This window comes from Gastrolobium bilobum, unplaced genomic scaffold (genome assembly GCF_033153095.1).
Source record: "Gastrolobium bilobum isolate Gb01-03AN ecotype WA unplaced genomic scaffold, APGP_CSIRO_Gbil_v1 utg5625, whole genome shotgun sequence".
NCBI classification, from domain to species: domain Eukaryota; kingdom Viridiplantae; phylum Streptophyta; class Magnoliopsida; order Fabales; family Fabaceae; genus Gastrolobium; species Gastrolobium bilobum.
This window is the reverse complement of record NW_026897201.1, coordinates 238,696-302,407: the sequence shown is the minus strand read 5'-3', so window position 1 is coordinate 302,407 and position 63,712 is coordinate 238,696. Positions and strand designations below refer to the sequence as shown.

The 63,712-nt window shown below is 35.5% G+C and overlaps 3 protein-coding genes and 1 long non-coding RNA gene across 5 annotated transcripts in view; 2 read left to right on the top strand and 2 right to left on the bottom strand.

Annotated features, from left to right (window-relative positions):
- Positions 1 to 15,526: 15,526 nt before the first annotated feature.
- Positions 15,527 to 17,181, top strand: LOC133304861 (protein TAPETUM DETERMINANT 1-like). Its single transcript, XM_061504920.1, has 3 exons — positions 15,527 to 15,658; positions 15,893 to 16,000; positions 16,434 to 17,181. The coding sequence occupies exons 1-3, from the start codon at positions 15,586 to 15,588 to the stop codon at positions 16,775 to 16,777; spliced, it is 525 nt and encodes a 174-aa protein (XP_061360904.1). The 5' UTR covers positions 15,527 to 15,585; the 3' UTR covers positions 16,778 to 17,181.
- Positions 17,182 to 20,712: 3,531 nt separating this feature from the next.
- On the bottom strand, positions 20,713 to 22,890 carry LOC133304859 (uncharacterized). Its single transcript, XR_009750681.1, has 3 exons — positions 22,752 to 22,890; positions 21,400 to 21,519; positions 20,713 to 21,276 (listed from the first exon to the last, which is right to left on the bottom strand). It is a non-coding gene; the product is annotated as an uncharacterized LOC133304859 (long non-coding RNA).
- A 10,590-nt stretch (positions 22,891 to 33,480) lies between these two features.
- On the bottom strand, positions 33,481 to 37,545 carry LOC133304856 (membrane-anchored ubiquitin-fold protein 3-like). Its single transcript, XM_061504917.1, has 4 exons — positions 37,411 to 37,545; positions 37,099 to 37,252; positions 34,991 to 35,161; positions 33,481 to 33,864 (listed from the first exon to the last, which is right to left on the bottom strand). Exons 2-4 carry the CDS (start codon positions 37,226 to 37,228, stop codon positions 33,809 to 33,811), a joined length of 357 nt encoding a protein of 118 aa, XP_061360901.1. The 5' UTR covers positions 37,229 to 37,252; positions 37,411 to 37,545; the 3' UTR covers positions 33,481 to 33,808.
- Positions 37,546 to 62,209: 24,664 nt separating this feature from the next.
- LOC133304849 (RNA pseudouridine synthase 7) overlaps positions 62,210 to 63,712 on the top strand; it is a 9,197-nt gene continuing 7,694 nt past the window's right edge. For both annotated transcript variants that reach the window (XR_009750679.1, XM_061504911.1), the window contains exons 1-5: positions 62,210 to 62,322; positions 62,416 to 62,459; positions 62,560 to 62,637; positions 63,187 to 63,287; positions 63,361 to 63,448. Coding sequence is in view for 1 of the 2 variants with exons in the window: in XM_061504911.1 (XP_061360895.1) it covers positions 62,229 to 62,322; positions 62,416 to 62,459; positions 62,560 to 62,637; positions 63,187 to 63,287; positions 63,361 to 63,448 (405 nt within the window). In the remaining variant the exon portion in view is untranslated. The remainder of the gene's footprint in view (positions 62,323 to 62,415; positions 62,460 to 62,559; positions 62,638 to 63,186; positions 63,288 to 63,360; positions 63,449 to 63,712) is intronic.

Genomic DNA, 63,712 nt, shown 5'->3' with positions numbered 1-63,712 from the left:
CCACCACGAATTGATCTAAGATCCCTATAATCAATACACAACCTCATACTCCCATCTTTCTTTTGCACAAACAAAACTGGAGCTCCCCACGGCGAAACACTCGGCCTTATGTACCCCTTGTTTAACAGTTCTTCAAGTTGGGTTTTTAACTCCTTCAATTCTGCCGGAGCCATCCTATATGGCGCTTTTGATATCGGAGCAGTACCGGGCATAAGATCGACAGCAAACTCTACTTCTCTAATAGGTGGCATACCAGGAATCTCTTCGGGAAAAACATATATCTTTTGCTCCCTACAATCTAGCTTAGCCCTATACTTGCTAAGCCAATCCATTCCCAAAATAACATCGAAATCCGCCAAGTCAAACTGGACTAGATCAGCTGGTAGCTCAGAACCAGCTATACTAATCGGAATATTTTCATAAACATTGGAGCAAGAGACAACAGCTCCAGAGGGTAAAGTAATATTGGTTGAGAAGGTAGAAGATGGTACCATTCTCGTTTTCTCCACAAAAGAGGATGAAATAAAGGAGAGCGATGCACCAGTGTCAAACAATATATAAGCAGGTACAGACTGCAGTAAGAAAGTACCTGTAATAACATCTGGGTTTGCCGCAGCCTCAGTGTGATTCATGACATAGATCCTTCCTTGACTCCCTGTGGTTTGATTAATAGCAGCATTCTGACCTGTTGCTCGATCTGCTCCAGCTCCATTGTTGGGATTTCCAATAGTGGCATATTGCCGATTTCCTCCATTTCCATTTTGAAAGTTCTGCTGGTAGCGGGGCTGATTGTCATTGTTCCTACCCCCTTGGTTGTTGTTCCCATTTCGTCCTCCATCTGGTTTTGGTTGTCCTCCTTGAGAGCCTGATTGCTGATTGAATCCCCTGGCAGTACACTGGTGAGCCTTGTGCCCCTTGCCACCACACTGAAAACAAGTTATAAGTTCTCCATTGCACCTCTTCCCAGGGTGTGCCTGCTTGCCGCATCCTTTACAAGAGTATGGTTTTGTTCCTTGAACTTGGATCTTGAGTTGATTCTCGCCATAATTACCTCTGTCAGCATACTTCTGTCCCTGTGGTTGTTTGTCACTCCAGTTATTTCCCCTGTTATCATAACGAGGCTTCTTATCACCGCTAACTTGTTGAGGACCACTGCCAAATTGCTTTCTCTTGTTCCTCTCCATGACTTCCTCTTCAGTTTGTAAGATGTCAAAAATGTTCAAAGCTCGTTCATAAGCTTCCTGGAAGGTCTGTGATGGTATACCTCCCAAGGACTTCTGAATTTTGAATGTCAGCCCTTTTTCATACTTACGTGCCCTGTCCCTCTCCGTAGGAATAAGATTTGAAGCAAAACGCGAGAGCTCAATGAACTTGTCAGTGTACTCCTGCACTGTCATCTTTCCTGCCATCCTGAACCTTGCAAACTCTTCCTGTTTCTGCCACTTAATTGCGTCGGGGTAGAATCTATTGCGGACTCGTTCCTTGAAAATCTCCCAGTTAAATCCTTCTTCAGCTATGTAGCCCGTCTTCACCGTGGACCACCAACTATCCGCCTCCTCTTTCAGATAAAATGAGCCAATGCTAATCTTCATGTTCTCGGGACAATTTGTCACTTCATACAACTTTTCCATGTCGCGAATCCAATTTTCAAGAGCAACTGGATCGATAGTCCCTTTGTAAGTGGGTGGATGATGAGATGCCACTCTCTTAAAAATGGTATTCTCGGCATTAGCCTGATGGGCGTTTTGTTGTCCAAGTGCTAAAGCAAGATCTTCAATAGCCCTCAGACGTCGGTCCATTTCTTCAGCAACAGCGTTGTTTGCAGCCATTCTAGTGTTACGACGGGTATAGTACCTGATCGTATGTTTTTTTTTTTTTTTTTTTAATTCTAAGTGTTTGAATTTATTCTCATAGTCAACTCTAACTATCACTTTCCTCATCTCATATATTTGTATTATGTATCAGATAATGCAATTCAAACAATAAACCAATTTATTTAAATAAATAAATAATAAGAATTTCATCATTCATCATTCTTCAAAGAAAGAAAAAAAATCACATCTAGAAGAAACCCTTTTAGCCTGTAGAAAATTCTATTCATTTGCTAAAATAAAATTACAAGTCAATAAATCACATAACAAGTCACAAAATAATTTCAAACATGCAATTATTAGAATTTCAAATAAATCTTATTTAAAGGACAAGAAAATAACCCTTCACTACCCATCTCTCACGTTTAATTTTAATTTTATTTTTTTATTTTATTTTATTTTATTTATTTATTTTTATTATTTATGTTCTTATTTATTTATTTAACTCTGGGATCTTTGATCCCTTGAGTTAGTATCAAAAGTGAACCCAAGTTAAACTCAGGGCTCTGATACCATTTTGTAACACCCCAAATTCTAACAATTGATAATAGCATAAATAATTTCAATAATTTTTGTAAATAACAGCGGAAGTTCAAAATAATCAAATTTGGAAAGTGTTACCGCCGCACTTGTACTATGGACAGGTGCAAGGCTAAATTTATTACATTAAAAATAAAACCAAAGACTAAAGTTTAAATAAAGGAAATATGTCTTATGCATTTATTTAAATCTCATAAAATTTCTAAACTTAGAAACTAGCTAGAAATATAATATCCGAGTCGTGATCCTCGCTGCCCACAGCTAGCCCCATCCTTTGCAACATGCTTCACTGAAAATCTGCTCCCCCGTGAAGGATCATTGCAGTTAAACAAACACAAAAGTCAGCAAAGCTGGTAATCCAAATCCGATATACAAAAATAAAAATAAATAAATAAACAAAAAGAATGTAACTCATGATAATCCAATAAAATAATATAACTCAAAAATTCGAATCAAATGTCAACTTGTTATTAATTATATTAATATTTATTTAATCCATTTAGTCTATTTAGTGGGAAGAGAACCATGGTAGACCCGGGGAACCCTGCCAGTCTACCCTGTGACCCGGGAAACCCTGCCAGTCACAAACAAATCACTTTGGCCATAATCAATTCACATCTTCCTAGTGTGCACACCTCTTCCCAAAGTTGCTACTAGTATCCCGGGAAACCCTGCCAGACACCACTTTGGGAAGAACGGATATAATCTTTTTCACATCGGAGGCATAAAGCCCAAAAATTGTGTTCATCACTTTGGGAGGTACCATCCCAAAGCTATCCTCCCACTATTAATTTTTTTTTATATACAGACATAACAAAATTTCCCAATTTATTTCAAATATATGTAATACCTATTTTCTGCAGCGAACAATTAACAATTAATATATATATATATATATATATATATATATATATATATATATATATATATTAGTGCCTCAATTTATAAAATAAAGCATAGGATTCAAAAGAAACAATTGTAACTAAATAAATATACTGAAAGCATGTATTTGAAATAGGTTGATCACGTAAACCGAGAAAAATAACATTGCAAATATATGCATATAACTAATTTGCAAATTGAAATAAACGATCAGCAACTACTTTAATGGAAAGTGACGCACAAAAATCGAGAAGGAGTTTTTTTTTGTTTGTTTTGTGAACAATGTTTATATATATAAAACCAACAACCATTACCATTTGAATTCAATTAAAGAATTGCACATAAAACGAAAGAAATTTGCAGCGAAGGTATATATGCAGTTCCGAGTTCGGCAGAAGCAAATTGAGGAAACATTTGTAATCGAATATATATATGCAGATAGTAATTATCAACAAAAATTGAATTTATAACGAACGTAATTATATATACAGGTCAACATAATTATTTGGGATTAGGATTACATACAATATTTTCATATAAGACAACCCTATGATATATTTAGGATCATAATTACCCTATCAAAATTCATATAAAATTAACCTAAGACTTCTAAGGATTAGGATTACACATACCAAATTTGACATAAAATATAATCTAAAAATACCTAGGGATTAGGATTACCTGGTCTCCGTTTTCGCTAACTTTTAGAAGAAAAGAGTAATTTGGGGCATAGAACCGGTTGATAAAAAAATATAAAGATTGAAAATAATTAAAATAAACTTTTTGGAGTGAGAAGAAAAAGAGAGTAGTAGAGGAGAGTGAATTGGTTTGGTTAGGCTAGGTCTCTATTTATAGTTGAAGTTTAGGGCTTATACATTACTGACTCAATGCTGACTCATCATATCTAAACAATTTATGTTTGTTGAGTCATCATATCTAAACAATTTATGTTTGTTAAGTCATCATATCTAAACAATTTATGTTTGTTGAGTCATCATATCTAAACAATTTATGTTTGTTGACTCATCCTAATCCAATCAAACATTACCAATCAAACATTACCAATCAAATAATCAAACATTAAAGCATAATGATCAATCAAATAATAACAATTTATCACCCATTATTATTATTACTAATTTATAATTTATTACTATTATTAATTTATTGTATTATAAATTACTATTATTTTTCTGGGATATTACACCAACCATGGAGGCCATACAATTGCATCAGTTTCGCAAGCTACAATCTTCTAATTCAGTGGCCTGTATATACCAATTGCATGCAATTGCCCAAAATAATGAAGGACACCATTCAGAATCCACGGAATGTGACGGCCGTGTGCAACAAATTCTGAAGCACTTTGAAGGGGTATTTGCTAAGCCCGCCACATTGCCTCCTTTTCGAAGGGAAGACCACCAAATTCATTTAGAACCTGGAACTAAAGCCATCAGTGTGAAGCCATACCGGTATCTGCATTTCCAGAAAACAGAGATAGAGAAAATGGTGAAGGAGATGTTAGCATCAGGTGTAATCTGCCCCAGTTTGAGTCCATTCTCTTCCCCTGCACTTCTGGTCAAAAAAAAGGATAGGACTTGGAGGTTCTGTGTGGACTATCAGGCTCTCAATCAGGTGACTATTGCCTATAGTTTTCTGCAAGATGGACCTCAGATCCAGTTATCATCAGATAAGAATGGTTGAACATGATATCTACAAGACCGCCTTTCGTACCCACGAGGGCCACTATGAGTTTGTAGTCATGCCCTTTGGGCTTACTAATGCCCCAGCCACCTTTCAAGGGATCATGAACTCCATCTTGAAGGTATTTTTGATAAAATTTGTCATTGATTTTTTGATGATATTCTCGTCTATAGCAGGACATTGGAGGACCACCTAGATCATCTACAAGCAGTGTTAGAGTGTTTACAAACCAATCAGTTGTATGTGAAGATGGAGAAATGCTCGTTTGCACAACCAGAAGTGGAGTATCTGGGCCATGTGGTGGATGGATCAGGTGTACGACCAGATGAGAGTAAAATTAAGGCTATTAAGGAGTGGAAGGAACCCAACACAATCAAACAGTTGTGCGGGTTCCTGGGGCTAGCAGGCTACTACCAAAAGTTTGTAAAGGGGTTTTCACAAATAGCAGCTCCCTTAACAACTCTTCTTCAGAAGGATGCCTTTAAGTGGAATTCCAAGGCTGCCCAAGCCATGTCCGATTTAAAGGAGATTCTGTCTAATCCTTCTTTCTTGGCCTTACCCAACTTCAGTAGGTCCTTTGTACTTACTACTGACGCGTCTGGAATAGGCATAGGAGCTGTCCTCAGCAAAGACAACCAGCCAATTGCTTATTTCAGTGGAAAACTCTCCCCCAAGATGCAGCAAGCCTCTACATACGTCCGTGAACTGTTTGCCATTACTGAAGGAGTGGCAAAATTCCGACAATACCTGTTGGTAAGCAAATTTACAATTAGAACAGATCAACACATCATCAAGGAATTAATGGCACAAGTAATACAAACACCGGAGCAGCAGCGTTTCTTAGTTAAACTGCTAGGGTATGATTATGTAATTGAGTACCACCCTGGTGCTATCAACAAGGTAGCTGATGCATTGTCCAGAGTGCACGAAGGAGAGAAGAATACCGAAGTTGAAGGACTGTTGTTGCTTTCATTGTCCACTCGTATCAATCTATTGTTGGATTCCATCCGAAGAGAGGTCAAGGAGGAGACTGAGCTCCTTAAGATTGTCTTAGCCGTAGATGAACAATGAGAAGGCTTTGAGCATTACTCCATTAAGGATGGTCTACCCTTCTTCAAAGGGCGTATTGTAGTAGCTAGTACATCGGATATTAGGACCTCGTTGTTGCATGAGTTCCATTCAACTTTTGTTGGTGGTCATGGGGGTATACGTAAGACCTTGCACCACATATCTACCCACTATTACAGGCCTAACATGAAATTCGATGTACAAGAATTTGTGCGCACCTGCCCTGTTTGTCAAGTAACTAAGTACCAACCCATCTCACCAGCTGGACTCTTGCAGCCATTAACCATTCCGAAGGCAGTGTGGGAAGACCTATCTATGGACTTCATCGTCGGGTTACCACCGTCGGAAGGGAAAACCACTATAATGGTTGTTGTAGACCGTCTTTCCAAGTATGCCCACTTCTCGGCATTAACTTGAAATTTATCAGTCTCCGAGGTAGCCTATGTTTTTATCTCAAACGTCTGTCGCCATCACGGGATTCCTCGTTCCATCGTCTCAGATAGAGACCGAGTATTCATTAGCAAATTTTGGCAGGAACCATCTCGGTTTAGTGGGACTCAGTTGCACTTCAGTACTGCAAATCACCCAGAAAGTGACGGTCAGACAGAGGTAACCAATCATGGTTTAGAACAATACTTAAGATGTTAAACGATGGACAATCCAAAGAATTGGAATCAGTACCTACCCTGGGCAGAGTTCTCTTACAACTCTTCATTCCATTCTTCCATTGGGTTCAACCCCTTTCAGGTGTTATATGAAAGGCTACCACCATCGTTGCAACCGTATGATGGAACAACTACCTTCATTGAAGCGGTGGACACCTTACTGAACCAGAAAGATCACATTATCCGGCAGCTTCATGAAAATCTTCACCGTACACGCCACCGCATGAAAACTCAGGCCGATAAGCACCGCCGCGATGTACAATTTGCAGTCGGTGACAAGGTGTTGGTCAAGCTTCAACCATATCGACAGAAATCCGTCAGAAGTCAAACGTTTTCCAAGCTCCGACGAAGGTATTATGGACCATTTTCGATTTCAGAAAAGATCGGACCCGTTGCCTACCGCTTAACGTTGCCGGAGACATCTCGTATCCACCCTGTGTTTCACGTTTCATTATTGAAAGAATTTCGTCAAAATCCATTTTTTCTCTCGTTACCTTATCGCCAGTAGCCTAGGACAACCATCCCGTAACAGAACCACTTGCCAACGTTCGTTCGCGCACCATATAGAAGGGAGAAGACTCCGATCTACAGGTCCTTGTCCAGTGGAGTGGGTTGCCGTTAGAGGATGCTTCGTGGATATCGATCTCTGAGTTCATGCAAGCTTTCCCTCAGTTCGATCTTGAGGATCTGATACGAACATAAGGCCAGAGAAGGGAAGCGGTGGCATGGTAGGAGAGCCACCGACTCAGACGAAAGAGACAGAGCAGAGAGAGAAGACAGGGGGTGGTCAACGCAAGGGAGAGAGAGTGAGGGTGAAGTCCAAGTGGACCAGGGATTTTTTGATGGGGTAACATGGGCCAAGCTGGGAGAGGCCCAAGTTGCTTGATTCAGCTAATTGTTTCAAGTTGTTACAATTTGTAATCGTGGGCCACTATCAACAGCCCACTAAGACTTTTGTTGTCTCTCTTATAGTGGTAATAGGCTACAATAGAGGTATCTGAAAAATTGTCATTAAACTCTCATCTTCTTCTTCCTTCATTTTCTCTGGAGTTGTCGGCAACCTCGAATTGTCGTTGGATTTTATCAATACACGTATATTTTCTTCCTCGCTGTAGTTAATTGCATCATTATATTTCTCTGATACCAGAATTATAGTGAAATATAACCTTGTTCAAGTATGTTGATTTCTTTCTCATTCCTAAAAACATCACATTAACTTAGGATTCTGTACTTGATTTACCATGTTATGAGGTAACATAATGGTACTTACCTACTTTTGAATATATTATTTCTGACTTTACATGTGTCGTATCTTTCCTTGTCTTTGGTGAAATATGTAGATAATAATTGCTTTCATTTTTTAGTGATGAAGGAAGTTGCCTAGTTAAAGGGCGAGCCTAGAGTAGTGGTAAATCTATTTCTTTGTGACTGAAAGGTCACATGTTCGAATCTGGAAAACATTTTCTTTATAAATATGCAAGGGTAAGGTTGTGTATAAGAATTGTCCTTACCCTACCCTTGCTATTTGAGATTTAATGGGGAGTGAGTTTAAAGGAAGTTTCCAAGTTGCATATATGTTAGGAACCCTTCAATAGGGAGTGAGTTTAAAGGAAGTTGCCAAGTTGCATATGTCGTTACCCTATATTGGTAATCTCATTTCTTAGTGTTTTCTGTTCAATTTTGTTGTGATTAAGTGTTCTTTAGTTCCTAAACATTGATTTTTTCATGCAACATATAATTTTTTTTTGGGGAGGAATTAAGTATAATACTATATAACACTTCCATTTTGGGTGGAGACTGTGTTTGCTTTAGTCCAGGCCATCGATTTTCTTCAGGTGTGACTTAGGCTGAGCTTGCTTATGTTAGCCTATTAAAATATATGAGCAAGGGAATGAATCTTTTGATACCAGAGGTGCTTCAGGTCCCACTCCCTTTGGCCAAACACCCCATTCTTTTCCCTGAAAAAAAAACAATAAAAATGGAAGAAGTGCTATCTGTTATTTTATTTTTATCCTATAAATAATTTTTGTAGTTTTCCATTACTGGATGAGCCTTTATTAAATTTGTCTTTCTCCTTTAGGTTGCATCTAAAACCATCCAAGAGCCACTTGAAAGGCAGTTTTTAGCATTTAAACTAGTTCGATGAATGCATTGTCTAGTGCTTCTGAATGGTACATCTATGGAGCAACCTATGGTTTTTGGTTATTGTTTTGCCATTACAGGAGCATATGAAGTCGAAAACTTGTTATGCACTGTGGTTTAACTGTGTAAGTTAGGATCGTTCATCGTGTATAATGTTAGAATGAAAATTTGTACAGAAATTTAAATGTGCTAATGTCTAATGCTAACAATCACTATTGTAATATAGGCATCAAAATAAGAATCGTTCTCAAGGAACGGTGAAATTGGTTTCTTTTATACAATCTTATCCTAGTTTCTTGAATTTCAAGTAAATCAACTTCTTAAACTACAAATTCAGTAACTCAACTAATTAAGTTTTTATCACACAAAGTATCTCAATTACGTTTTCAACAATTAACTATCAAGAATCAAGTACCAGAATTCTGAATATCATGAATTTTACATGCTATAGCACCTTTCTTGATGAAAATTAACGATTGTAGCACCTTTCTGAATTTTCCCCAATTCATATTCTAATCCAATTAACCTTGTCCCTAGGTGTCAAACCAGATTCGTAATGTCAAATTATCAATCTTCACTCTAGAGTATCCCTAATCTTGGAGCATTCAACTAACAAGAATAGTAAAACTTGATTTCCCAATCAAATAATCATGTAGAAATTATTTCAAGAACCACTCCCATGGCACTTAAACACAAAGATTTGCTAGTTGAAAAACAAGAATCATGCATCACAAGTATTATGAATTATTGGGTACTCTTCAATCATTTCAAAATTCTAGCAAGGAAAATTATAAACTCATATCAACAGAAGATTCAAAAGAGAAGCTGAAACTACTATAACGATGCATTAAACTGGCCTTCAAAAGTAAATGGGTATCAAATTACAGACCAGAGCTTCGAAGTAATTGTTCAGAAAGGAAAATGCTTAACAAAAGAGAGCTGAAATCAGAAAATGCACTTGAAACTCTGATCTTCTTGAACTCCTCCAAAAAAAAATCTTTCTTTCACATGCTTGCTTCTAAAGAACTTACAACTCAACTGAAAAACTGGAACTTGTAAAACTAAAAAAACTCAAGACTCGTAGAGCTGATTCCTTATATTCCTAAGTAAGAAAACTAATTCAAAGAGCTTTTGATCATTGCTGTCCATAGATTCCTCATCCTCCATCCAATGGCCCAAAATCCCTCCAACTTTAACAAGCTGTTCAAGTGGAATAAATTTTTAGTACTACTGTTGTACTAAAGATTCAGTGCATCCCACTAATAAAAATAATACATGTCAGATAAAATTCTTTTTTTCTGTTAAATTTTTTCTCTCTCCTCTGATATGTAATGTTGTTATTGATAAGAACTGAATCTATATCAAAGATTTATTCGTTCACGTGGCCTTTTTCAGCAAGCAAATGGTAAAAAGACTGTAAGTGAAACTACCAAACTACCCTTTTTTTTACCGCTTTATCTAGTGGGATTAATTCTTATAATTTGGGCCACTTTTCACCTGCAATTTTAATTATACTCAGCCCAATTACCATAAGAAACATGCTGTTAGTTCAAGCAAAATTCGATGCTAACATATAACTTTTCGGCTGGCTTTCTGATATTAGTTTGCTTTTCTGACCCAACAGGGTAAAGATTTTGGGCAGCTTCCATATCTTCAATGTTGTATAGCTCCTTAGTAGCCGGTTTTGAAGTTGAATGAGGATGATGTATGCTGAATCATATCTTCAATGATGTATGCCCCAAGCAGAATGGTTCTCACTTTATCTCGTGTACCTAATGAAAGTAGAAGCAATTTTAACTTTCTAATGTAAAACTTACACTTGAGTCCAATTCTCCAAAGCTGTTGAGGAAATTGACAAAGGCACCTCTAAATATGGTAGCAATTAAATAATACAATCTTTTTTAATTGTCAATTTTTTGTTGCTAAACTATTAGTATTTAATTAGAGGGAGGGACAATAGATAGATTTGATTCCTTGCTAGTTGTGTTAGCAGTAGCACCAATGTCAATAAAGAAAAAGGGTCATGGTTAGCAAGCATTCCGTTGTAATCAATCGTTTTGAGAAAGCATATTTAAAGTTCCATTTCTCTTGATTGTATGTGGTGTGCGCTTTGGGCCCGGGGATTGTAAATTTGTAATTGTGGTTCACTATGTAACTCGAATTGGAAGCACTATATTGTGGAAGTCACTTTCATGTCTTCTATTAGGTTTCGAGTTTGGAGGGTGGAGCCCTCCTCCCAACCAAAAAAGGTTACCCAAGAACCAAAATTATAAATGAGAATTTTTGGTACAATATTTTCATATAGAACTAGATCTCAATTTTTTTTGTTTTTGTTATATCTATTCATTTTATCTAAAATGTTATAAGTGCATACGGTTTTGGACACCATACATGTTGGAAACTCGGTTCCCTCAAGTCAGCTAAGCAGCCTTTTTGCGGAAGTCAGTCAACGAGATTCTGGATTTCGGATCTCGGCAATCTTACCTTGGCCTGAACTTTACCAGGTCAGGCAGCGCAGCGAAAAAATAAAAATATAAAGGAGAGAGAAGGAGAACACAAGCAGTTTTTAACGTGGGAAAACTTTCTTCAATGAAGAAGTAAAAACCCGCGGGACCTAGTCCAGATCAAACGTCCACTATGAAAATAATGAATACAAAGAATCAAAATACACCAATGTGGTGGTTAACACAATCTCTCCAACAATGGTGATAATCAAAAATTACTCTAGAGATGTTTCACTCAAACTCTCTGTAGAGATCTCTCAAATGCAAAACTTAAAGTTTTGCTCACAAATCTCTCAAATAATTTTCTCTCAAAATCTCTCATCCTAACCTAGCCTCCACCAATAACTAATAAATATATAGAGAAGGTGGAATCTAGGGTTAGAGTTTTTAGGAAATTCCTCAATAGAATTGGGCTTAACATTGAATGAGGAAGCCCTACAATACATAACACAAGGGAGAGGCATTGATAGTAGAGGGGAAAAAAGGAGAAAGAGATAAAGAAGAAGAAGAAAGGTATGAGAAAATCTTGTTTGTAGATGTAAGATTAAAATAAATTTGTTTTTAAAGAGACAACTAATAGAACATCATAATAATAATAATAAGAGCAAAGGTGCTTGTTACGAACACAATAAATAAAAATGGGAATTTGGTTTTACTGAAGAAGTCTGACCTCAAATGACTTTACTGAGGAAGCATGACCTCTTGCACAAATATCTTTTGGGATAATTTTTCTAATCTGATACGATACTTTTATTCCAATACTTAAAGGTTTAAATAGATAATACAAGACAACTTTAAAAATAACTACCCGCTAACACTAAATAGGCTCCACTAATAGCTATGACTTATTCTTTAGGAAAGTTAAAATTCAAATAATTACTCATTACTTAAACAACCTAATAATTCAAAAAATAATAATAAAATAAAAAATCGTAACAGTGCCTTGTCTTGAAGAGAATCTAAATATTCCAAGAGTATAACACATATCGACACATGTAACATATATATGCTATTAAATTAAACGGTCAATGCTATTGTATGACACATATCTTATAGATTTTAGTTTAGAATATAAGACGGCGCTTTACACGACACTATTTTGAGAGAAAGGAATACAGTATGTACTCCTGGTAGGCATTAGATGAGGCATGTATAATACTAGTCAAATTATAGGAAGAATAATATGAGGAAGTATGGAGTGTTTGTTGGTAACTAATGGTAAGCATTGGTGTCCAAGTCATTCTCAATGACCGTTTTATGGTAGAATCACCAGTTCACTCTGACTCGCATCTTGTGAATAATTTATGAGAAATGGTTCTGTTATCAGAGTGCTATTCTATTATGCTTCGGAATTAATTTTTTTTCTTCGTTTAATTGGTTCAGCAAATAATTTTATATGCATTTTATTGTATTGAGAATGCTGGCAGTGGTGATTGAATCACATTTAAGATTTATCGTCTCACTCCTAAGTTCACTACAAATAAGAAAGAACGCAAAAGGGCTTTGCCCCATTATGTGATACAATAAAGAGCAAATTGTAAAATGTAAAGTCACTTTTTCAGGCAACGATAATAAATTACCCAAAAAAAAAAAGGGACAAAGTTCAGTTGTCATCCTTCCTTGCTGGTTGGTTCTTTTGTGAAAAAGAAATTGGTGAAGCGGATCAATACCGAAATGGTAATGTACCAAAATTCGGGTGGGTCCGTTCCATTGCGTGCCTCCATTTCACCCTCTATGTCTGTACGTGCACAAAAACAGAATGTGCCCGCTTGCGTACGTAAAAAAAACGACTCTTGGATTGACTGGAATTGGGATCATTATGCTCAATTCTGGTTGGACCGCGTGACCTCCACTCTCCTTTCATATATTTTCCAACATTTTGTCCTTAGCATAAAATATAATTAGACTAAAAAATATATGAAGTTGACTAAATTAGAAAGATAGCATAGCATGCAGATAAAAATAGATTTTGATTTCAATTCTAATATCCATAAAAATAAGCATCTAAACTGGGGTGGACAGTTGGTAGTGAATTGTGACCAAATAATCGAATCTTGTGTTCGATTCTCGGTAGTAATTTTTGGTATCAAAGGTATATACTTTTACGTTCAAAGTTTTGTTTTGAGAAATTAGTCTCGTTCCTTTTTTTGGTGACAAATGTTCAAAGCAAAGGTGTTAATGGGCCGAGTCGAGCTGAACTTTGATTTTAAAATGTTAAGTCTGTGTTTAAATGTGTCAACCTGACCAAGCTTGTTATCTATTATAAATATAATTATCGGAATGTGACCTGACTTATTTATAAAAAATAAAAGTCTGATTTAGTTGTTAGCCTGTTTAAATAGAATAAAACAATAAAAATTTATCCAAACAAAATATACAATCAACAACACTAGTAATTCCATAAATATTCATAAATTCAATATATATCCAAACAACATAATATAGAATAAAATCATTCAAAAAAATTGTTTAACCAATAAAATAGGGTGAAATGGATTGAAGAGAAATATATAAAACAAGTAGTATGAAAAATATATAAAAAAAATAATAATATACTAGGTCAATCTAAGAGACTCTAAGACCGAGCTTTTGAATTGGAGCTTGGAGCCTTTTTATTAAACGATTTTTTATACAAGTTCAAGTCTGGTGCCAACAATCAATTTTAAACATGTAAGGTCAGGCTTTCACGAGCCGAGCTAAAGACCCCTGATTCGTTTAACACCCTTAATTCAAAGTACTAGCTGTATCAATAAGGAGTTAGTTTTAAAAATCATACTCTAGAAATAAACTAGAGGGAGTTAAATAAAAATACCTCAAGTACCAAAAAAATTAAGCATGTAGCAATTACAAGGTAACTTACTGATTATGAAGTAACATATTCGCTATATTATTCATTGCATCACTTTAATTAAGTAAATTATTCTTTGTTTTTAGTTTAATTAATTTTTAATATTATAATTAAGGCGACACATACTAAATGCTACCAAAAAATGGAATTTTAAGATGATAAAAATTTATCATCTAGATGGACCTGGCTGAGATTGGAGAAACACCTGAGATTGGCATTTAGTGTCTAAAAGGTGAGAATAATAGAGGAGGTAGCTAATCATTAAACACGAGAATTGAGAATGATAATAATAATTCGTATTTTGTTCATATTCGAGGGCCACGGTTAACAACCGCACGTGCGGTGTCACTAACCATGGTTCAACCCAAATCTAAAACAAAAGTTACAAAACCCTTGGTTCATTTTTATTTAATAGAAAGCAAGGAACTGACACTGTTATAGAGAGGCAGAGACGCGGGTCATAACCCAAAACCAAAACCAATATCACACCATACACTGAAAAAGGCGAAACCCAGCGTCTCCGGATCGAGTCTTCCGTTTCCAATACCAACAGAAAAAGAAAAGAGAATAAAACATTAAAAACCTACCTAGCTAGTAAGTCTCTCTCTCTCTCTCTCTCTCTCTCTCTCTCTCTCTCTCTCTCTCACACACACACACACACACTAGACACAAAATTGAAAAAATGGAAGGTAAACTTTGTGTATTGTGTCGTGTGAGCGTGGTCTGGCATATATAGGGAAAGACCTAATGGCATGGCAGCGTTATCTCATAAATGCGCTTCGCCTTTTATTTGTCGATTCTCCTCTGCAGTTTTGTCACTTCTGAATACTGAAAATCTCTGCCATCTTGGTCGTTTCAACCCCTTACCCTTTTTTCTACGCCTACGCTGCTTCTCCTTCCTTCCTTTGTCCACTACTCTGCTCTCGCCGCTCCTATTTTCGCATTTCCTAGACTTCTTTTTCTCTAAACAAAACACAAACCGTGTGACCCAAAACGACACAGTTATCGGAGCAATGAATGTCGTCTCAGTTTGATCGAGGTTTATAGCTGCCTTTTTTTTCTTCTTGATATTGAATCAGAAACATGAATGCTTATTTTCTCTTTTTAGGTCTCACGCTCTCACACACTGTGTCATCTTAGCCCCGTGATCCTTCACTTCCTTTTTTTTCTTCTCTTTACGCGAATCGACGGCTATTCGTGTTTCGTTGACTGATTTCTGCACTGCGCTTCACATGATGTGATGTATATATGACCCTTCATTTTCTCCTGCAGATCTTATCTCTAATCTCTCTCTCTCTCTCTTCCATGCTTGAGTAGTTAGTTCCAACTGACTCGTCATCCATCACTCGCTGCGTTGTTTCATGGAACTGCATTCGGTTCAACGAATCGCCGTGATCGTAACCGCCTCCTGCTTCTTCCTCGCTGTTCTCGCAGGTGCGTTCCTCTTTCCCTAACCACCATGGATTCACTCGTAACAGATTCTTCGCTTTATGTTATTTTATTTGAAAGAAAATTCCGTGTATGTGGACTGTAGTGGTGGTTGTGTTTTTTCTTTTTTGTTTTTTTTTTTGGGGTTTGAACAACACGAGGGGTCTCCATGATATGTGAATGCTCTTTTAATTGTTTAACTGATTATTGTTTTTTGTCCCCTTGTGAATCCCTTTGCAGGTTTGGGTGGTGGGGCTCGCACCAGAATTTCAGTGTTCATGTCGCTGGGTTTAGTGGAAGGACCCAACAACACACTCCCTTTTCCACATCGCAAACTTCTTCATCGTGGTATTTGTTTTTTTCACCTTCTTAATTTATGACCATTTTACTTTGTTTCTTTTCGTTGGTGGAACGTGCTTCTCGTACATTTGAGGATTCAATTTGTTATATTTTCATAATGGGAGCTAAAAAAGCCTTTTGAATAATTGGTTTTTCACCCAAGTTAAACTTGAGACTTGAGAGTTACTTTTGAGCTAATTGGAGCCTTTTTTTATGGTATTATTAGGGTTGGATTCGCTTTTCTTTGTATCCGTTTTGATGAATAAACTCTGTTTTGTCGCGGTGTGGCTTCCTGTGTGGGTGGATGGGTTGTTGATCTTGATCAATGATGCATTGTACTAGTAGTACTGTGCCCACTTTCTTTCCATATAACATAATTTACTATTATTCTGATACAATGGTCCTTGTTTGAATTTTTTTAAACAAAGCAACTTTTGTGCAGACCCTGCTATGGTGAAACCGGAACGAATATGGGGTGACAAGTGTAGCAAATCTGACATTGTAATCAACCAAGGCCCCACAGCACCACTCCCAAGTGGCATCCCCACATACACAGTTGAGATCATGAATATGTGCGTCAGTGGGTGCGACATCTCTGGTATTCACCTAAGCTGTGGCTGGTTCAGCTCTGCACGTCTCATCAACCCCAAGCTTTTCAAGCGCCTCCGTTACAACGATTGCCTCGTCAATGATGGCAGGCCTTTGCTCAACGGTGGTACTATTTCCTTTCAGTATGCAAACACCTTCCTTTATCCACTCTCCGTTTCCTCTGTGGCCTGTACATGACCCTGAGCTTTTGCCATAATTGATCCAGCCATAGTCAATCCTATATACTAAACCATAGGTACTTCCTGGGGAAATTGTGGATTGAGAATGTTTTGAATGTTTTGAGTGTTTTGGATCCTAAAGTCTGGAGGAGGGTAGGCCATGGTGAATTAATTGGTTGGATTTTGCAGAGATTGATTCTTTTGACTTGTATATACACATATTATAGGTATATGGCCATGTCACTTAAATGTGCAGGTGATGGATCTTTGAAATGAAATGTGATGATCAGAGGAATATGCTTACAGTTTTTTTGATAGAAAGGAAGAGTGAGGGTCAAGTTCCAGACCCAATTGCTTTTACCTTTTTAGTTTTATATTTGTTTTTTTTTTTGGGCATGACGAGATGATATACTTTTAGCCATTTCCCATTTTGTGTACATTTCATTAATAGAACTGTGCAAGCATTAAGTTCTTACCGGCTATAAAGTTCTTTGCGCATACAACAGTCATGAAAGACAGTTCTTTTCCGCTCAGCATTTTAAGAAAAAAGGGTGGACGAAAACTAAAAGGACATGTCCCTTCCTTTCATTCTCTGTGATTAAGGGATGGGTGTGTGTATGCATTGAATGTGTGACCTCAGGAGGCCCGTGACTTGTCATAATTTCTACTCGAAAACCACCAAATTAATTAAGTTTTATTTCTTTATCGGAAACATTAACTTCATTCGCCTTTTTTTTGAATACAAAAAAAAAAAAAAAACTTAATTGGTTACCAGTTTGTTACTTCCGCCTTAATTTTGCCATACAGTGCTCTTACCTTTTTTTATTGGTAAATAAAATATTTTTTTATATTTTTTTATTATATCATAAAATAATGTAAGTGTAATATAATAGAAAAGTAACGTAAGATTATTAAATAAGATGATGCATTAGTAAGAATCCGACACCTTGTCTTTTCCTTGCCGCCGGGTGGGGGTAATGTCATGGTGCGTTATTTTGTTTTCAATGTAAAAGGCAATGACTTATTAATTGAGATAATGATTCTGTCGCAGTATTTATTATTACAAAGGATCTAAGTGAGATGTCTTTTTTAAAATAATTATGCATTCACCGGGTTTAATTATTTAATGAAGCGTAATTATATTATATAATGAATGTTGTTATATTGTTTAATGAATTTCAATTTTTTTAATAATAAGTTGACGCTTCATTAGATTACAAAGTAAAGTTCTCAAAATTTATTTATTTTATTTATCTAAGTGAGTTGTCTTACCGTAATTTATTATTAGGAATACCTTATTAACAGGCATGTGATGGCTCTTTTACTACGAGTCTAAGATCCATTTTATAAAAAATATTTCAATCGGTTCATTGCTTTGCAACTAATCTGATTCGGGACGAGTCCAGGATTAAGGCTTTAAACCTCTTCCAAAGGTGATCCTGAAAAGATTCGAACACATGCTTTCACCTCCACCTGCTTAGTTCTGATGCACTAACTGAGCTACTACCATTTTTTTTCTATCTCTAATTCCTAATACTCTCGCTTTTTTAACTTTTTCCAAAAGATTCTTGTTTTTTTTTTTTATATACAATAATCGAAATTGAACACATAATAATTTAATACAAATTACTCAAATCTCTCACCACTAACCAATCCTAGTGGCTTAATACTCTTGTTTTTTTAGCATTGAGAAGTTAGTCTATTGTATCACCAACAACAAAAAAAGTTAGTCTATTCGAAATTTAACTTTCCAATGATTCTTTTTTTGTTAAAGTAACTTTGATATTTAACGTTTTTTTTTTTTTTTTTGAGAAATTGAGTAGAGAAAAAATAACTTTCGAACTGTTATAGACTTATATAAGGCTCATATACTTGAGAGGCCCAACAGTTGATGGACTGTTGAATAACATACAGACAACGGATCAGGCCCAAAGGAAGGAGGCCTAAATGGCTCAAACCCTAAGGTAAACACTATAAATAGGAGCTAAAGATCACATGTATGGACTAATATCTCTTTATTATTACTATTACGCAATCATTGTGCACACACATCACTCCATTTTGGGCTAAGGCCTAATAATCGTGTACAATGATTTGCTACCCCCCAAGATACCTAATTCATAGGCATCTAGAGAGCACAAGATCCTATATTGATCCACTAGCCCTTGGATAGACATCTCTGTCATATAGATATTACAGAACACAAACATATATAAAAAATCATAATTATTGCATAACAGACTTCTTTATTTATCTTAAAAGAAAAATAATTAAGAAATTATAATGTTCAATTAGCACTGAGAAGTTGGTCTCTTTTAAATTAATGTTCCCAAATTCTTATTTTCTTTTAAAATAACTTTTATTTAAACTAAAAAATATGTTGAGAATTCGATTTGAGAAATTTTCAACATGTTATTGACCCATATAAGAAGTTCATTTTCTAGAAGGGGCAAATAAAGAAAAGGATGATTAATTATTATGATTCCTAATACGATAGTTACGAATCTGGACATGGGCCATCAGAAGAGCTACCCAATGTCTAAAATTTTACTACAAATAAAATTTATAAATGTGTTTTGAAAATTAAAAGAAAAGGATAAGATGATAAAAATTAAAATGAAACCTGAACATTCTTCATACTCCCCGCCTAAAGTGGTGGTTCTCCTGGAAGCTGACGTAGTGGGGCTTGCTCCTGAGTTTGGGTCTAGCAATAAATAAAATAGGATACCAATAAATAAATAAATAAAATTTAGACCTAGAAAAATGTGTCAGAACGTTGACCGCGTGCCAGAAAAGCGTGTCGGAGCATTGACCGCGTGTCCCAAAATGTTGACCATGTGTCGGACGCGTGTCGGTGTCCAACACGTGTCCGACACGCACAAATTGTAAAAAAGTGTGTGTTCGTCTTGTTAGGCAGCAATTGAAGAAGTTAGGTATAGTTTTCGACTTATTCATGTAGTTTTTAGCATCTTGTGTGGAATATTTATTAAAGCTTCGGTCTTTGTTATTGTATGCAGGTTATACAACTTCACGGTTGGATTTTGATGCTGGATTAGAGAAATTAAAAGAAGCAAGTCCACAAATAGCCGCATGGATAGATCGCATTCCAAAAGAGAAATTGAGCATCGCATATAATACCGAGGGCAAAAGGTTTGGTCGCATAACCACAAACTTGTCAGAATGTGTTAATAAGGTTCTTAAGGGCGCAAGAAACCTTCCTATCACTTCTTTGGTGAGGCTCACATATGCGCGTCTGGTGCAATACTTTCTTCAACATGGATAAGAGGCCTGCGAGGAGATGGCCATGAGGGGTCAATTCACCAAAGTACTCTGGCAAGCATATTTGGAAAATCAACAAAAAGCCGCAACACATTTTGTGACATGTTATTATCCTCATAAGACAAAATTTGAGGTTCAAGAAATGTACAACCAGCGTACTCATTGAGGCGGTAAGAAATGGTCAATTTTATTACCTGATTGGATATGTCAGTGTGGTGAATTTATTGCTTTTAAGTACCCGTGCAGCCATGTCATAGCAGCTTGCACAACTACAAACATGATCCAATGCAATACATTGATCTCGCTTACAGTGCTGCATATCTATGCCAGGTATACTCAGGGCAACGGTACCCGATCAAAAATGAGGAATTCATACCACCCAGTGTTGGACCAATTGTAATCCCAGATGTGTCGATGAGGCGACAGAAAGGAAGGCCTAAAAGCGACCGTATATGTAATGAGATGGACGTACGAGAAGGGACCATGACTCGCACACGATGCAATTTTTGTAGGATTGTTGGCCACAATAGGCGTAATTGTCTTGCGCGGAACCCAACTACTCAATCTTGATTATTTCGGGTTTTCTACCATATATTAGTTAAAAGTTGTTTACCAATGTTATATGTACTATATATGTAAGTGTTCTTACTACGTTGTTTTTTCAGTATGGGTTATATTATATCAAAATGTCCATAGTTCATCATCATACATAACCACGATAACTAAAAAAATAATATGTCTAAAATGTCCATGAAGCATCTAAAAAAATAAATCTACATAACAAAGGTTGTCTAGCTCGGTCAATGATCACCCCCGCACAATCTCGTATCATGCAAAAATGGCTAGAAATTACATCGAAATCTAACCCCCAGTCGGGTTCCTCCTAATACGACCATCCTCCTAAGATGTGCAAGATCAACGCGCGCGTGTACCTAATGTGTTGTGCCTCCACCCCAACATTTGGACCATTATGACCAAAGCACTGACGCAACCACTGAAGGCTCACTAACTACCCGTCATGTCACGATTTGTTTCTAGCTGAATTCGAAGGTTTTCAAATATTACATGTCGCCAATCATATTGTCCAACACAACTGGAGATAATGTCACCATTCATGGGCAAACCCAACATATGGTGTACATCCTCTAGGGTGATCATCATCTCACCATGCGCCATATGAAATGTCTGCATCTTAGGCCGCCAATGCTCGACAAGTGCAGAAATAAGGGCATAGTCAATCTGAAACAATAAAAATAGGTGATGTTTTCAAATTAATACAATTAATCCATATGAATAAAAAAAAAGCAATAAATGAATACTTGCATCGTAATTGCACAGCCGCGCAACGTGAAAGAATCCAACCTGCCTCAAGTACGGCTCGATGTCCTCAGGTATGTTCAACGGGTCATATGTGGCGGTGTGTCTAATATTGAGTCGCCAATCGCACTAGCCATTCCACATATATGTGAAAAAGTGTTTCTCCTGTAATGTCAAGAGAGAGGTATCAATTGGGTTTGATATAATGGCGATACAAAGAGATCTTGGGGAGCCAGGAGGTGCAGGCTCATGCTCCTCACGGGGCGATGAATCTATTTCAAAACATTATACAAATAATTAATTAATAATTCTAAAATAATTTAAAAGAACAAAAACATTAAAATAAATAAATTAACATATGCAAATTAAACAAAATTAATTAACACTCCTAAAAATAATAAATTAATATTTCTAAAATAATTTAAATTAATGAAATTAAATTAATTAACATACATAAATTAAATTTAATTCATTAACACTCCTAAATTAAATTAAATTACTTAACAATTCAAAAATAATTTAACTTATCATAAACTAAATTAAATGAAATTAATTAACACTCCTAAAAATAATTAATTAACAGTTTAAAATAATTTAAATAAATATAAACTAAATTATTTAATAAACATAAATTTATTTTAATTCATTAACAATCCTAAATTTAATTACTTAACATTTCAAAAATAGTTTAACTTTACATAAACTAAATTAAATGAAATTACTTAACACTCCTAAAACTAATTAATTAACAATTCTAAAATAATTTAAATTAATATAAAATAAATTAAACTAAATTAATTTACAAACATAAATTTAATTTAATTCATTAATACTCATAAATTAATTTAAATTACTTAACAGTTAAAAAATAATCTAACTTAACATAAATTAAATTAAATTAATTATCACTCATAGAATAAATTTAATTAATTAACAGACATAAATTAAATTAAATTAACAGTCCCAAATTAAATTAATTTAAAATAATTTATTCAAAAAAGAATATTCAAACCAATGTTAATTTTCCTTAAATTATTTTATTTGAAAATATAAAATTCAATAATTAAAAGTATCCTATAATTTATTTATACTAACTTATTCATCAAACATATAAACCATGTCAGCTATCCTAAGGTTTAATTTCTACACTAGCAAATTAATTTATATCTAAATATATCGTCTATCCTAGAATTTTATTCCTATACTAATAAAAAATATTGTCTAATCTATCATATAAAATAACAACATTTAAATTTAAAACAATAAACTAAATTGTAGTGAAAAAAAAAATTACATGTATCAGCGTAGGAGGGGAACCAATTTGTGTGAAAGGGGGAGGGGGGACCAGTGAGAGAGTGGAAAAAAGGGGGGGGGGGCGTTTTTATAGTGATGTGCACCAGTAAAAATGTTGAACAGCCCAGTGATTTTGTTCCGGTTGTGACACGTGTCACATATGCGTTGAGTGGCGCTGTAGTCGCCACGTAACACGCCAAGATGCTTGAAAATATTGGAAATACTTGTCCACAGCAAACAACCACTCAGTTCATCTTCAGTGGGCAAGATTTGGAATCATCAAAGGAGGTCGATCTAGTAGGACCAGCTCCCAAAATACCAGCGGAGGCAGTGTGGGGCGAAGAGGATGACTGTCCTTATATATTCTAGAGTAACAAAGATCTCTTGGATCTGGGTTTGGATCGCCTCAAAGCATTGATTCTGAGCTACTTCAAAGGTGTCCAAACGACGATCAAAAGTAACTTCCATGGAGGAAATTTTCTGGTCAGAAGATTGGCGGTACAATTGCAGATCCTACACCTGTTGAGCGATATCTTTCAGACGAGTATTGTCTGCCATTGGTTGGTCAATGAAAGCACCAATGTAATAGGGGACTTTGGGTTTTGCGAAGAAATGTTAAGAGGGTAAGAATTAGGAGGGAAAAGAGAGAGAAGACAGATAGAGTGAATTGATTTTCTGAATTTTTCTTATCCCATTCCTTTCATTACCAACACTTATATCTTTGTTCACTTTCAGATCTTAGCCCACTATTACAATTTAAAACATAGGCCCGTGTTCCCCCTTATCCCACTATGTAATCCTTCAGGTATGTGGTCTGCCTCCTATGTCTCATATGATATGGTCCATTTGCTGGTTGTGGGCTCGGGCCTGCAACATGTAACATTGACAAGCACATGATATTTTGACATGTTATTATATTTGATCCAATTTATCAGATTACATTCCTTCAATCTATCGCTCATACATAGTTCCTGTACTAGTTCAGAACTGGTTTAAAAATCAATTTTCAATTGGTTCGAAAAAATAAATCAATTCAATTCTCTTGAACTAAATTATTTTTTCTAGTTCAGTTCTGTCAAAAAAACTGAACCAAATTGAACTGTGCACACCTCTAACCATGAGGTCGGAAACCAAAAAGAAGGGATAAGAAAATGGGAAATGAATCTTCTCTTGTTAAAATTCATTCATGAATTTTTTTTTCTATCTCTTCACATATATTAAATAAGTGAGGTTCAATTATAATTTATTAATATTAATGAAGAAAAAGATAAATACGAAAATTTCATATGACCTTCTCATATGAAATTTTAATATAAGATGATCCATTCCCCTTAAAAAAAATAAGGAATTGGTTTGGGCATACGTGATTATTCAAGGAGTCTTCATTGTCCAAACTTCCCATCTTGCTTTCAACTTGGAGCTTAAATGATGGGGCCGAAACATTCATGCTGGGCCTTATAGATTATCGTCGTCCATGTCATTAGCCAATTTTGCTTAGCACTCAATAGGTTTAGAACACAAAAAAGTTATTAATATATGTAAATTGCAAATGTCTTATTGATATCACATGAAGAGCTTAAGCAACTGTGTAGTTAGAAACCAAGTCTTCTACTTAAACTCCTCTCCATAAAAATAAAATAATAAAAAACATTTAAAAAAAATGTAAAATCAAATACACGGATGGGATGAATAACAAATATTTACTTTTAATCGTATGGAGGGATCACGCACATTAATACAATATAAATCTTACAAAAGCTCGATCCCGTCAATTAACTTACACATAAAATTAAATTCATATAAGAAATAAGGACAACTAATTCTAAAGGCAAACTTTTTTGCAAGAATATATTATTTTCCCATTGTATCCAAAAAGAATGAATTATTTTCATGAGTATAACACATACTCTCACCCCATGATCCGTAACGGCACAGGGATTTATCAAAGAATGGTCAAAGACTCAAAATATATTTTTCGGGTTTCAGCTACCCACAGTGAGATTCAAGGAAGCACAGATACTTGTAAAAACAGGAAGAGTCGGGTCCGACACTCTCCGACACGGCGACACGGTGTCGGACACGCGGTTGACTTTTTCCGACACGTTGACCATTCCGACACGCGAATTTGACCGTGTCCGACACGGTCAAATGACATTTTCATTATTTTTATTTTTATTTTTTTATTTATTTATTTTTAATTTTTTTTTAAAAAAAATTTTTTAAAAGTTAAAATATATTAATAAAGCTTCAACCTGATCATATCAATTTTATCTTTTTGTCTTTTTTTCCCTTAAGTAGATAAGAGATCATCTCAGCATCATTGTTGTCAATTCCTATCACGCTCTTGTTGTATCTTCTTCTCTCTGATCTCTCTCTAATATGATTTGATCTCTCTATCTGATATTATATCTCTCTCTCATCCCAGTTCTTATTTTTTTGATTAAAGCTTCCATCTTTATAACGTATTGATGAGTATTATTAATTCAGTTTCATTTTTTTGTTAAATTATTAAATATTAAATGAAATATACACTATATAAATTAAAAATATTATTTAATATTAAAACGTGTCCCAACGTGTCGAAATCCATAATTTTTTAGGATTGACGTGTCGGAGTGTCGTGTCACGTGTCGCGTGGGTAGCACCGATACGACACGTGACACGTGACACGACATGACACGACACTCCGACACGTCAATCCTAAAAAATCATGGACTTCGACACGTTGGGACACGTTTTAATATTAAATAATATTTTTAATTTATATAGTGTATATTTCATTTAATATTTAATAATTTAACAAAAAAATGAAACTGAATTAATAATACTCATCAATACGTTATAAAGATGGAAGCTTTAATCAAAAAATAAGAACTGAGATGAGAGAGATATAATATCAGATAGAGATATCAAATCATATTAGAGAGAGATCAGAGAGAAGAAGATACAATAAGAGCGTGATAGGAATTGACAACAATGATGTTGAGATGATCTCTTATCTACTTAAGGGAAAAAAAGACAAAAAGATAAAATTAATATGATCAGGTGGAAGCTTTATTAATATATTTTAACTTTTAAAAAAAAAATTAAAAAAAAAATTAAAAAAAAATTAAAACAAAATTACGAAAATGCCATTTAACCGTGTCAGACACGGTCAAATTCGCGTGTCGGAATGGTCAACGTGTCGGAAAAAGTCAACCGCGTGTCCGACACCGTGTCGGAGCGTGTCGGACCCGACTCTTCCTATTTTTACAAGTGTCCGTGCTTCCTTGGGTGCTACATAGGTGAGATCCATCAGCCGTTAATGGTAGACAACCCACCCACGTCCAGAGGTGTTCAATCAAGAAGCAAAATTTTCTTTCAATCCATAGATTCCCAAACATTGACCTATTCCACTACTAAGAAGTGTTATTTTTTCGACGGAAAAATTTCGTCGAAAATGATTAAAATTTCGTTGAAAAAATAATTTTTGACGGAAATAAAGTCGTCGAATATCTCTTCGTGGGTAACAGTATTTTCGACAGAATTAGAGATTCCGTTGAAAATTTTCGACGGAAAAAATTACCGTAGAAAAGTTTGTCGGAAAAATAATTCTGTTGAAATTTTTTGATGGAAAATAAATAAAAATCCGTCGAAAAATCTTGTAATAATTTTTCGACGGAAAATAAATTCCGTTGAAATTTTTCGATGAAAAATGAATAAAATTCCGGCGAAAAATCTTGTAATAATTTTCGACGGAAAATAAATTCTGTCTAAAATTTTTGACGGAAAATGAATGAAATTCCGTCGAAAACTTGTGTAAGAATTTTTGACGGAAAATAAATTCCGTCGAAAAATTTTAAATTTTTTTTTTAAATTTCCCTCTACAAAATTAATATCAATTTCTGTATTGCACTTGATAAAAAAATATAATCAAAGTAAACAACATATCGAAATGAAATCTCCTTAATGAATACATTAAATGCACAAAAAGTCCATATCATATATTAAGTTAAGTATTGAAAAAAAACTTATGCAATTAACAAGCAGTGTACACTAAGTATATATTGTAACATATATAAAATTAACATATCAATATACAATGCAAAACTGACTTCATAATTCAACGAAACAATTTCCTCTCTATCTTTTTTGAACTTCAAATCAATACATAATCCTTTTATTCCAACACATACAATATTCAACTTCACCAAGTACTCAAACCTAAGAGTGATAAGTTTTGCAGACTAAGGAACATAATCCTCGTCTTCATACACTTGAATAATGATTTTAAGTGGGAGAACTTTAAATATTCCTCCCTGGTCAAGTCTCTCCTTAACTTAAACCCTCCTTGGCTTTTTTCTCCGTCTTTGACCATCTTCTTCTTCATCAGGAGCATCATCTTCCAATTTGGAACTGTCCACAGTGGGGGAAGTTCCTGATTAATAAAACCATATCATAGTGAATCCCTAAATATTATAATTTTTATGAAAATAACAGAAATGTAATTCTACATTGAAATTTCAAATGCTAAAGCAATTCCAAAGCCATGTGTGGTACATGCATAGAAAGATTGCTAGAAACAATGATATTAAACAACTTAATGCCTATATTAATTATGATATTAAACAACTTAGTTCCTATATTAATGATAACTTATGAACACATAATAACCATGAAGATGCAAAAGAGCATGAAGAAAGCGGGGGTTGCACACCAGGGAAGGTTCTAAAATATTTTTTCACACAATATGACAGACAAGCACATATCCCAATATTTTGTTGAAAGTTGAAGAAAACGCCTTCATGTAGAAAGAAACTTACCAAACATATAGGTTGAAAGTTGTTGAAATGTGTTATCAAGTATTGCAGTACCAAAAATAAAGATCCAACGTCAAGAAGAAATGGAGCAATATAAAATTAAAAATTTAGTCAATAGAAAGGAAAAGAATAAAAACACTGTGTTTTGATTTCAAAATTTATCATCACACTAATCTAAAAGGTACAATGCTTTGATAGCAAAGTAAGAACAAATTCCGTCGAAAAGTCCACAAAATATATTTTCTTTTTCTTTTTCTTTTTCTTTTTCTTTTTCTTTTTTCGAAAAGTTTTTGACGGAATTCCTTTTCCGTCGAAAATCTTCGACGGAATCGAAATTTCGTCGAAAAGTCCACAAAATATAATTTTTTTTTCTTTTATTTTTTTGAAAAGTTTTCGACGGAATTTCTTTTGCCGTCGAAAATATTTGACTGAATCTTTTTTCCGTCGAAATTTTTGACAAAAAACAGATTCCGTGGAAAATTCCGTCAATAATTTCAACGGAATTTTTTCCGTCGATAATAAAGACATTTCTAGTAGTGTTCGAGAATTACATAAATTTACTTTGGGAATCTTAAACCTTGTGTAACCCGCTCAATTAAAAACAATCATCTTAGACTTTGTTTAGGAGTTTGGAGAGAAAAGAAAGGAAGGAAATTCAAAGAGGAGAGAGGGGAAGGAAGAAAAGAGAAATAATAAAGGTATTCTCTTCCCTTATTTGGGAGTTAAAATTATGATAAGGTTTCTACCAAAAAAAAATTATGATAAGGAAGAAAGACGGAGAAAAATGAGATATTTTCATCATTTTATCTTTTTTTTTAAACTAATATAATTATTATACTTTACAAATAAAATCAAATTGAAATTTTTTTTAAAAAAATGTTTATATACTTTTCACATTACTAAAAAAAGATCAAATTTTAAATGAAATTTTTTTGTTGTAAATGATAAAAATTCCATCGAAAAAGAAATTGTTTTGTCTAAATACACTTCATCGAAAGGCAACGGATTTTTTCTGTCAAAATTTTTAACAAAAATAAAATTGCATCGAAATTTTCAATGAAAAATTAATTCCATCAAAATTTTCGAAGAAAAATTAATTCCATCAAGCAAATTAATGCGGATTGATGACATGTTTTTTCTGAAAGTTTTCGACAAAAAAAAAAATTGACCAAAATTTTTGACGAAAAATATATTTCGTCGAAAATTTTCATGTGGATTAATGACATGGGGTGAGGTTTCACATGGATTGATGACATTTTTTTTAATTATCAACAAAAAAAAATTGTAGGAAATTTTCAACGAAAAAATATTCAGTTGAAAATTTTGACGAAATTTATGTTGTGATTAATTTTAAAGTAATTATTTTTATGAATAAGAAGTTTTATTTGAAAAGTTGTGTCGTTTCGTCGATGAACGGATTTGTCGTGTCACCGATGAACAGAAGTGTTGTTGCATCCTTGAATGAGTGTGTCTTTTCAATCGTGACCCTATGTTTTCTATAAATAGATAGACAATCATAATTTTAAATAGGTTTTTTCTTTGCATTTGCATTCCATCCTTCTAGTGCGATTATTCAGGCATAGGTTGAGTTTGATAGGGTTTTCAATGTGGAAGTGTTGCCACGAGAATAGAGGTAATATGTTCTATCCTAAAAGACAATTGTTCATGAATCTTAAGCACCATAGAAGGGGCAATATTGTCTTAAGGACACGGTGTTTAATACTGGACTCAGATTTTCCTTTGTTGCATTCACATATTTCCATACGATACGCTTTAATTATGTGTTATTGCATGTTCAATTTATTGTGTGTGTTTAATGAAATTGTGAATATTGTCGAAATGATTTCTCTAACACAGATTAACTTCTCTCAATGAATTTATCATCATTTTTTTCTAACAATTTAGTTTCCTTCAAAAGTTTTCACAAAAATGATTTCTTAAATATTTTTGGTCAAAAGTTTTCGACTGAGAAAAGAATTCCATCGAAAGTTTCTATGGATTTTTTTCGTCGAAAAAAAAAAGTAGTCAATCCACGTGAAACCTCACCCTATGTCATCAATTCGCATGAAAATATTTGACGAAATTTGTATTCCGTCAAATTCGACAGAATTTATTTTTTCATCAAAAAATTTGAAAAATAATTCCATCGAAAGTTTTGTTAGAAAAAAATTTCGTCAAAAATTTTGACGTAAGTATTTTCAGTCAAATTTTTGATAGAAATTTTTTTAAAAAAAATTGCATCTCCATTTTTGACAGAATATTTTTCATCAATAAATTTTGTCGGTATTTAGGACTTTCATAATAGTGTGACATTTAAAAAATGATTCACACTTATGTAGTTTTCACATTTTGATCCTAAGGATAGATAAGTAATTTTCAATATTTATCCCTTAAACCCCCAATTTGAGAAAACTTTAATTTTAAAAGGATGTGAATGGTTTTTGAGGATATTACAAAAATCTCCAATTCTTTTTTCCCATTTTTTTTAAACTCAAGAGGAAAATATAATAAAACTCTTTTTTCTTCCATTTTCCTCCTAAAATTAACTCCCAAAGAAACCCTAATATAACAATGCACATTTAACCTGCCAAAGAGATTTTAGTCCAAAATCAATAAAAACCTCACAGCATGACCTTGTATCTCCGATGTGGATTCCAAGTTGACACCTTACAACATAGACCATTTTAAAAGCATCCTTCAAAGAATTCGTATCTTGCCCATATCTTATTGACACACATGTGCTATTATTGAGTGATTTATGCCTATGCGAATTGCAATGACAAGAACAAAGAAGGACTAGGCATGTGACATTATTTCTTCTTGTCATTCAGTGGAGCATATGACAAAATATAATATAAGACACTAATTTCTGCATATGTTGACAACATTTCCTCACGGGTGTTCGGTTTTCTTCAACATTCACAAGATTGATCATCGTATTAATAATACTGGAAATCAACGAGAGGGGGATTCATTTTTTCTATCCGATTTTCAAGACATATGTGCACTTGGCAAAGCCGAGATACAAAATATATACAATTTGGAAGTAGTAGGTGTTCTTCACATATCCCAGATTGAAACCAAGTGTGGAGAAGAAATCTGTATAGCTTTTCAGACACATATATATCATGTATTGCTGCAGCGCTATTCCAAAGCATGATCTGCTGCTGTTGGTTCATTGAATAAGGATACTTGTAATAATTTCAAGCATCCTAATTTGAAATTAAATGAGAAGCATGTTCAAAATTATCAGAATTTGTTGACGAGTCTCCAAGGAAGACTAACCAGTTGCTGGAAGAATTGCAAAAACAAGGGCAAATGTTACAAGAATGGAGGGGCTTCTTATATCATACCATGGGGAGCAATAATCATTTTGAGTTTTTTTTTTTTCCGCAGTGGATTTTTCCTCATCAAATATATACCCAAATTCTTAAATTTCCAACCAAAAGATTGCATGATAGTCTAAAAAAGTTGGTATCCTCTTTTGAGGAGGGCATAATAAGTCTAAACAATTCTCGAGAGGAATTGCAACTTGGACCTTGTTTTGAGGGTGAGATTTTGGTGACTACGTATTGCAAGGATCGATGGCAAGATTTATTACATTATCAAACATATGAAGGATTCATCTGTTGGAATGACTAGTTCAATAGACCTACAAAAGTACGGGATTATTGGAGAACAACTTTGCCATAATGTTGAATTTGAAGATTAGTTTTTTTTTAGACTAATATTAAGAGATATTACTTTCAGGTCCAGTCACTTGATGTGAGTCAATTACAAAGTTGGCTTGACTATATAGATTTTATTGAACTTCTAGGAAATTTTGACTAGGCTGTGAGTCTGTACGAGAGATGCTTGATTGCATCTTTATCGTCGCTCCCTGTTCTGGGAGATGAAGAAGGGTAATGGAATCCCGATAGAAGTTATTTTCTTTCCACGCATAAATTGGTCCTTAAATTTCAAGCAATAGGATACCGGCTGTAGGTTCTTGAGGGTTGAATTTCATCATAAGGACAATGTGGAAGTTTATTTATTTATTGGGCTATTGATACGCCCCACCTTTCACACAAGAGAAACAAGGGGCTTGAGAGTGGGGTGTGCAAAATAATTGATTCAGTTGCCCTCCTCTTAATCTAACTTTGATTTAATTCATAAATTTTTTTTGAACTGGTTTAAATATTGAACTATTTATATTTGGGTCAGTTTTAGACTTGACTTGTTTTAATAATTGACCCAAAACTTGACCCAGATCCATTTTTTGAAAAAAAAGAAAGCCAAAAATCACCATAAGGCAATTTGAGGCTTAGGTTCTCTCTTCTCTTGATAAGAATGGAAAAAAGCTTGTTGAGGTGTTGGAATACGAGCCAAGGCAACTTGTGTGTTCTAAATTTTAGTAGTACTATCATAGATATGATAGAGAGAGAAATTGGATCATGTCATATGCGTGATTGGAGATCAATGTGAAAATATATATGTGATCCAGTGACTTTGAATCCAAAAGAGGTTACAAATTCACAGGCTTTGATTTTGATACAACATGTGATAGGATAATAGTTATTGTGTCTACCTGAACATTTTATGTGCTATAAGCCTCCAAGATTCCATGGGGTAGTCAAGAAATGGGATAGATTGAAGACACTAGTGTTGATTAAATAAGAGTTAGTCATACTACATAAATTGTTCGTAAATATTTGGATTTTTTTTAATTTATCATCAATTTGGAGCTTTTTAGTGATCCAATAAAATCATGATAATTGCTAATTGCAAATATCAATTATGAGTTTGAATGAGCTTCCCATGACACTGATTAGTACCATGGAATAGTAATATTAGCACTTTTTTTGAAGAATTGGTATTTATTCAACAAATATCAAATTTATTATATAATTTATATATTTTAAAACAAATAAATAATTAAATTACTTGAGTTTAAAAACTAAATCAATAACTATAACAAAATCAAATAAAAAATAAGTTTTGAAACCAAGTAAAAAGTGGGTCAGGTCAGATTTGACCCAATTTTGAAATCAAGTCAGACCCATTTTAGAAATTAAGTTAGGCCAGATTTGATTCAGTTCTGAACCAGTTCAAAAAAAAATTCAAGTCGGGTCAGACTTTACTTAGATCAAATTAAACTAGGTCGGGTCAAAATATTTGAACTATAAAACCAAATTGGATCGAGTCAGCACAAAAATCTGACCCGACCTGACCTGATCCATACACAGCCCTACTGGAGAGTCATGTTGAGTCAGCAGGGAGTTTGTTAACAAAGAATATTCTAAATTGAGCTAAACACAAAGCAGTTTGAATTCAGAAACGGAGATGTAAAGAAATATCGTTTTAGAAGAGAAGGAGGTCAAGCAACTCATAGTGGGGAACATGGAAGTAGAGATGGCAACGATGTTGCATACTATTTCTGGGATGTCGAGGAAGATAACCAGTAGGAATCGAAGGTTTGGAGGGATGAGAGAATCGATACGTCCCTCCTTTCATGCAAGACAAATAAGGGAGGAGAGAGTCATGTTGAGTCAGTAAGGAGTTTGTCTACAAAAAATATTCTAGAGCAGGCTAAATAGGAAGCAACTAGGGACTTGAGCATTGACTGAAATTTCACTGAATAAATAAGAAAGTCTAGGTATCACGAATCTAGGAAACTATCTTAGTTTTTCTACCATTTGCTTTGTAATTTTTTTCAATTTCACCATTGTTACTCTTGTTCTATTTCCTATCCACTGTTAATATACAGATACAAGCTTACGCATCAATACAAAGTTACTTTCATTTTGTGTTACTTCCCTCGGTCATTGGTTGGTACCTATCATAATCCTGATTTTTATTTTTATTTTTCTAGTAAATAAAATCCTATCGTTTTAAATAAAGGTTAGTAACTCAATATATGGATATCAGGCTTATCAGGCCCTACATAACAATATAGCACCCTTGTCAATTTGATCAAAGCCTAAAAAACATGTGTGGTGATTCCCAAAACATAAAATAGATCGCATAATTACATGAGCTTACAAGAAAAATGCCATGTTATTATCCATTCAACCCATTTTATAAAACAAATTACACCAATCAATAAAGTCCAAAGCCCCCCACCCACGCTTGAAAATGTAAACAATTGTAGCAATCAATGGCTATAATGTCAATAACCCTTTAGACCTTGTAATAAAAGAATAGCATTTTGGAAGTCACCATAAAGACAAACTTTTCTATAACATGATAATATATAATTGCCCGTATGTACTTGCTTTACACATGAATGTTGAGAATAGAAGGATTTGCTCATGAAATGATTTCTGTAGTTTATGGGTGATTGATTAATCACGGATGAAGATCTCCAACTCAACGAACTGTCTTCATAATACGGAACAACGACAAACAGTCATCTTGGGCGAATCATCAATCTTCTTTTCTGTTCATAAAAAGATATGAAAATGTCAAACTGGATATTTCTTTAATCTTCAGGTAAATTTACGGCAGAATTCCGAAAAAAAAATAATAATAATAATATTCTGCATTCTTCAATGCCAGTGATATGCTTGATATTAATCTATTTGATGGCTGAGTGTATACAATATAACGGTGATAAGAACGTCATTGTTTGATTAGACAATCTCACCCACCAACTGCAACCAATTATTCAGAAGCAATGATTGGTGGTCATGGCTAATAAACTATGTAGCCTAAGACACAATGTGATATGCATAAAATGGAGGTCTGTGACCTTAAATAGGAAAGGAAGATAAGTAGTATAACACTGGAGGACATCAGATCTCCCTCATTCATTTATTGTTTGGCATTCATTAATGACATTTGAGCCTAAAAAAATTGAAACTTCCTTTTTTCCTCTACCAACTGAACCAAATGGGGAAAATCAAGATTCCCCTTGAGACAAAAACAATATTATCCAGCTGGTGAATTATTGTCCATACAAATCATATATAGAAAGGTCTTTGCATGGATGCTGAGAGCACTCACTATAAAAGGCAGTTAGATGCCATGTTGGAGAAAAGATATCAAAAGCCTGTCACCAACATACCCTATATTACTTTTGATCTTCACTATCTGAAATGTTTATTTAATTGCTCGATGTAATGTAATGAGGTCCTACACTTTGATGTAAAAAAATGAAAAAAAAAATTAAAAGCTGTTCACTATAAACATGTAGAAATAAGTTGGCTGCTCTCAGTTCATCTACACGAATCCCAGAAAATTATGTTTTTCTGGCAGTTCTACCTCATCTATTTCAACAATAAATTAAATGCTGTGAAGGGGATGTCAAATCACTCCACTACAGGATATTAGCAAGCATATTAGTTTAATAACCATAGCTTAGAACTTTATTAGCTCCTTTAGATCCGGAGTACACAGCAATCAGATCCAGGTGCAGGGATCTGGAAGTTGGTCCTCATGTGAGCTCCAGTTAATTTCAAACCATGTTATAATAAAGTAAACTTCAAAAAGAATATGACAATTAAAATTTCAGAGCCACTAAAAAGGTGATGCATTCCTCATATGAAGAAACCATGCTAACTTACCAACTTTAGCTTTTGCTAGAGATGGCTGTACAACAACGTGCATTATTATGACTTCCCCTGCGAACTCGCCAAATGGAACTCTACATTGGCCAACAGTCCTATTGTTTTCTAATATTTTGCCATAATTAATCAATTTCACTTCATTTGCTGCCTTTGGGATGACCGTTTTACCTACAGTACAGCAAATAGTAAAAATAAATGAGAGAACACGAGAGGAAACCACAAGGAAAACAATACACCATATGATCGATTTCTAGATGAAAGCTCGAGACAACCAGCGTTGTATCCTATCCTAAATAAGTTGTAAAAAAGAACCCAAAAAAGCACATGAATAATCATCATAACAACTTTGTTGAATCAGTAAATGCCTCATTTCTGTTACAGAGCTAACAACCACCACTAAGCAATAATATATAATAGTCCATACTCTATACCAACTTAATGAGAATGATAATCATGTTTAATTTCCTCATTATGACATCTATTTGAACAAAGCATAAAAAAAGTGATTTTTGAAGGGTCCTAAACCTGAAATGCATGGTAGTGAAGAAGTGTTCTGAAAATGCAAATTGAATTTAATGAGTGAAGACATTTGTGACCAAAATTTTCCTTTCAAAGAGTTAGGCCAAGACTTTCAGATGTGATGCTTATGTAGCTAATGTCATAATGAGTATATTAATTAAATATTATTTTCATTTGGCCAGCAACCTTCAATTTTATCAAACCCACTGGAAAATTAGACAAGATTCCTCAATGCTCAGGAGTTCGGACCAAATACATATTGGCTCTTGTTCCTTTTAACCATCTAAGTATCCCCAATCATTTTATAGTTCCAGAACAAGGTTGACACAGAATTTAGGGCAATACACACTTATATTCCATTTTTTCTCATAAGATCTCAAAGAAAGAGATCTAACTCAAGCATATGACTTGTAGAGCTATAATTGGCTTCAGCAAAATAGAAGCTCTCTGCCTATAAGCAATAATTTTGTGATGGAATCTGTAATCTGGAAATATCAATCTTCAGTACTTCACATAGGAACTGACATCCAAATCCTGAATTATTATTGATATGTGAAACGGAAAGGTAAGTGTCTTTGCATCATGAAGATGAAGACAACAGAATAAGTGCAGCATTCCAATAATTTATTATCCTTATTGTATATGTTTTAAGCAAAACCAAGTAATGCATGCATGTTTGTCTTAATGCTTATGCAAAGGAGGGGGCTCCCTTCCCTATGTTTGGGAGTTAAAGTAGAAGGAATTCGTAAGTTATAAAATTAGATTTTCAATATTGTCCCTAAGTTAACTCTTCTTATCTATGTTACATATCATGTCCCTAGCCAGTGTAAAGGAGGAGGGTTGCTTTGGGCCTAACGAGCCAGTTGTAAAAAGAAACTATTTTTATGAGATAAATCCATTTGATTGTCCCTAAGTTGAAATCTTAGAACACAGGCATAAATAACTATTTAATTGAACAAAATTTAAAAAAACCCTTTCCCCCTGCTTATCTACCATTTTTATTTTTATTTTTTTTGTGGGGGGGGCGGATTCTGGCACCTTGAGGGAGAACAAATCCCCCTTCCTTCCCCACTTCTAAGATCTTTCAAACAAGGGTTTAGGTCACTATCCCCCTCCCAAAAAAACATAGCGAAAAAAGCTTCAATTGGGTGATACAATTCAGATCAAATAATACTCGACAAAACAAACTATGGTTTTCCTGATATCATCATTCAAGTTACAGGTATAGAACCTGAACTAAAGTTGGCACATTTTAGCATAATAAAAAGGGATAACATCTTGCCCTGAATCCTCCCACCTCAGTTCTAACCACGTAATGCTGAATGCAGCTACAAACAACCACAAATAATTCACAAAGTCTTCTATGGATTACATAATCAAACTCAGAAAAAAATGGCAAGTTTTCCCAAAACACAGATATAAATTGTTATCTCTAAATCCAATATGAAATCAACCAAAAGTGCCAGCTTCTGACATTAGACACTTGCTATACATTCCCAATCATATCAATTATGAACATAGACCTATAATTATGACTCTAAAAGAGAAAAAAAAAAAAGTTGCAAAATTAAAATCAAAGAACTGACCTTTGGGCCAATCGGAGACAACCCTTTGCTTAAGCATATCGACGGTGGCTGTGGATGAGTATCTGAAGGGTCCCATATCGGAGCCATCGAAAAGCCTGAACTTTATCTCCACCAACTCCTCTTCCGGCATTTCACTTCTTCTTGACCTCAATTCCTAAAATTTCAATCCAAGTGGATTTGTTTCCATCAGACAAAAAACACAAAATCTTCATAGATTTAAAATTGGATCATCCATGTCAATATATTAACAGTAATTAAACCAAACCATCCCATAGGAACATAAAAATAAAAATAAAAAAAATTGAACAGTACCTTCTAAGATGTGAAATTCCCAGAATTTCTTTTGTTCCAAACAGGTTTTGACTTTTGGGAAATTGAGTTGTGCACAGTGCAGTGCTGTTCCTCTTCTCTGATGCTTCTTTATATCGAGGTTAAAAGTTGAAGATCAGAGATTTCTTCTTCGAAACTTTTAATTTGGGCATGCAAATTAAACATTAATATGTGATTAACTTGTAATTATATGAATGCAGTTAAATGTTAATATGTGAATGTTAAGCATAATTAATTTAATTTTAATACAACGTTGGCATGAAACTTTACTTTATCATTCACATCCATCATTCAATTATAAATTATTACATTAGTAAAGGAGTGAGTCAGTAAATTTTTTATAGAACAGGACAATATATGATAATTTCTTAATTGTTGATTTTCTTTGTATTTAATGATTCACATATTTTTTATTTTTAATAAATTAAAATTATAGTATAAATGTGCATCATTAAATTGTGACAAAAGATTAATATGTTGCAAGAAAAATTTAACATGAGTTTCTTAAAAATAATATTTATTTATTTTTACAAATGTCACTTGAAATTTTTACAAGTATCTATTACATACGATTGTGCATTTAAGGAATATACATGTTTAAAACTTTATTTTGTGCTTAAATTTTAAATTGTGATTAGAGGCATGCATGTTAAAATATAGATGAAACATTATAAGTCAATGTGAATTGTGCACGTTTACTGTGACAAAATGAAACAAGTCAAACAACTATTATTATCCAAGATATGTAGTATTGAAAATTTTGACGTAATATGTTATAAAAAGATAAATATGAGTCTTTTTACTCTGTCTTGAGTAGAAATAATGAGAAATATGTAAATTACCTTTGTAGCCCCTAATATGAAAGAGGAAAAAATTAAAAAAAATTATGCGGAAGAAGCAACATTTGCTCACCCTCAATCATGTTTAACCCATGAATCATGCAATAGGCATTGTTATAGACCTGACAAAGGCCCATATTCTAGAAGGACCAATAAAGGACAACACAAAGGGAAGGGAATCTCCTATTGATGATGATCCTATCCAGACAGCTAAGCAGTTGGACTTGGGCCCCTAATATTCCTAAGAGGCCCAGAAGTACCCTCATTCAGGTAACCCATCTATAAATACGGGGTTAAACCAATAAGGTACACAGACTCTAAACCCTCTCTCTTAGCTTGTCACTGTGCACACACCACACGCCTTGACTATGTCGTTATACTATAGTGCACAGTGATCCGCCTATCTTTAGGGTACCTCTCCTATAGGTACCTGAGGGAGGGTAAATAGATCCAATATTAACATACCAATCTATGATTGGACATCATGATCTATCAGATCATAACAGGCATGTTAGGGTTTAAAGTAGATACCTTTATTCGGATTATTATTCCTGATCAAATGCATTCTTAATCAATTCTTCAGACTTGAAGAACACAAATCCTCCGATGGAAATCCACACCACCTTGTTGTCTTGTAAGAGAAGGACCCTTCTTCGATTGGGTAGTGCCTTTGATTATTCCAAGAGAGAGATAGTTGCCACACTGATGTGTGTTGGCTAAGGTTTCAGTGGAGAAAATTAGAGATGAAGAAGAGATACAAAACTAAGGAAGAAGAGGGGCTATATAGATGTGGCGACTCATTAACCTAAGACTAGGTCAAATCAGCGCCCTCATCAAATCTCAATCTTATTTGGTAATTTCCTTAATTTTATCCAATCAATTTGATTGATTGGTTTCCCCAATTTCAGCCAATTGATTTAATTAATTGGTTTCCTTAATTTTACCCAATCAATCCAATTGATTGGTTTCCCAAATTTCAGCCAATTAATCTAATTAATTGGTTTCCTTAATTTTGGTCAATCAATCCAATTGATTTGTTTCCCTAATTCCATCCAGTTAATTTAATTAATTGGTTTCCTTTAATTTTGGTCAATCAATCCAATTGATTTGTTTCCCCCAATTTCAGCCAATTAATTTAATTAATTGGTTTCCTTAATTTTGGTCAATCAATCCAATTGATTTGTTTCCAATCAATCTAATTGATTGGTTTCCTTTATTTTCTCCATCTTCAATAAATCTAATTTAATGGCTATATTTAAATTCCAATTTTAAATTCGAAATTCAAAATTATAATTTAAATTAATTTTATTTAAATTCAAATTTCAAATTCGAAATTAGAATTCAAATTAATTTTATTAATTTATCATTTAAATTAATTAGGTTACATCATGGATCAAGTCCAACTTGACCCATGATCCCACCTACTCTATTTTGGCCCAATATGTGGGCTTTTCCAACTTAGGCCCATTATGCCTTATTGGGCCCAAAACACATATGCTAGAACTCAAGACAACTTAAGGTGTTTGTGTGCGACCCATCAGGCCCAACATAGCCACTGACATAAATAGGGTTGGGCCCATTAGGCCCAATCTATCTAATGACAACACAGAGCACTAGCAATGCTTTGTTGTCCCAGAGCTAGTTGAGTTCATCGAATGATCAACCTGTTATACCTATTTGGTTACCGTGTGAATTGTCCTTTCGTCTCGGTTATCCATCCCATTGACCTAGGTCAAGGAAAACGTATCAACCCCTGCTGCGGTCTAGGGTTAACTTTTGCCGAAACAAGGAATCTTCATTTACGGACTCTAAAGAGTGGGCCATCTCATGACTCCTTTACTATGCATAGATTCCCGAGTCCCGTAAATGTCGTCCCGATTTCACCGATCTACGGATAACCTAATCTCTCACAGAGATTGACGAATTCCTTTAGCTTGTCAAACTAGCCCTGAGTCCTTAGGGCATGCCCAATAGTATACCTACGAGTCTCCATTTTTCAGGCAACAAGATATACAATCAAAGCAAGCCTTCCAGAGCACAGGTCTATACGACAACGTTAGGTCTAAGGAAAGACACACCCAAATAATAAGAGACATTACCTATTGATACTATCTGTGAGATTTCCTTGTAGTGTCTCTTTGTGGGTCAGTTCAGTGCGAGCTATTCTCCAATAGGTCCACCCACGAGTCAGCTAAGACATCTCCATGTCTGTAGCTCACGAGGACTCTACCTTGCATCTCCATGCAAGTAGCTGAGTCGTGCTAGTCTTACCCGAGATCACCAATGCTCATTATCAGTATATCTAGACTAGTAACATATTTCTGGCAATGGACGTGTGGTGTCATTGAGCCCTCATGATCGTGATCCCTATCACAAATCCTCAATGTGACACCCGTTCCATTCCAAGGGCTTTATCCAGTTACTCATATTCAATATTTGAGACATGCATATGAAACAAGATAAATAATGCTTTTATTCATAAAATTTATTCATAACAAATAAAGAAGTACATGAGTCCATCTAACTCTCAGATTGCTCTAGGATACCTATGTACTAACAATATATATATATATATATATATATATATATATATATATATAGATGTGAGTGTGTGTATGCGCGCGCGTGCGTGCGTTTATCGTTTCTTAAGTTGCTCGAGATAACTTTATTTTCGGTCAATGTTGTCAAAATCAAGTTTCTACGCAGAAATAAAAGAGAATGATAAAAACGTAAATCGTAGAAACAACACGAAATATAAAGTTTCTACTACTTAAGGTCAAGTTACAAAATTATATATATATATATATATATATATATGCATGTAAAAAATATAAGTCGTTACTCAAAATTCAATGAACAATTTCATAATTAAAAGATGGGAAAAAAGTTTCCGATGTTACTTTAGATAACTTTATCTAATGTTCATCGAAACGACGTCGTTTTGGGGTTGAAAAATTAAAAAATTAGAGTGATAAAGACTATTATAACCCTGAAATAAATTAAAATTACAAAAATACCATGATTTCCGTCCCAAAACGACGTCGTTTTGATGAACATTAGATAAAGTTATCTAAAGTAACATCAGAAAAACAAACCCTTAAAAGATATAATTAAGTCACATAACTATATAAAACATAAGTCCAAAAACACAAAAAGAGTTTAACAACTCCTATAACTAAGTTCCAAAATATCAAAAGAATAAAGCTTAACAACTCCTAAATGGAAATATAACAATCTCGTGCGAGGGTTTTTTTTTTCCTTCAAATAACTAGAAGATTATATTGTGCATTGGATTTGGGGAAAATGGAAATAAGATTTTTTTTATTTTAAAAAAAATAAAAATAAGACAAGGTCAGGGGTTAAAAGTTGACCCATTTTTTGGTTTAAGTAAAAATGTAAAAACTTGCATTTCTATCATTTTTACATTTTTAAACGAAGTTTTTACCAGTTTTTATCGAGAAAATTTTTTACTTGCGCTTTAACACGTATTACTTTAGTAAAAACATAAAATGTAAGTTTTAACGTTTTTACACTAGTGTTTGACAACAATGTTTCCGGCTATTAAATCATAACTATACAAATATAGATCAAAGGACAATGGTGATAAAGGAAAAGAGAGAAAAAGAAAATCATACTCATTCAAAGGTAAATAAATCAATATAAGAAAATAAATAAATGAAGAGAAAAATATTTCTACAGTTACTGCATATACGTTATTTGCATTTACTTCCAAAATGACATCGTTTTGGAATTGAAATATTAAAAAATTATAATTATAAAGACTATAATAACCCTGAAATAAATCTAAATTACAAAAACACCATGATTTCGCTCCAAATATATAGGGGTTTATATTTCTGCAGTGGCTGTACGTGCAACAATCAAATACTTGCCATATATATATATTTGAAAGCATAAATGCGAAAAATCGTAACCATACAAAAGATGAAAGCATTAAATGCGGAAAATCGTAACCATACAAAGGATGAAAGTATTAAATATGGGGAATCATAACCATACACATGTCGTTATTCTACATAAAGCGGCTGCAGAAATAATTTTACCATGTATATATTATGGCTTTTAGATTTCTCAAAATTAAAAATTAAAGTGAAATTGAGTTTAAACTAGGGAAAACAAGTATAATGTTGCTGCAAAACAATAACATTGTGTACACAAAAAGGTACATGGATCCCATTTTTTTTTAATTTTCTCTCACCATATTTTTCTCTCTCCTCTTTATATTTGTGTCTGCTGCAAAGGGTTAATATTTTGCAGCAACAATATATTTGTTTTCCCCTTAAACTAATGCAAAACGATAAAAATAAAAATAAAAATTTGAATGATATATTTTACAAATAATTTATCAAAATAATGGGAAAAATATTTCTGCAGTTACTGCAGATAAGTTATCTGCATTTATTTTCAAAACGACGTCGTATTAATATTAAAATCTTAAAAAATTATAAATATAAAGACTATTATAACCCTGAAATAAATTAAAATTACAAAAACATCATAATTTCTGTCCCAAAATGACGTCGTATTGAACTTACTGCAGATAACTTATCTGCAGTAACTGCAGAAAAAACGAACCACAAAATAATATAAATTAGTTTCACATGTTAATTTTGCAAAAGCATCATGTATCTTATGTTGACAGATTCCGCATTAATGATGTGCGAGATTGACCCACGATCATGATGATGTGATTCAAGAAGTTCCCACACGTCTTTTATGTGAGATCAGTCTCATATATTTTGGTAAATTATTTGAAAATTGTATCAATTAAATAAATAATTTACTCATTTACATTAAAAATTCACTCTGTAGACATATATTTAATATTAATTAATTCACAATACCATTATTTAATCATAAATAAACATATATAAATATATAATAATGTGTATTAATCACATATACATAATATTATTTACAATAATAACATGAATAAAATATCGTTATTTTATTTAAATAAAAATAATAGCAATGAATCAAACCTGAAAATTGAAAAATTACATATATCCAACAATAAGTCGTTATCTAATAATAATTATTGAAACCATAATGCACTTCAAAAAAAATATGATTAAATTATTATAAATATAATTAATTTCATAAAACAAATTTCTCGCACTATGTTCTCAAACCATAGTTTTGTAAGTACAATTAACTTAATATAATTATTATTGGTTATATTATGTCATAGTTTTCATTAAGATTATTCAGAAAAATATAATCATACTTATATATGTTATGATGTAATCCAAACTAAATTTAATATATAACAAAAGAATATTAACTTTAGATATACCATAAGACTTACAATAATATCAACTACCTATATGAATTGAATACAATGTTCAAATAAAAACAAATGTCAAAAATAAAATAAGTATAAAAATAAAATAAAATAAACAATAATACCTTCCTTAGAAGAATTACAAATAAAACACACAATGTTGTAAAATGATTTTAACGTATGCAAATGAAGAAAAAAATTAAACTAAAATTAAGCAAAAGGGCGAATAGATTTTTTTTTCCCTTTTTAATAAAATAGAAGAATAAGCATTTTTGAAGTCCGCTAGAGGCACAACTCGTGGGTTCCTGCCATGTTGCATGCCTATGTGTGTGTTTTTTTTGAGGTACATGAGGTTACCTTATAAAAAAAGGGAAATGATTTTCTCCTGAGACAAGATTTCATTCCTACACATACATCGATTTCTGTGTTAAGTTTTTGTTTTTTTTACTCTTTTTTTTTAAATTACTGGTCTCACTTTTTTGTTTCAGTAGGAGACAATTCTTCTCTCCTGTTAAAGGAGAAAAGTATTCCCAAAAAAGAATGAGCCATACATGTATCATTCAAGATAATTTCACTTGACATAAGAGTGAGAAAAAAAAAATTATAATGATTACATGTACATGACCTAGCATGTAGTCCGTAGAGTCGGAGTAGACAATTATCTTCCCTTTCATCCACTTCTTCACGTGGAAAAATTATCTTTAAATTAGTTATATGTTAAAATATATATATATATATATATATATATATATATATATATATATATATATATATATATTTTATTTTATAGGAGATAAAATTATATATGATTTATGTGTTTTTTTCTCTCTTTTTTCATCGCATAGCATCACGTAAGACTTACATATTTTTATATGTATATAGGAGATAAAATTATTTCCTATAATATAAAAAATATTAATCCACTAAAAAAAGCCCTGTAACTTGTGAAAAAAAAACCTGGTCAAAGACTCAAAAAGAATTTCACGAAAATATTATGAAGGGTTTCGATTTTCTCATGTGGTAAGAAAAAATTTTCTCATGTTATAGACACATCTTATGTGAGATCCACATCTATTAAAAATATAAAAAAATAAAAGAAAATATGTTACGATCTCATTTGCAAGGTATGGGACTTAGAGTCCCACATTGGTTGTATGAGCAATTAATGTGGGGTTTATAAGACCTTGGGCACTCCCACCCTTTGAGCTAGCTTTTGGGGTGGTGCACCTCAAGGTTCTTGTAACACTCCGTATATATCCGGTAATGTTATCATAATATCGTATTAAGCTGCGCTTAATTAAAAATGCGGAATTACTTTTTCTTTTCAATTATGATGCCATTAACATTACCAACTTGCTTAATAATCAATTAATAAAACATCGCTTGTATGTAATTGCAATAAAACAGCTAACTGAAATACCTCATAACATAGATAATATAAGTGTGGCTCTAGTCACGGAACTGCAACAATGTAGACCGGACCATCTAACAGTTTATACAACTCCAATCTAAAAGTACTAACAGAAAGTGTCATGGACAATCCTCATGCTCACTCAAATAAGGCAACATGCCCAACATCAGTCTCAACAACAACATATCATAAATAGCGAAAAACATAAACAACATCACAAATCCAGTCATGCTAACATAAAGCAGTAAAACATAATCAGCTAAGCTCCGGCCTCCTGCCGCCTGAGGCATCAGTACCCATACTACCTGATCCTGAAATAAGCATTCCCCAAACGTGGGGTAAGATATCTAATCTAGAAATCTCAGTAAGTCAGTGAGTCCTCAAGGATCTTCCACCCCAAGCTCACTTACATGTGCAATATAAGTTCAAAAGCAGTTTATCATTTATCATTTCTAAAACAATGCAATGCAGCAGATAATCATGCCATGTGTGTCAATACTAATCTACTGGCCAGAGACTGTGCAGGTATACGTCTATCACCTACACACCGTGCAAGTACCACTTGCATTCACCCCGGTACACCGTCTTGTATGGCGCTACATACTCAGGCTTCCCGTCAAGATGAAACAACACATGCATATTAAAAGCCATTACATGTAAAGTTCAATAAACATAATCAAATATCAAAAAGCATGTACACAGCATGCATAAACCATACCCTCATGGGACATGGTGGAACCACAACATGGCTAAACCGAGGACACGAAAGCTTACCTTGCAAGCTAACTCCAAAAGCCAAGAGTCCACAGCTCAAAGTCCAAACGCAGCAGATTCACAATCTGTTATGGACCAACAATACATCAACAACATGCACCAGCATACAATATTAAGACAACGCCTTTCCATACGTTTAATGTCTTAAGGCTTCATACCAAGCCATAAGTCCTTAATCACTTGATTCTGACTTTGTTTAATTAAAACAGAAGTTCAACTTCATCAATCTAGGGTCCACAAACCCCCAATAGCCTACTGTCCTCACAGCACAGCTACTGTTCTTCGAAATCCCAGAATATCCGGATATTTCTCGGGACCATATCCGGATATTCAATATCAGGATATCTCACTGTGCATATCCGGATATCCAGAATCCCATATCCGGATATCACATATCCGGATATTGCTCGGGCACATATCCGGATATTTCACGACAGAATGCAGAAACTACATTCCGTGAAGATATCCTTCCAAGGTTGGGTTTTTACCGATTTTAAACACCTAAACATACATTTCTAGGTGTGTTTGGCATTACCCAACGTTAAGTTATCATCTTTTAACCTTTACATGCATCAAGGTTCCATTTTTAAGCTTAAAGACTCAAGATCAAAGGTGATGAAGCTTACCAAAGCTCAAACTCAGAAAAAGGGTGCTCTTGGAGCTCACACAACAGCTCCAAGGTTCTGTCTCTCACAGAACACGAAAATACACACCAAGGAGGGTCTTTTCTTCACAAAGGTTGCTCCTTGGAGCTCCAACAACTCAAGGAAGAAGCTCACACACTCCCACAAGGCAGTCCAGACTCCAAACAGCCTCCACACAGCCACCACACTCAGGAAAAGAGCTTCTTTCATACACACAATGATCTCTCCCACTCACCCAAGGTACAAAGTGAAGAGAAAAGGAGGAAGAGGGGTCACAAAGCTCACAAAATGGTGGTGGAGCAATGTAATAGTGGAACCAGCAGCTGACCAGCCCCTCACCCACGTAGAGAAACTGTTTTCTAGGGTTTTGTGCCCTTAATAAGGGTATATATAGCCCACTTAAAGATTAACACACATTATTAACTTTAATTGCTACGCTTAGCACTTTAATCCCAAACTTTGGATTATGAAACTACATAATTTTCTAAGATTTATCATATTTTTCTTATAATTTTCTGAGCATCTTTTCGGTACGCGCTTTTGCAAGCCAGTACTGATTTCCAGCACCATTTCTCATTATCTGGACTTGAAACTTGTTTTACAAGTCCTACATATAATTCTAGTAATTATCATACACTTATTATAATTTTCTGGGATACTTTTTCGGTACGCATTTATACCGACTAGCAGAACCTGTATCTGCACTTTTCTTCCGAAAAGCGACTTTCAGCATTATTACTCACTTACTATAATTATTAAAGCCTCTTAATAATTACTAGAGTCAATTATGGAATCATTCCTAATTTTGCATAATTAATTAATTAAATACCTTAATTAACGGTGCGGGTTCTTACATTCACCCCACCTTTTTAGGATTTTGACCTCAAAATCAGAAACATACCTTGTCGAAACTCGGGGTACTGCCGGAGAAGCTCGTCCTCACGCTCCCAAGTACACTCCTCAGGAGTCCTTCTGGTCCACTGCACCTTGACCATCGGAATGATCTTGCTCCTCAGTTGCTTCTCGCCACGATCGAGAATCTTTAGTGGTCCTACGGGAGTCTTTAAGTTCTCCCGAACTTCCACATCATCCGGTTGCACCACGTGCGAAGGATCTGCTATGTACCTCCGAAGCTGAGACACGTGAAACACGTCGTGGATGTTAGCTAGGTTCAGAGGCAAGGCAAGCCGGTAGGCAACAGGTCCTACTCTACCAAGAATCTGGTATGGCCCAATAAACCGCGGGCTCAGCTTCCTCACTCCGAGTGCCCGTCCAACACCGGTGACAGGTGAAAGTCTCACAAACACGTGCTCACCCTCACCCTCACTGAACTCCAGTGGTCGATGCTTGACATCGTAGTAGCTCTTCTGACGATTCTGCGCCTGCTTCAGCTTTTTCCTGATCATCTGGATCTGCAGGGTGGTATCTTGGACAAAGTCTAAGCCAAACAACTCACGATCCCCAACCTCCGACCAGCAGGTAGGTGTACGACACCTCCTACCGTACAACGCCTCGTATGGTTCCATGCCCGGGCTAGCATGAAAACTGTTGTTATAAGAAAACTCTACCAATGGAAGGTACATATCCTATGCCGAGCCCTGCTCCAACGTGCAAGCTCGCAACATGTCCTCCAAGGTTTGGATAGTCCGCTCAGTCTGTCCATCAGTCTGAGGGTGATAGGCGGTACTCAATCTCAACTGCGTACCGAAAGCTCCCTGCAGCGCCTCCCAGAACCGAGATGTGAACTTCGGGTCCCTATCACTGATGATACTCACGGACACCCCGTGAAGCCTCACAATCTCGCGAACATACAGTTTGGCCAACTGCTCTGTAGTGAAGCTCACCTTCACTGGAAGAAAATGGGCAGACTTCGTCAGTCTGTCCACAATGACCCATATCGAGTCACAGCCAACCTGGGTCTTCGGCAAACCCACAACGAAGTCCATGGAAATGCTCTCCCATTTCCACTCCGGAATCTCAAGAGGTTGAAGTTTACCAGACGGCTTCTGGTGTTCAATCTTCACTTTCTGGCAAACCAAACACTTGGACACAAAGATAGCAACATCTTTCTTCATGCCCGGCCACCAGAAGTTCTTCTTCAAGTCTTGATACATCTTAGTAGCACCAGGGTGGATAGAAAACTGACCCTTATGGCCTTCTGCCATGACCTCTTATGTCAACGGACCTCGAGGAACCACAATCCTCCGCTGGAACAAAAGCAATCCATCATCATTCCAAGACACACCGTCTTGGTTCTTCACATAATCCAGACATTCTCTCTGAACTTGTGCCTCTTTAATCTTTTCTAGCAGCTCGTTCACAACATATGATGCTTCCAACCCGAGAAGTACGCTCGCACATGGAGCGGTCACTGCCAAGTGACGGAACTTCTCAATCACATCGAAGTTACCAAGTAGCAAACTGGATGAACTACTGGATTTCTGACTCAAAGCATCAGCTACCGCATTGGCCTTGCCAGGATGATACCTTAGCTCGAAGTCGTAGTCCTTGATGAACTCCATCCATCTCCTCTGCCTCATGTTCAACTACTTCTGGTCGAACAGGTACTTCAAACTCTTGTGGTCACTAAACACCACAAACCTCAAACCAAAAAGATAATGCCTTCAAATCTTGAAAGCAAACACAATCGCAGCCAACTCCAAATCATGAGTCGGGTAGTTCTCCTCATGAGGCTTCAACTGCCTCGAAGCAAAAGCAACAACTCTACCAGACTGCATCAGCACACAACCCAGTCCCTTTCCAGAAGCATCACAGTAAAGCTCAAACTGCTCCTCAGGATCAGGAAGGATCAACACAGGTGAAGAAGTCAATCTCTCCTTCAACTCCTGAAAGCATGCCTCACACTCGTGAGTCCACACAAATGGAGTCTCCTTTCGGGTAAGGCGAGTCAAAGGGAGAACCATCGTGGAAAAACCCTTGATGAACCTCCGATAGTAACCTGCCAAACCTAAGAAGCTCCTCACCTCCGTAGTTGTCTTGGGTCTCTCCCAATCCAACACGGCCTCAATCTTGTTGGGATCCACTACAACTGCATCTGCTGAAATCTCATGCCCCAGAAACTTGACTGATTTGAGCCAAAACTCATACTTAGAAGGTTTAGCATAAAGCTTTTTCTCCTTTAGCACTTGCAGAACTATCCTCAGATGCTCTGCATGCTCCTCCTCAGTCTTGGAGTAGATCAGAATATCATCAATGAAGACAATCACAAACTGATCCAAATACGGCTGGAAAATCCTGTTCATGTAATCCATTAACACTGCCGGCGCATTTGTGAGTCCAAACGGAATCACCAAATACTCAAAATGACCGTATCTCGAACGAAACGCGGTCTTCAGGACATCCTCCGGCTTCACCCGAATCTGATGGTATCCGGACCGGAGATCAATCTCTGAATACACACAAACACCCATGAGCTGATCCAACAGATCATCAATCCGAGGAAGGGGATACTTGTTCTTGATTGTCACCTTGTTCAACTGCCTGTAGTCGGTGCACAATCGCATTGTCCCATCCTTCTTCTTCACAAAGATAACTGGTGCTCCCCAAGGAGACACACTCGGTCTAATGAAATCTTTCACCGAAAGATCCTCAATATGCTTCTTAAGCTCAGCCAACTCCGGTGGCGACATCCGATAAGGAGCTAAAGAAATCGGCCCCACACCGGGCAACAAGTCAATGAAGAACTCTATCTCCCACTGCGGTGGAAACTCAGGGATCTCCTCAGGAAACACCTCCAGGAACTCCCCCACCACAGGAATGCCAGTGATATCCTCCTGTGTCCCACTCACCAAACCACCAACATGACATAACCCAATGTCCCTGCTCGCAACGCTCTCCTGGCCTGCAGTAGTGAAATGTATGGCGAGGAACTAGCTGTGGAATCACACAGAGACATCACCACGCGCTTTGCACAACAATCAATCAATGCATAGTTTCTAGACAACCAATCCATGCCCAGAATAATCTCAAGGTTGGCCATCGGCAATCCTATCAGATCTACCGAGAACTCACGATCATCCCACTGAAACGCTACATCGCGATGTACAGTGGTAGAATCACAAACTTCTCCAGTGGCGGTAGTCACCCGCAACGGTGGAGAAAGCACAGCACTGGGCAACTCAAGCCCCAAAGCAATCGGGGTAGCAACAAACGAATGAGTAGCCCCGGAATCAAAGATAGCATCAACAAAAGAATCACCAATAGACACAGTACCTCTGACAAGGTTCGGAGCGCGGTCCGACTGCTGCCTATCCAGTGTATACACTCTCCCAACAGAAGGTGGCACTGCAGGTGCCGAAGAAGATGCCATCGGAACCATCTGCAAAGGAACTGCCTGAACAGCTGCAGCTCTCGCCGTCGACGACGGACAATCTCTAGAGAAGTGGCCCTCCTTGCCACACTTGAAGCACAGCAACTGCCCCGTAGCACAGCGTCCCACATGCTCCTTCCCAGATCCCGAACATCTCGGAGTGGTAGGAGGCCTAGCAGAACTCCCCTGATGTGAAACAGCTCTCTTGAACTGACCAGGCGCCTGCCTAGTCGCTAACTGCTTTCCCTTGCTCTTATTAGCAAACCTCCTGTCCTTCCAAGAAGTAGGAGCAGGAGCGGAACCACTTGTTCCCTTGCTCTCCTCAACCTTGGCCCTCTTGGCCTTGCTTGCCACGCAAACATCCTCGATGTCCTTACACTGCTGAACCAGTGTACCAAAGTCCCTCGAAGCAGCACCAGCAAGATGCTCAGCAATCACCTCACTAAGTCCCCTGCGGAACTTAGCTGCCAGAAACAACGGAGTAGGAGGAACCATCCGAAAGTGTGCAAACTTCACTAGCTCATTAAACTTAGCCAGGTACTCATCAACAGACATCGAGCCCTGTACCAAACGATCAAACTCTCCCTGCTTCCTCTCCTGCGCATCATAGGGAAAGTATCGGCCCAGAAAGCACTCCTCAAAGAATGGCCACGTCATGACACGACCCTGCCTCTCAAAAGCACGAGAGGTGTGCGTCCACCACTCATGGGCATCGCCCTCCAGCATATAAGTCGAGAACATCAGCTTCTGCGGATCTGTACACTGCATGACCCGAAATATATTGTCCAGCGACTCTAGCCATCTAGCAGCAGCAATAGGATCTAAAAACCCCTCAAACACAGGTGGCTTATGGTTCCTGAAAGCATTCAGCCGGCGATCGATCACATCACGATCCTCAGCAATCCCCACAAGGGGCTCCCCCGTCTCAGCGGCATGAGTAGCACTGCCGATGTGACTATGGCTCTCCTCCTGAACACTAGGTGGAGGCGGTGGCGGTGGTGGCGGTGGGTGGAGCCTGGCCAACAGCAGGACCAGCTCTCATATCCTCCAACATGACTCTCATCATCGTCATGTTCGCCATCCTGTTTGCCTCGAGGACTTCCTCAGTGGTCCTCCGATTCGCTTCACGAACCTCAGCTGCGGCTATCCGGTTTGCCTCGCGAACAACATCCATCATTGTCGCGTTGGCCAATCTAGTGGCCTCCTGATCGGCTAACCTAGCCGCCTGCATCTCAGCCAATGCAGTCAAGATAGGATCAGGTATTCAGGTTGATCCTCAGAAGTCTCTCGTGTTCTCCCGGACCTTACCATGACTCTGCACAAGTTACACAAATTATGAGTTGATCAGGCCCACGCAATGTGATCACATATACAACATCATAATAAAATTCGACGGAGTAAACACAAAGACAGACACAACCAAACAACCTAGCAATTGCAATACATACAGGCTTTTCCCTCGAACCATTGCTCTGATACCATAAATGTAACACCCCGTATATATTCGGTAATGTTATCATAATATCGTATTAAGCTGCGCTTAATTAAAAATGCGGAATTACTTTTTCTTATCAATTATGATGCCATTAACATTACCAACTTGCTTAATAATCAATTAATAAAACATCGCCTGTATGTAATTGCAATAAAACAGCTAACTGAAATACCTCATAACATAGATAATATAAGTGTGGCTCTAGTCACGGAACTACAACAATGTAGACCGGACCATCTAACAGTTTATACAACTCCAATCTAAAAGTACTAACAGAAAGTGTCATGGACAATCCCCTTGCTCACTCAAATAAGGCAACATGCCCAACATCAGTCTTAACAACAACATATCATAAATAGCGGAAAACATAAACAACATCCCAAATCCAGTCATGCTAATATAAAGCAGTAAAACATAATCAGCTAAGCTCCGGCCTCCTGCCGCCTGAGGCATCAGTACCCATACTACCTGATCCTGAAATAAGCATTCCCCAAACGTGGGGTAAGATCTCTAATCTAGAAATCTCAGTAAGTCAGTGAGTCCTCAAGGATCTTCCACCCCAAGCTCACTTACATGTGCAATATAAGTTCAAAAGCAGTTTATCATTTATCATTTCTAAAACAATGCAATGCAGCAGATAATCATGCCATGTGTGTCAATATTATCACCTACACACCGTGCAAGTACCACTTGCATTCACCCCGGTACACCGTCTTGTATGGCGCTACATACTCAGGCTTCCCGTCAAGATGAAACAACACATGCATATTAAAAGCCATTACATGTAAAGTTCAATCAACATAATCAAATATCCAAAAGCATGTATACAACATGCATAAACCATACCCCCATGGGACATGGTGGAACCACAACATGGCTAAACCGAGGACACGAAAGCTTATCTTGCAAGCTAACTCCAAAAGCCAAGAGTCCACAGCTCAAAGTCCAAACACAGCAGATTCACAATCTGTTATGGACCAACAATACATCAACAACATGCACCACAAGCATACAATATTAAGACAACGCCTTTACATACGTTTAACGTCTTAAGGCTCCATACCAAGCCATAAGTCCTTAATCACTTGATTCTGACTTAGTTTAATTAAAACAGAAGTTCAACTTCATCAATCTAAGGTCCGCAAACCCCCAATAGCCTACTGTCCTCACAGCACAGCTACTGTTCTTCGAAATCCCAGAATATCCGGATATTCCTCAAGACCATATCCGGATATTCAATATCCGGATATCTCACTGTGCATATCCAGATATCCAATATCCGGATATCCAGAATCCCATATCCGGATATCACATATCCGGATATTGCTCGGGCACATATCCGGATATTTCACGACAGAATGCAGAAACTGCATTCCGTGAAGATATCCTTCCAAGGTTGGGTTTTTACCGATTTTAAACACCTAAACATACATTTCTAGGTGTATTTGACATTACCCAACGTTAAGTTATCATCTTTTAACCTTTACATGCATCAAGGTTCCATTTTTAAGCTTAAAGACTCAAGATCAAAGGTGATGAAGCTTACCAAAGCTCAAACTCAGAAAAAGGGTGCTCTTGGAGCTCACACAACAACTCCAAGGTTCTGTCTCTCACAGAACACGAAAATACACACCAAGGAGGGTCCTTTCTTCACAAAAGTTGCTCCTTGAAGCTCCAACAACTCAAGGAAGAAGCTCACACACTCCCACAAGGCAGTCCAGACTCCAAACAGCCTCCACACAGCCACCACACTAAGGAAAAGAGCTCCTTTCACACTCACAATGATCTCTCCCACTCACCCAAGGTACAAAGTGAAGAGAAAAGGAGGAAGAGGGGTCACAAAGCTCACAAAATGGTGGTGGAGCAATGTAATAGTGGAACCAGCAGCTGACCAGCCCCTCACCCACGTAGAGAAACTGTTTTCTAGGGTTTTGTGCCCTTAATAAGGGTATATATAGCCCACTTAAAGATTAACACACAGTATTAACTTTAATTGCTATGCTTATCACTTTAATCCCAAACTTTGGATTATGAAACTACATAATTTTCTAAGATTTATCATATTTTTCTTATAATTTTCTGAGCATCTTTTCGGTACGCGCTTTTGCAAGCCAGTACTGATTTCCAGCACCATTTCTCATTATCTGGACTTGAAACTTGTTTTACAAGTCCTACATATAATTCTAGTAATTATCATACACTTATTATAATTTTCCGGGATACTTTTTCGGTACGCATTTATACCGACTAGCAGAACCGGTATCTGCACTTTTCTTCCGTAAAGCGACTTTCAGCATTATTACTCACTTACTATAATTATTAAAGCCTCTTAATAATTACTAGAGTCAATTATGGAATCATTCCTAATTTTGCATAATTAATTAATTAAATACCTTAATTAACGGTGCGGGTTCTTACAGTTCTCATCAAATGGTATCAGAGCCTTCCACTATGCCTCCCGGTTGCAATCGAGCGGCGCGGGTGGTGACGCCGGCATTGCAGTGTTCGCCCAGGGCTAGTAAAAGACTAGCGCAAAGCCAGCCTGCATGGGCGCCGGGGCTGCAGAGCGTGGTGGAATGTTACGATCTCATTTGGGGTGCACCACCCCAAAAGCTAGCTCAAAGGGTGGGAGTGCCCAAGGCCTTATAAACCCCACATTAGTTGCCCATACAACCAATGTGGGACTCCAAGTCTCATACCTTGCAAATGAGATCGTAACATTCCACCACGCTCCGCAGCCCCGGCGCCCACGCGGGCTGGCTTTACTCTAGTCTTTTACTAGCCCCGGGCGAACACTGCAATGCCGGCGTCACCGCCCGCGCCGCTCGATTGCAACCGGGAGGCATAGTGGAAGGCTCTGATACCATTTGATAAGAACCTTGAGGTGCACCACCCCAAAAGCTAGCTCAAAGGGTGGGAGTGCCCAAGGCCTTATAAACCCCACATTAGTTGCCCATACAATCAATGTACGACTCCAAGTCCCATACCTTGCAAATGAAATCGTAACAAAATATTACACGAAAATCGAAGGATCACTAGTGGGATAAAATAATTCTTTTACCAACTATGTTCTTTTATGACAATACATGATTAGTCATTTATTTTTTAATAAATTATTCATCAGATTGCCAATGACTACGAAATAATCCGTATTCGAGTTGTACATAATCATTTGGTGCTTTACAATCAAATCAGTGTTGCTATCTGACCTCTTACCATCCTGATTTGATCATAGTATTTGATGTCAAGTTCTTTTATTTTAAAGAAGGGTAATATACACTTATAAAATTTCTAAGACAAATTTATGCGGAACCATTATTTAAAAAAAGTCTAGCATGTTTTTCGATAAGTGTGTCGGAAAATTTTTATCTCGCGTTATAGGAGAGACATATTATCCTTTAGGGAACGTTTGGTACATGGGTTAAATTTAAATTTCCGAGAAACCGACATTGAAAATATTATTTACCCACGTTTGATATAAAGATTATGAAATTTTTCATGAAAAAAACAAATTTTCAGGATTTATTGTTGTGAAGTAAAATCCCATTTGAACAATACCATCAGGTGGGTGGTATTCTTGAGTTCCCACCCGGTAGGAAGTTTTCCCAAAAAATTTCGAACAAAAATACTCTCTCTGCTTCACTTTCAGAACAGAAGCTTTGCTTCATGACATCCCCACCACCACCTTTGACGCTTCCCTTTCTAACATTTGTTTCCCAGAAACAAAGCGTTCACTTTTGGTTCAAACACTTTTTTTGGTTGTTTTTCTCTCATTTTTCATGTGCTTCAAGGTCTCTTCCTTGCCACTATGTTGTTTGTTTAGTCCGCTTTTCCTTTGTGAATCTCACTCGCCAATGGCAGACTCGGCCAAGGTGCGAATGGTGCGCTGTCCAAAGTGTTAAAATCTCCTTCTAGAGTTCTCCGATTACTCTGTTTATCAATGTGGTGGTTGCACTGCTATTCTTCGAGGTACCCTTTCTTCGTCTTCTTCTTCTTCTTCCTATCACATTTAGTTCAAGGCATGGTTTGTTTTGACCGATGATCAACTTCAGAAATTTTTTGTGTGTGATGAATAAAATCAAGGCATGGTTTGTTTTGACCTTCACGTATTATTCCTCTGGTTCACTCCACTGAAGTTCGCTTCGCTTCGCTTCGAAGCTCACCTACCAAAAACCACTCCATGCTTCTTTCAAACATAATCTGAAATATCTTAGGAATTTCTGGATTTGGTGTTTGATTTGTAGCAGTAGATTTTGGTTCTGATTCCAATTCTTGATTTGACCAACTAAGTGTGGTTGAAATTTTCTTGTTGTAGTAAATTTTGTGTTGCTTGGTTTGAAAGTTGTTTCTTTTTCAATTTCTAGATTCTAGGCTTCAACTACATCGTGGGTTTCTAATAGTTTTTGCTAGAATATGAGGTATTTTAATTTATCAGGTATTAAATTGAACTTAGTTGAACTAATTGCTCAAAAGTTTGTATCTTTGATTCAATTTGAAAAATGGGTGAGTTATGTTTTTTGTTTTTATCTAGAGTTGTTGGTTTGCTTTGAAGTTTCCAAAGACTTGGAACCTGAAAATGACGATTGGTAGTCTTGCACCTAAGGCAAAGAGGAAGAAATCACGAAAAAAACAAGGGATTTGTTAATGAAAATGCACCCTTGTTGCCTAAAATTCATTTAAGATATAAATGGTAGTTTTGTAAAATTACCTTACATTCTTAGCAATAATTGACAATCAACCAAACATAGAATTAAGAAACTTGAGCAAATATAATTGGTAATATTTTGACCTACCAAGTAGCTTTTTGGTAGTATTTTCGAGAAATTCACTTTCCCAGCATATTATTGGGAATCATGATTTTCAAGCACAAATTTTTTTACCAAATGCCCCCTTAAAGAAAATAAAAGGTAAAAAAAACTATAGGACAATACCACAATTATATTATTTGTGATTTCAATAAAATTATTTTAAAATAAATAAGTATAAATATATGGCAAAATTAATTCTCATGTTGCAGGAAGTTGCTGATCTCCTATCACTCACAGTTTGAAAAACGTGCCTAATTTAAAAAAAAATTAGTGGGACCCAATTTGCTTTTCTTTGCAAGAAATGATGCTGATCTTCTATTGTTAGAGAAATATAAAGCCCTAAATATATATTTTGTTTAATTTAAAATATATTATAATATTAATTTATTAATATTATAAAAATAAGTGCCACATTATTTTCTCACTTTAAAATTATTTTTCATTTTAAAATTATTTTTTTGTGTCATGTATCTAACCTCCTACCATCCATTTCTTGACAAAATATTTGCATGGACTATCCTATATCTAGTTAAGAAACTAATCTAAACTTATATTAGAAGAGATAAAAAGGCCCAATAAAATGATAGCCCATTATAAGTTAAAGATCTAAACTAAATATTTAATTTATTAAATAAGGAAACATGTTAAAGACATTTACACGCAATCTCACAAAGACATTCTAAAGAACAAACAATTAAGTACCTAGCAATGCAGGATTCATAAACCTCCCTAATAACCAATAATTGAACGACAAAGACAAGCTTCCAGCTAAGCATTAGCAACATAGCCCACCAAGAAGCAACCCACGGGAAAGGTACACTAGAAAAGCCATTTACATTGACTTAAGTGTCAAAGTGGCATGGTGCTTACGTGGCATGGTGAACCAATAAGCGTCAAAAGCCAACTAATTAGGAGATATAAGAATCATTTCATCTTGCTGACATGGCACAATGAACCAATAAGCAGGTTATGCCGTATACTATAAAAGGAGAGGTCTAAGCCCAAGTACAATCATCTTTCCTTCCATATACTTAAGCTCATTAATCTAACATTGAATTAAGCTTCAAAGTGTGTTGTAGGTGCCCACCCCTCTTGTTCCACCCAAATCACACAATTGCGATGTTGAAGATCATTATCTCCCTGATATCATTCATGCAACAGAGCAGAGATCCCTATACTTCCATTCATTTCATCTTCATATGTAGACCAAGCTCAACTGTGAGTGGTTAGACTTACTAGGGTGGCAAAACATATTGGAGGGTCGAATTCGTGTCGTGTCAAGTTTGATCCGCATGTCAAACTGGCTCACCAGTACACAACACTTTTTTTGTTTGCAGGTCAACAATTGAAATCCAAACATGACTCATCACAGGTTGCGGGTCACAAGGGTTGACCCGAAAAATTTGAAAATTTGTTTTTTCCCTAAAAAATTAAAAATAAAAGGGAAAAGCTGAATAAAATATGTTGGTTAACCCGTGATGTAGAAATCACCAAAATTTCAACTTTTATTTTTATTTTTTTGAAATTTTTTTTTGCGAATTGGTAGGCAGGCCATGCTGGTCAACCTGTGACACAACACTAATTTGTGTCATTTACTCAAACACGTACGCAACTCGTTTTATCCCACGAGTCGTGACACGTTTTGCCACCTCTAACTCACTATTTGTGGTCTGATCATTGGTGTTGTCTATTGGAAATCATAAACTTTTATTTACACAAAAAATATAAACATTATTGATACTAAGAGTAAGATGTCAAAATCCCAAAACCACCTAGAAAATGCCAAAATAACAAATATAATCCTATTCTCACCACCACAAATTGACCAAATTCTAAACCAACAACTTATAGTCATCAACCTCCAAATCCTAGAATGTCTTAAACAACAAAACTAGAGATTGAAAAATCAAGAACGTGAATTGTTGGAGTCTGTTATGGCCGACTTGCACAGGCCCAATAGGTTGGGCCTAATGTCAAGGGTCCAAAAGAGGAACTGTAAGAACCTGCATCGTTAAATAATTAACTAAATAAGATTATCAATGCCAGAGCATGGATTTGATAAAGACTATGCATAATTATGATAAGATAATTATTTAGAAAATCAAATAACGGTTAAAGTTATTTTTTTAATGAAAAGTGCTGATACCGATTTTGCTTCACGATATAACTGCGTACCGGTAAAGTATTCCGAAAAATTATAATAAAAATATAAATATTCCTAGAGAAATATCTTGGTCAATGATATCAAGTTTGGAGTAAGAATAATGAGTGTCGATGTCAGAACTAATACCGGCTATGTATAAAATGCGTACCAAAAATGTCCTGCGAAAATTATAAGAAAAATATGATAATTCCTAGAAAAATGGCTAGGTTCAGAATCTAAAGTTTTGTAGAAAGATAATTAGCGGAGCTGTTAGAACTAATATTATGGATTAGTAGGCATACTTATATAAAATAGCCATTACACATAAACCTAGGTCAGTTTTCTGATTTTCTACGTAGCTTCTTCATGTGTTCTTGGCTGCCACCTTCTCCCACACTATCCCAAAGTTCTCCTTGCAAGAAAAAAATACCAAGACACCATCTTTAGTCTTGATTCTTCCTCTTTCACCTTGTAAACACTTGTTGTTAGTGATGTGAAAGGAGAAAAACACCATCTTAAAGGGTTTGAGATTCTGTTTGGTGAGGTTGAGGGGCTGCTCTCTTTTGTTGAGTTGTTAGAGCCATTTCTACATACTTTAGAGCTTCAAGGGACCATCTTTATGGAAAAGAACCATCATCTGACAAGCCATTTTCGTGCACCTTACTGGATGGTCACAGAGACAGTGTTAAAGCCTTAAAAGTCTCTTCCTTTTGCTGTCTTGAAGCTCATGGGAATATGCCTCAACACTTTCCTTTGTGTTTTCATGAAAATAACATGATTTGAAGATGTAAAATTATGAGTTTTGATAATTTGAACGTTGGTTGATGAACTTAAATGTTAAAATGCATGTTAAGTCGATGCGATAGATGTATCTAGGTGAAAAATGATATTTTAATGGATAATTTCGTGCTAGGATACTGATTTTGGCCAATGTCGCGAAATATCCAGATATGGTATATCCGGATATGTAGACAACAACGAATCTGTTTCAGTAAAAATTCGATATCTTGAGCTACAGAGCTCCAAATCGAGTGCCGTTTGGACCTATGTGTAGCTAACACATAGAGATACAACCCTGTAAAATTTCATAGCCATTGGATACAACCCTGTTTCAAAAATATACCCTATACTTTCAATTAAAATAATTACCCACCTTATACTATAACATTTAATAAATTAAATATATTTATGAATTTTAAGATAAAATTAACCCTGTGCTCAGTTATCACTCCTATAACTTCTCAACTATGAAGCACCGACACTTCAAAAATTCTGACGTGTCGCGTCCGACACTTCTCGACACTCACCGACATTCCAACACTTTCCGACACTCCAATAATCGTTGCAAAGACTCAAAAAAGGTTCAAAGGTTACATTGCATTGCATTTTGAGTTCCAACTATTAGATTCGTTAGATTACGATTACGATTTTATTGAGTTTAATATAAACATTTGGGATATATTATGTTTCTTTGCAAAATTTATGGGTATTATAAGTTTAGCTTTATTTTTTTGTTAAATTATTGAATATTAAATATAATATACACTAAATAAATTAAAAATATTATATAATATCAAAACGTGTCTTAACGTGTCAAAATTTAACATTTTTTAGAATTAACGTAGCGGAGTGTCCTGTCGTGTCGATATCGGTGCAACATAGCTTCTTAACCCCCTTATCAATCACCATTTTTTCAATACCCGTCTATGCGTGTTAAATGAAAATAAAAATAAAAATGGTAACCAAAATCACAAAGATAGAAAGGGAAGATGGTTGAAAATTGAAAGTTAGCATATGCGAAAGTGTATGAAATTTTCAATTTAAATTAAAAGAAAAGCCAGTTTTCTTCATGCTTTTAGAATACAAGTCTCCATGTCATTTCAGATGCTTCATTTCTACTGGAAGATTTATGCAGAAGCAAAAACAGAGATTAACAAATAGATTCCAATGTCATGATACAAATTTGGGCTGATTGTTTTTCTTTTATCAACTTTGAGTCAATCTTTTTCCTGGAAGCATACAAACTAAGTTATGGCATACCAAAACTTAGTGATTCTCATAATCACATTTTTGAAGCACATACAAAAACGAGAAAAAAAAGGTAAAATCTTGTCATCAACCAATTAAAAACAAATAATATTTATACTTGCACCAGCATACTAGATTTGCAACAAGCAATATGCTTTGATGCATATCTCAACTCTCTCTGTTTTTGCCTATTGAAGACTTTTCTTTTTTAGTGTCAGATGCAGTTCAATAGTTAATTTCACATATGCTAACTTTCAATTTTCATCCATGGTTCGATTTTCATCTTTATGATGGCGATCACTATTTTTTTTTAAATTTAATTGGAGATGGATGGATATTGGAAAATGGTGGTTGATGACGAGAGCTTGAGCAATTATGGGTGTGGTGATTGAATATAAGGTTAATTTTGTCTTAAAATTAATAATATGTTTAATTGATTCAATGTTATTGTGTAAGGAAAGTAATTATTTTTAATTGAAAGTATAAGGGAACTCTTTGAAAAGACACGTAAGTAGAAGTTGGTATCATGTAATTTGCCCCAAGAAAAAAGTTGAAAGTTTAACTATTTTTTTACTGGAAAAATCAAACGGTGTCTTTTTAGTTTTTACCTATAGTGAAAACTTTATGAATTATGAAAATATGCACTATAAATAATACTTAATAATAAATATCATTATTCTAAGATATAATAAGAAGCGAAACTTTTAATAGTTTTAATATAGAACCATTTCTTCAAGGATTATTGAATAAATAATTAAAATTTTTCTTATATTTTTACTTATATATTTATGTATAGATATTATTTCACTAAGAAAAACAAAATTAAATTTTTTTATATATTTTTTATAGAATATTTTACAAAAATATTAAATTAAAATTACCAAAGATGGAACCCTCGTCCACATCACAATAAACGACGTTGTTTATTGGATTGGCACCTGTAAACACTGTCGTTTTCGTAGGGACTACCTTCCAAGTCGCAACCTTTGCCTCACGCCGATAGTGTGACTTAAAAGAAGGAAGATGAAGCGGAAGAGAGAAGAAAAGGAAGGCATGGATATCGTGTGGCAAACCCCAGCAAATCCCCCGCACCCGCAAGATTACATATTTCAAAACGGTAACGTCAAATATCGCAGTGGTTCCGCGCATTTCAATGATAACGTCGAATTTCTCGTGTTTAAAGATGACATCCTTGTTCAAATTTGTGCAGGAATTCGATTCGTTAAACCATACTACTTCGAATTTATCGCTCATGTTAGTTCGTTTTCATTTTTTTTTATTTTTAAATCTTTCTTTTACTTAAAATGTAAAAACCCTGTTTAAACCCTAGAGATGTTCAATTTGTTGATGGCAGGTTAAAAATCGGTGGGCAGGGAAAACCATTGTAGATTTGTTCGCTGAGGAGTTTAAAGGTCGACCTTATGAATATTATGTAAGAACAACCCACGCTTACTAATTTATGTTTGATTGTTTCTCTAATTGTAAGTTTTGGTTCCTAATATTTTTGTTTTAGTCATTAGGTGATATGCCCCCTGACAAGTCTTAAAACCCTGAAAATGAGTTTAAATTTGATCCATTATGAACTTTTTACACTATCGGTAAACAATGAAGTTTCGCATTATTGTTGTGGGAATTGCTATGGTAACCTGATAGGAATGTTATCCATGTGAGTTATAAGTCATTTATTGAATGCTCATTTCAAAATAAATGTGTGAAATTCTATTAAACATAACCAGCAGCAAATCAGATGCTTGATGGATAGTTGGGTACCATTCCTATAAAGAAAAGATGGGTTCAGAATAATGGCCTTTAGTAGTTATTAAGGTTTCTTCATTCGCGATAAATGCTTTTAACACTTTTTTAAACAAATGGCGTTATATAATTCACTGACTTCACACTCTTCTTCTTGAGTTAAATTCAGTGAAGATGATGTTGCCCCGGATTCTTAGCTAATTGATTGTTTTTTCTTATTTTTTTTTAGGTTAGTGCAGTGAAATGTGGAAGGATTCAAGTTGATGGTGAGATGGTGCCAGTTTCATACATAGTTAAATCATCTCAAAAGATAAGCCATTTCTTACACAGGTTTGCTTTTGCACTTGATGATTTACTACTAAGGATTTGATAGAACTTGAAGCTGATGCCACTATGGTTTTAGGCATGAACCACCTGTGATGGCTTGTGATGTACCTATTCTTCGAAAAGAACCAGATGTGCTAACTGTTTGTAAGCCAGCCTCTGTTCCTGTAAGTAAGCAATAACAAGTGGATTAGTGAAGTGCCTATGTTATAAAGCTGTCATGTTAAGTGTAATACATAGTGAGCTAACCCTCTTCTTGCTGTTTCATAACTTTTATTTTTCCATCAAGATGTGAACTGTTAACTATATATGCTAGTCATATGATGTCTTCTTTTGGATTTATACAGCAAGAAGCATAAATTATTGTGTTTGTGTGGACCTTGTATGGATATGTAATTTTGTATTGGATTTTCAATTACCGTAGCATCTGC

Excerpts from the sequence above, each read along its gene's own strand:
- LOC133304861 (XM_061504920.1), top strand. The coding sequence starts at position 15,586 with ATGGAACTGCATTCGGTTCAACGAATCGCCGTGATCGTAACCGCCTCC. Across the intron at positions 15,659-15,892 it reads CTTCCTCGCTGTTCTCGCAG|GTTTGGGTGGTGGGGCTCGC; the intron begins GTGCGTTCCTCT and ends ATCCCTTTGCAG. Across the intron at positions 16,001-16,433 it reads TCGCAAACTTCTTCATCGTG|ACCCTGCTATGGTGAAACCG; the intron begins GTATTTGTTTTT and ends ACTTTTGTGCAG.
- LOC133304856 (XM_061504917.1), bottom strand. The coding sequence starts at position 37,228 with ATGCCGGAAGAGGAGTTGGTGGAGATAAAGTTCAGGCTTTTCGATGGC. Across the intron at positions 35,162-37,098 it reads TGTCTCCGATTGGCCCAAAG|GTAAAACGGTCATCCCAAAG; the intron begins GTCAGTTCTTTG and ends GCTGTACTGTAG. Across the intron at positions 33,865-34,990 it reads TCTAGCAAAAGCTAAAGTTG|AAAAGAAGATTGATGATTCG; the intron begins GTAAGTTAGCAT and ends TTTTATGAACAG.